This window comes from Lactuca serriola, chromosome 5, assembly GCF_051521515.1.
Source record: "Lactuca serriola cultivar US96UC23 chromosome 5, Lser_US96UC23_V15, whole genome shotgun sequence".
Lineage (NCBI taxonomy): Eukaryota > Viridiplantae > Streptophyta > Magnoliopsida > Asterales > Asteraceae > Lactuca > Lactuca serriola.
The window spans coordinates 325,639,843-325,711,931 of record NC_136412.1 but is presented as its reverse complement, the minus strand read 5'-3'; the positions used below and the strand labels follow the sequence as shown (position 1 = coordinate 325,711,931).

Sequence of the window (72,089 nt, the reverse complement as noted above, 5' to 3'; positions counted from 1 at the left end):
GGACATCTTTAGTATAACCATTTTTAGTAGGCCTGACAATGGAGCACCTTTGATCCAAACTCATTAAGCAATTTTCAAATGTTGATTAAAATCCGACTTGTAACCCGCAGAGTTTTAAATAATTAAACACATATTCTTATTCACCAGATCAACGGACTTTCAATCCTTTTACCAAACCCATTTATGATATTAAGATTAGACAAGATTCATTAAAAAGTAAAGTCAGACAAGATTCATTATGTATAAACTTCAATTAGCTTAATAAATAACATTTCCAAAATATAACAAATGTCTACTATTGCAAACTTGTATGATTTCACATAGTTATTTGTATTTGGGCGTCGACTGGAAATCGGCCATTAGGAACAGGGAAGTGGAAGTGGAACAATCGAAATCTTCGAGTCCTGTATTAAACATTGTATCAGTGATTGATAAATGTATAACTTATAAATAATAAATTTAAATTTAAAAATTTTAGATGGGGCGGACTATAAACGGATCGGATCAGATCGATAGTGATCCATACTCGACCCTTTTAATAAAAGGGTTTACGGATACGGGACGTTAACGGATAAACGAATTATAAAATATGATACAAACTCATTAACTTTGAACGAGTTTGGAACAGATCAAGGTCAAAACAAAACCCGTTCCATTGTCAGGCTCAATATAAAAATATAAAAGACTTCCTATCCAAACATTCGTAAATCACTCACATAAAAAAGATTGTAATTTCAACTTACTAGTTTAATATAGATCGTTACTAGTGTTCGGATTTGTAATAGATACACCAAATGTAAGGTTATTTGGGTTGCTGTTTATAAACACAACTGTAGGCAAGTGAATTTAACAAGACGAAGTCTGTGTTCTAAAAGAAAGAAACTGATGATTAACATTTTTTTTCTTGGGAGCGCCCTCTTACACTATTTTTATTTTATGATTGAAATAAATAACGCGTTAATCTGAAATTGATTACCTTATGACATTGCATCGATGCAACAATATTTGATTTTCTTTATCAATTTAGTAACAATATTAAATAGTATATGTATTTATACAATTACCACACGGTATCAACCGATTATTAAACATGTCACTAATAAAACGTGGCATCTTTTAGTCTTAAAATGAAATGTTCATAATTTCTATAGATGATTACTTTGTTGTATAAATTAAAAACTAAGAATAATTAGTTGATTATTAAAAGAAATCCAAAATCATATCAAAACCATATGCTTGTGAGCATGACCTTCAATTTAATACATATTTCACGTCCGTCATGATTAGTCAAAAAGAAACTGTTTGAATTTGATTTAAAGTGTTTAACAAAACTTATAAGACATTTTGGTTTTTGTTTTTTTTTTTTTTGGTGAATATAATAAAATAAAAGTAAGAATTTTGCGAGAGAAAAAGGTAAATTGAGTGTTGGTGGGATATTATTATGGAGACCACCGACCATATATTTTATTTCGATAAAATTGTAAATTTGGTCCCTATGGTTTGTTAAAAGTCAGAACTTTGGTCCAAAAATATTTTAGAGTTGTATTACTGGTCCAAAAAATTTATTTTCTTGCAAATTTGGTTTAAAAGACTTTTAATTTTTTTTCAAAATAAGGGATTTACCCCTTTTAATTTGTTTTTTTCATTTTCCTTTTATTACAACAATTAAAAAAATAAAAAATCAAATACTACCCCACCCCTATCTCTCTTAGACTACCATCGCCTGTCCGCCACCACCACCGATTAACACCATCGGTCACCATCGCCGCCACAACCACTAGTCACCATTATCTGATGAACTCAAACAAATCTCAAGAACTATCAAATCTCTAAACCCTCATCATCGCTCTCTCTTCCTAATTAATACACACATACAAAGATGGAATAGATGAAGATCTAGAAACCATTTCCAGGTGAAGATTTGAACTAGATTCAACACAAACACACACATAAAAGCATCACATTATTTTTCCACAGTTAACTTACGTTAATCTCATACATAAAATTCAGAAATCAAGGAAAGAAATGTCAAAAATACACAATGATTGAAGATCCGAAACCTGATGAAGATCTTGTTTTTTCTTAAAAGGATGAAGATCAAACCTAAAACATAAAACCCAGATTACAAGGTATCCACAATCGACACACATACACTCTGCCAGCGTTGGAGTTTGGGCTAGATATAGGCAGGTACGACAAGGGTTAGATATGGGCAAACCTATCTTAATCTTCGACTTAGATCGACGAACAATACCTTCTTCTATGGTTCAGACGATCTCCTTCTCCCTCAATTTTTCAACGACGTTTAGGGTTTGTCGTTTACAAGATCGATGACGACATTAAGGTTTCAGAAAATGAGGTCGAGTTGCAGCGGATTTGTTCATTGGACCGATGACGCTGATAGGGTTTCAGAAAATTAAGACGACGACACTAGAGGATCCGTTGAAAACCATAATCACTAGCGGCTCACGAGATAAGAAGAAAGACAAAGGTGGTGGATGCAACATGAAATGTGGTGGTGGCAACTGATTAACAATGAGAATGGTGAAGTTGGTGATGGTTTCTTTTGAGAATGGTGGTGATTTCTAATGGAGAAGACGAATCGAGAAGGTGGCGGCGATTTGGTGTTGGTTTCCAGCGAGAATGGTAGTGATTTCCGATGAAGAAGATGAATCGCAAAGGTGACATCGATTTGGCGTTGGTTTCCGGTGAGAATGGTGGTGATTTTCGATTGTCTGTTGGTGCCTGGTGTCTAGCCGGATATGGAAGAAAGAGAAGTGTGTGTGTTAGGGCATCCACAATCCATTGAACTTTATAGAGGTCAATGGATTGTCACATCATCCATTAAACATCTATACAACATCACTCACAACCCATTAAACACTTATTCAATCAAAATAATCACTTTATTAATTCTATTGAACCATTCAATGATCATTCAACTCTTCTATTAAACTCTACTTCATGTCATCACCCACACTTTATTCAACTCCTATTCAATCCTAGTCATCATCTTATTCAACTCTTATACTATTTGCATTGTAGATGCTCTTAGAATATGAAGGGTTTAGGTTGCGTGGGGTTATTAGGTGGAATGTTTAATTTCTTTTTTTTAATTCTAAAAATAATTAAGTAATAAAAGAAATACAAAAAGAAAATGATAGGCAAAATAGTACTTTCACAATTACCAAGGACCAAAATCGTAATAAAATTCTTATTTTAGACCACCGAAACAACTCCAAAACTTTTTGGTCTTAATTTTGACAAACCATATGGACAAAATTTACAATTTTGTCTTTTATTTTTGTGTTGTGGCTTCTTATATCCGAAGACAAATAATTGAGTATTGGTGGGATATTATTATTGTCTTGGTAGTTGGTACTATAATAAGAGCATGACTTTCTTAAGTGGATAACCCGGGTCTTAATAAACATATATAGTGCTTGAAAATGAATGCAGTGATTTTAACAAAATTATGGCTTATAGGGTATTTAGATATTTTAAAGTTATGTGGTTTTTGGGTCAAAAAGATGATCTTTTAGGATCGTGTCTCGGTTTTTGTAATTTTGTTTTTTGTTTTGTTTACTAGCTCCATGTTAATTTAATAAAACTTATCCGTTAAAAAGAAATAGATAAAACTCAAGAATCGGTTCTTGTAACTCTTAACTCTCTATTTCCATGTATTTTTGTGTGTTATTATTACTTTGCAATTAATCTTTCCATAATCGAAAAAACCATAAAATTTGTAAATAATTTTGAAATCTTATTCATCAACCAACAAAAAAACATTTTCCAAATAAGCATTCAAATCCCGCAACAAATTACAAGATTACATGATCATTTGGTTCATACATAAACCAATATCATTCCAACATTTCACAGTTCCATATTCATAATACTAAAACAAAAGATCACAAGATTCTCAGTCCAATCCCCATTAGGGTTTTTGTTTTCTCATAATAAACCAATCTAGCCACCACACCAAAAGTACTATACACACTTTTTCAGTTTCTTCTCACTGTTCTTTCCAAATCCTTCCACTAACTCTTAGTTTGAGTTCTTGCCTCTCTCCACCCGAGAAAAACAACGCCAAGTTCCTTGGAATCACCAATCCATCTTGACTATCGCGCACTTTCCTATGACTATCGCGTATGCTCCTTGGAACTCCTTGCCATGTGAATTTACGTCCATACCCTCCAACTTCTAACGAGTAACTAAACTTCTTTGCTTCACTATCCTCCCCCATGAACCTTAAAAATGATATGTACACCGGAGCCATTCCTAGCTGGAATGCCTCAAAGTGCAAACAAAATTGTCTTCCATAGCAATTGAACACCTACATCCAAAAAAAAAAAATCATATTCCCAAAATACCCTTATCATAACCAAGATATCGGTTTCGTTACTTACTGTTAACATCCATGTTGCGTTTTCAACTTCATGTGGATTGGATTTGACATATCGATGGTTGAAAGTGCATCCATCATGCATGTCCACATTATGATCATCCTTAAGATGTGTGACAAGATACGGGATATCACCCGTGATTGAGCATTCGGATCCAGCATAAGGGCAATTGTAGGGGCGAAATCGGCAATTTTGCTCGTGTTTTAGCTTGCTATAGTAAGGGAAGATGTCATGGCATCCAAGAGTTTGGTGTCTACATGGGAGTTCTAAAGATTCTGCTACTTTTTCCAATGCTAAACATCGTATGTTTCCCATTTCAACTCGACATGTTGGACAACAATTGTGCACTCGAACTTTACAGTTTGAGCATAAAGTATGCCCATTTGGACACTACAAAAAAAACAAATACAAAAACTTAAAAAATTTGATGATTCTTGTGAAATTTGTTTGTAGGAAACCGATTTTACTAACCTGATGAATTGGAGGATACATTAAGGTAGTGCAAACAGGGCATTCAAGAAGCTCATGAACACCATTTGTTGATTGGATTCCATGTTTTCCAGTTGCTACCCTTGTAATGTTTTTATCCATTTTTGTTGTTGCCACGTCATACTTTAAAGTTTTAGGGTGAGATTCAATAACATCTTTGCAAACACCTCCACCTGGAGCCATTGGAATCCTGATGATATTTGCTGGTTTCACTTGATTGTTGTTGCTCTCAAAAGGCACAGGTAGCATCTGTTAAACATAATTTATATAAATATATATAATAAAAAAAAAAGATAAATATTAAATCTTCTGAATTTTGACCAAATGTCTCTACTATGTAATAGAAAAAAGAAGCCGGCATATGTCAAGGAATCATAGTTTATAATCACAATCACTTTTACTCAAACACTTGAAAGTTGAAACTAACATTAAGTTGTTAACTAAATGTCTAAAATACCCTTCAATAATAGCATCTTTAACCTAGAATGGAAATGTTGCAATTGCAAAGGAATGGTAGGTGAAACTCTAAACCACTTTAAGTGCTATAAATATTCTCCCACCAACCATCTTTAATAATACTATGAAACAGCATTGACATGTTTTATCATGAAATAAATCACATACTCATTAAGAGTTGATAAAAAGCATAAGATAATCAATTTAAACTTTTATTTAATCATTGCATAAAGAAGATATGATTACAGATAGCTAAATAGATCCTGCTCAACAACCAAATGATCATCAATTTTTTTGTCACTTTCTAGATTAGTTACCTACTTTTAACACCAATGATTAAGAGAAAAAAAAACAAATGGAAAATATGATAGGCACAACAACAACAATGTCAATATGAAACTCTTAGCATCAATAAACTAATATTCTGCATTTGGCATAAAAGTAGGTGAAATTGAAAGAAAACCAGTTAATTAAAATCGATTTTTGGTCTAAACTATTCACAACATTAAAGCCATCTACACAGGACAGGTCATACCCCGAAAGGTAAAATCAGATCTGACATTAAAACTAAATTTATTCATCAAAATTCGCAATTTTAATCAAATAATTCCCAGAAAAATGAAGAAATGATAAGGGTTCCTTTTAAAAGAAGATGAAAAAAGGTCAAACCCAAGATAACGATTTTTGACAACAAAAGAATACACGGACTTACTCCAATTGGGTGTGTAAATTGCCATTTTTGCAGAGAAATTGAACCGAAGTGGCCAAATAAACAAAATCGCAACACAAGAAGAACCCTAAATTAGAATGTAATAATATTCTAACGGATTTGAAAATCTAGGGTTTTGCTGAAGAACTGTTTCATTTTATCAAAAACCCATCTGTGTAAGCAACAATCAAAGGCAAGTGAAAGACGAACGAGCAACAAAGATCACATTCATACATACCCATCTCAAGTATCAACCATAAACGATAAAGTTTTATGGTTATCGAGTTCTGTTAAATATATCGGCCATTAATGAAAGAATCCAAGAGAAAAATACAAAAATAAACAAACAAACCAAGTTCAAAATATAAATAAACTAATTGAAAAAAGCAACTAATTTCAGATTAGAAACAGAAGAAGGGACAAAATAGAGAGATACCCGGTTGCGATTATCGAACACATTGTTCAAATCTCCAATTAGATGGAAGAAAGATGCGATATTTTTTTATGGAAACTTGGGAAAGAAAATTAGCAGACACAAGAGTAGAAGAGATGGAAGAAAAAAACGAAGGGAAGCTCCGGAAAAAACGCACACAGTAGAAATTTCAAAGAGCAAAAGTCACCATTTTCTTTGTGCCCATATCTGAAATTCAAGAAACACGAGTTGCTGATATTTGAAATTTAATATTTTTCTTCGGTTTTGTTGATTTCTTTTATCTTTGGAAATCTTCTGTTCATGAATGTAAATATATATATAAAAAAACAGATTAGTTACCGATTTGGATTTTAAATTTAAGCTTATAAATAAAATAAAAATACTAAATAAATATTAAAAAAATCATCAAAACATCACAAAACTTATATGATGAACTAGAAAATAAATAAATAAAATAATAAAAAGATAAGTATTAGTAATATTAATTCGTTATATTATTTAAAGTTTGATTTATTCATAAGAAATAAAGCACATCAAATTTTAATATATAAAAATTCTAGTATTCTAGTATGCTACATAATACATACGTCTCTAAATAATGTATACGTCTCTAAATAATGTGTTACCAAAAAAATATATAAAACAAAAATCAAAGTACAAAAATTTATTGTTAACTGCTTTAAGCTTTCCAATGGGCCAAAAAGTTTCTTTCGGTTTCCCGCACGCAAATTTTGAATACAAGTTTTAATGAGTTTCGATTTTTACTCAATAAAATTTTAATATTTTGAGTTATTTTACAGTTTAGTCGAAAATTAAATTTTGTTTATAAAAAAAACATATTATCGGCTAAAACTTCAGAATAACTTTTTGTGGAAGGTTTCACAGATTTAACCGGTATCTCGTCTTTTTTCGTTAACAAATCCAAATTTTGGGGCTTTTTCATTAATTGATCAAAAATTTTGGTTTTTTTTTCATTATTTTTTTTAACCAATAACCAAAATATTTGGACTTAATTGAAAATTATCTTTAAACTAATGTATATTATATGATCTGTGTAAATATGTATCATTCTCCGTTTTCTTTCTTGCGCTGTTTTTAGGCTCACTGTGTGTTTTCACCACCGTCGTCGAACCCAACAACAAAAAGTTCACTCACAAGAATCGTTAACTTCATAGATATTCCAAAATCATCCATTTACAAACTTTGCGACCATCTTTCAATTTTCAAATGAAGAAAAGAGAAAATCCTTGTTGATCACGTAGGTGTCCTTATTATCTAACCATGGCTTGAACCATGGTTCCAACACTCAGATGTTCCTATTACCTAACCATAACGCGAACCATGGTTCGAACCCATACACTAATGGTGTTGGATATAGTGTTGTTAACAATAAAAGACAAATCACACATGGTTCAACCACCGATACCTTGGCTCAAGTCTTACTTGTCCTTCGTTTCCCTACAAAAGGGCTTGAAAACCATGAAGAATGGACCATCGAGCTTAAAAAACTCAACATGGGTAAAAAACTCAATTCAGTATTATGCATCGAAAACCATGAAGAAAGTTAGCTCTAATTGTAATAAAAAAAAACGAAATATGAAATTAAAAGGAAATTGCATTAATATACATTTATTATAATTAATACGTTTACATATTAGGTGGAATTTAAAAATAGAAATAACTATAAAATGACATGGGGAAAACAATTAATTTAAAGTAACCACAAAATGACATGTGGCAAAATAAATGTGTTAACGTATCCATCAGAATAAACGTTAAAGAAGAACAGTCAAACTAGCACCAAGTTTGGCCTAGTTGGAGTCTAGTCATACCTAGTCTGAGGCCAAGGTCGGGCCTCCACCTGCATGGACTCACTGCTATGGCGATTAAGGGGCAGAACCACGCCTTACCCTCTTCTCCCCAGGAATAAATACCCCGACAAACGTGGAGCCAATCAGAGTGCTCCACTTGCCTATCTGACGACAGCCACGATCATCATTATATCGAAGATTCCCTTCTAGCCAATGGGGGAACGAGACAAAAAGACGTGATGGAGGATCCTCAAATACGAATCCGCCACGTCTCGTCTTATGAGGGAAGGCTCAACAGAATCAGTTAGGAGACACGTGCCTCTCGATCAGGTATAAAAGAACCCTTCTCCCCCACAGGGAAGGGGACTGGACACTTTTTCTCTCATACATTCTCTATCTTATCTCAGAATCAATTCTAACTTGATCGTCGGAGCTTCGTCCTAGGAACCACTCCCGTACGTTGTCTAACGATCATCTCTTTTCTTTGTAAATGATATTAGGAGGAGGAATCAACTCAACACCCACCGTTGATCTCAATCCTACCATCTCCGACATATCACAACATTTGGCGCCATCCGGACATATCTCCATAATGATACATCTCACAACTAGGAATTTTGGTGCCTTGTAACTACAACACTTATAACAATTAAGAATCAATAACATGAAAGCATGCATGATGCTCATTCTATAACAACAAAACTCCATCAAATGCTACATTCTAGCCCTACAAGTGGTCAACAAAGAATTGGAAACCTTTGAAATTCCAATTTGAGTTCACTTTGAAGTAAGACTTCCTTATTGGGCCTAATGGACCCATATACGTGAAACTTAACATGTTTGGGCCTTATGAACCCAAAATAATTTAGATTAACTTTAATGGGCCTTAGTGGACCAAAACAACTTTATATTAGCCCTAATAGGTCATAAAAATTATTCTTTGATTTTTATTGGACCAAAAATCATCTAACATAACCATATAATGGGCTTAAACATACAAGGCCCAATTCTTTCCCTTTCCCTTCTCCATTCTCGGCCCAAGCCCACCAAGAGGAAGAGTTGACTTGTGTGGGTGCCACCTCATTTTTACATGGAGGTTTTCCATGCAAAGTCTCATGCTTCTATGCACCTATCTCATCACTCACTCTCTCTTCTCTCCTCTCTTTCTTCCTCTCGGCTGAACCCAAACACACACACACACACTTCACTCAAAATTCTCTCAAGGAAACTCTCTTCACTCCTCTCTAAATTTTCGAGATCTAAAAGGCTTTCAAAGAGATTATTCCACAAAACTCATCATCTAAGGTAAGTTTATGCTTGGATCTATGACCTAGACTCTTTGTTTTATCAAAAACCTCTTCCTAATCCATAAAAAATCACGATCACTCTCTTAGAAATCATCTAATTTCGAGATCTTCCGAGGAAGGTTGATAAAGTCGAGAAATAGCATCAAACTTCTTCTATTCTTCTTAAAAAACCGAAACTACAACTCAAGGTAAGCTTCATACCCCTCTATTTTCGGTTTTCATATTTTTTATGGGGGATAATACAAGAGAATGTGTAGATCTATGTGTATGTGTATGCTATGTGTGATTTTATGCATGTATGTGTGTGATGTTATGTGTTTTTGAGATAAATATGTAACAAAAAGAGGTGATAATTCGAGATCTATGACATGAGAAAGGAAACAAACAAAAACTAAGTTCTTTTACACTAAGATAGTTAAGAAAAATAGCTTATAAGGTTATGAGGAACATACTTTAACATAAAACCCATTTTAGGACTTAAAATGTTAAAAATACAAAACTTGGGGTAAAAACTGCCAAGTCACGGTTTCTTGAGGATCAAAAGAGTCAAAACAGTTTTTATAATCATTTTTCTGAATATTAGATTTTTCAAAGGACTTAAAATGCAAAAATTTGAGTTATTGGGCTAAATATGGGCTTTTCGGCCCAACAAGCCCAAAATTGTGAAAATTAAAGTTTTTAAGGGGCTGAATTGTAACATTCTGTAAAAAAAGGGACATGAAGTGAAATAAAACCATTTCTAAGGTCAAAAATGCTTTTAAACTCCAAAAAGGATAAAAAATGTGAACTTTTTGTATTTTGGGCCAAAACTGTAAAAATTGCAAAATTTGGGGTTCTAACCAAGAAACACCAATCTGGAAGGGATAAAACCGTTTACTAAATACAATTTGGGTTAAAAATGTCTTTTCAACAAGTTTATGATACAAAAGTGTCAAGAAAATGTTTTTAAGGACTAAAAATGAAATTCTTTTGTATAAAGGACTAAAAGTGTCATTTTTATATAATAAGGGTAGTGAAAAGGTCAAATTCTACTTTTAAACAAATTAATTCATTAAGGCAAAATACAAGATACCCAACTAACAACAAAACGGAAAATGAATACATCTTCAATACCAAAAATCGTTATAAACGAATTGATTCGGTCTCGAATCAATACAAAACAACAAACGTTAAATCAAAACACTTCAATAGATACGTGATGACTACAATGAGTAAATCTACAAACTTTGGGCTTATGAGTTTCAAATCATGTTTTTTGGGCCTTACAAGCCCACCAACACGATCTTTGGGCCCAAAGGGATAACGCTTATATGCTATTGGGCCTTTAATGACCCAATATTTTATAAAAGGACTTTCAATAGCTTTGTGTGCTAGTGGGCCAAAGTGTCCCGCTAGAAAAGCTAGTAAGGTCACAGTAATCAAATGCGAGTTGGACCATCGTGTCTTTCGCATCTACGACAACCTAAGGAACTTACGATAGTAGTGGGACATAATACTCTCCTTCTCTTCATTTGTTAAGGCTTACGAGAAATCAAAGTAGACAAAATTAGGACTATATACAATATGGATTCATTCAATATTCATTCTTTAAGACAATACAAAAATCAGTAATCACGAATACATTTCAGCATCGGGAAACATCGGGTTTTCCGGGGAATTCAATACTACTCGTTTCAAATATTATAACTATAACACAAAATACCCTTCATATATATATATATATATATATATATATATATATATATATATATATATATATATATATGTTTTTAAAAATCATTCATGCATCAACTTATGGATCTCACACTTTGATAAACAAAAGTCGTTTCAGAAAATATCGGATTTTCTGGGTTTTTACAAAACTACACAAATCATTTTATCCAAACATTGCTTATGAACTCACCAACATTTCATATGTTGACGTTTTTCCAAAATAACTTATATTCTCAGGTAACAGGTAAACGAAAGAGTATTAAGAAGTAATGTTAGATGTTATGTTAAAAACACTCGAACTATTTATGTTATGAATGTGTAATGTAAAACAATGTACTTGATGCGAACAATTTCAGTTGTAATATATTGATGCATGGTGACGTTTATGTTATGATTCATGTATATTCATTGTGACGATATTTAATTTAAGTCACGCGAGCCCTCGGACGTTTCCGTCGTCTGGTTCGGGGGTGTGACAATACATCCACGAGGCAAAACCAAAGAGCAAGGATGGCATACAAAATTTCGGCGACGTCGGGGGCAGCGGAGAAAAGCCCGGTGTGACCAATGCAACCGTTAGACGGAGGGAAAGTTTCCATCCAGGAAGAACACACTTCAAATCGCACGTCAGTCTCACAGACACCGTCCAACTCCGTAGCTGAAACGACGACAACCTACATAGCCAGTTTATGGCGTCCAACAGTTAACCCATCTCAACAAGCAGCGATCGTAACCACAACTCCACAGATTGTCGCAACACATCAAACAGAGATACATGTTTCTCAGCAACAACCGTTTCCACATAGTTCATGCACCGGAACCTAGATCCCTCACAATATTCAACCGCAATCACAATATTCATTGGTGATCTACCCACCATGGCAGGCATGCCCCACGTGCCGCTGTTCATACATCAGCCATCAGTGTTCAATTCGTTTGTACAACAGGCTCAAGGTCCAATCCCAGAAGTGTCTCAGCCGTAAGTCACAAGCGTGCATACCTCGGTCAACCAGGGATCCAGCTCCTACGGACCTGGCGTCCATTTCTCAGCAGCACCGGAATTCACCCCTTTCATGGCGACTGATTAACCGTTCAACTCGTCCTCACAACAGTACACGGGAGCAAACCCATACATAGTTCACCCAATAGGACAATACGCATTTCAACACTTTGGGTCACAACCAAACTTGCAACAATATCAACCATACATCTCGCCGACTGTAACGCCCGTGTTTCTAGGCTAGACATTAATATTGACATAATGGTCTAGGTTAACCTTTGTAACTCATTTAGAAGAAATGAAAAGGAATTATGTGAATTATGTGTTTTATGCTAAATTTGTAGGATTTAATTAATTAAGAATAAAAATGAGCGTCAAAAATTAAATTTTAGATAAACTCGATATCTATTAAGAAAATTGTAGTGGGAGTGACAAGGATTACGGATATATAAAGAATGCCGAAATCCGAGTTATAACGAAGAAGTTATGACCTGTCGAAGTTTCACGATAAACCGACACGGTGATGAATGTCATAAAAAGTGAGTTTTTGATAAACTACTTTTTAGCCTTAGTAATCTAAACGAAACTCATAGTGTTCGTTAAACCGAGAAGTTCGATAAAAAGAACACCCAAATCTGACTTCGTATGAGGAAGTTATGATTTTTCGAAGTTTCAACTTAGCAGTTGACAACCAAAAACTTGAATGTTAGATCGAGTGATTTTTAGCTGACACAACCTAAACAAGAATCGAAGGTCTCGTCATTAGTAGCACAACGGTAAAAAGTCCGACGAAAACGGACGTCGGATGAAGAAGTTATGAATTTTTAACGGATTTCCTGTCCCGGTCTGTTAAAAATAATAATATAAAAATTAAATTCAAAATTAGCCGACGAAGTCTAAACAAAAGTTGTAGAGCATAATTTTACCTATGCGTGCATATAAAGAACGTCAAAAACGGAGCTCGTATGCGAAAGTTATGGATTTTAGAAGTTTTGGCACGAAAAACGAGAAAAATCCCCAAAACCGAGGAATTTCGCACACGTGGACTTCGGCCACGTGTCCTCGCTTCGCATCTGACGCGTGTCTGAGCTGCTGAGTCATCCGATCTCGTGAGTTGATCCGAAGTGGTCTAGTAGAGATGCGACACATACCCTCTTAGCACGTGACCGAGCCCTCGCATGAAGCCACAGATGCCCCTACTTCGGACATAGGCTTCAGTCCAATCACAAGCTGCCAACAGCCACTTCGCACGTGCAGCCCACGTGCGAGCCATCTTTGCGAGCCTTCGGATCTTCGCCACCTGGAGGCTTCTCAGCCGTCCGATCAGAAGCTCCACCCTATAAATAGAAGGATGCGAGCCTTCTCGGATATTTTTAAGAAATTGCCATATTTAGCCCCTTCTTCCATATTTTCTTCATCTTAACATTCCCCGAAGCCCCGGTATCGATTATAACCCTCGGAATGTGCCGCGAAGTGCCCGTGAAGCCCGGAAAAGTTATATTTTCGGTTTCGAAGCCCGACCTTTGCAGAGCCCGGTTTCTCAATAAAACTCCCGGTTTTATTAGAAACGGTCGTTTTAGGAAACGAATTGCTGCCCGGTTTTCATTAAATCAAGTGAGTGTGTAGTTACTTTCACCTTATACATAGATATGAAGTGTTTTACATAAAATACGTGCTGTGTGAATATATATTGTTTGTTTATTTGAGATGGGTGTTAAAGGAATGATTTATACATGTTTTTAAATAATTTAAACTGTATATGTATTTTTATCTACGAAAAATGTTGGGTAAAACATGGGTAGATGAAATAGTGGGTGTGATAAAAGGTGAGTTGGATAGATGAGATGATCAGTGATAGAGATCATGAGTTGAGAGTAAGTGGTGAAATGAGATCTTGAGTTGATAGTGAGGGGTGATGCCCTTACCCAAACGTGTGGCGTGAGTGATGCAATATGAGAAAAGCCCTTACTCAAACGTGGGCCCCCGTCATTCAGTAGAGTATGGATGACAACCATGGACTACTCTAGACAATCTGTGGAACACTATTAGGCCCGCAACCTGTAGGTGTAATGAACTATATGTTCATTTGTTGTACTCTAAAAACCCATTGACATGTATTGCAGGGGGGAATACATGTAAATAATACTGTCAATAAACGAGAGCTATGGACTTAGCACATGTTGAATAAACCTTGGTAGCTATGGACTTAGTGCCCATTATATAAACCCCGGTGACGAGGTGACTTTGTGTCTATTCCTTAGGATGAATCCTTAGGAAGGAGTGATAGTTGATTCTTAGGGTAAACCCTTAAGAAATAAATGAGATAATGGGGTTGGGGGTAATTCAGTTGATTGATTGATGTTTAAGCATATTAAATTATGTATTGTGGGTTGAAAACCCTATATGCTCACCAGGCTTCCAAGCCTGACCCACTCAGCTTTTTATGATTACAGGTAGTGGACCCCGAGCATAGTCGGATGATGATGATGAGTGATTTTGGATTATAGGCCAGTAGTTATAAATAACTGTTGTAAGGCTTATAATGTCTTGTTTATGCTTTTGATCTGTATCGGAACATGACATCCCAAGGTTTTGATATAAAAGGCAATTATATATTTCTTAAAGAAAGGTTTTGACAAACTTTTATCATGTTTTGTTTTGGGGACCAATTCCGCAACATCTTTTAAAAAGATTTCTCTGATTTTATTTTAAAAAGCATAAATTAAATCGGTCTTTTCTAGCCGAGCAATTAGGGGATGTCACACCAACAGCCATGTACAACTAGATGTACGTGAACCCCTACCTGGCGCAACAACATATGGCCTATGGTGGTATGTCGTACTCGTACATGGACAACCCCATGCGAAGTGCAAGCTCTAATTTCAGCCATGAACTACTACAATACGAGACCCCACACACTGCGATGATACCGAACATGCCGAAATACGACGACACTTTTGACCCAAATGATAACATCGACAACTACGAGTGGATGATGACATCTCTTAAGATGGATTGTCGCTTCACTTACACCTATTTTCCATGAACCCTAACAAGAAACGTAGGAAAATGGTTCAAGTCTCTGAGACCTGGTAGTATTTCGAATTTTGAGCAACTGAAGTACCTTTTCCTCAACAACTTCATGCGGTTGAGAAAAGGAAAGGGGACACCAACTATGTGATGGCGTGTAAGCAAAGAGAAGGAGAGTCGATTCATACCTACTGCGATCGATTCACATTAGCTACCTTGAACGTCCCAAGACATGCATAGTTCATGGTGACGAGCGCCTTCACTTAAGGTCTACTTCTGGGGCCCCTATCTAAGAAGATGCAAGGGGCAGTCCCCAGATCTAGGGACGAGCTTAAGTTCCAAGTGGAAAAATACATGAGAAAAATTGAAGGAGAAGAGCGAAAGGAGGCCATTCTCAAAGTCGTAGCCAACGCGTACATCGAATTGGAGGATGCGGCGTCCTGACCAAGTTCAACTCAGCCGGAGAGGCAAGAGGGTAACCAACAGAAACACAATCTCCACTCTAGACACATGTCAAGGAGGTACAGGCCATTCAACAAATATGACAATAGAAATGGTCATGCAGATGTCCATGCATTCAACAAAACTCCATCAAAGGAGAGCAAGGACAAGGACAAGTTCTGTGAGTACCACAAGAGGAAAACTCATGATACCACCGAATGCACTGTGTTGAAAAGGGAGATAGATGAGAAACAATTGGTTAGAAACACACCTGACATAGCAAATGAGCTCAAAACAAAATTTGATCAAAAGACCAACACCAACCTAGAAATCAAAAAGACGGGGGAAAGGGCCATGATAAAAGGTTAGAGATACTAACCATCATTGGGCCTCGCCCATGTAGCGGTTGTCAAGACCAACAAGCCAGCGCTATGGTATACAATTAAAACATGCTTAACATAGCCTTTTCCACAAGTGATCCCAGACCATAACATTGGGACCCAAATGACCCACTGCACATCATAGGGTTCATTAGTCAAAAACGTGTCAAGCATGTATACATTGATAACGAAAGCAGGGTTAATGTAATCTATGAGCACTGCCCTCAGCGGTTTCCTATCGAGTGGAAAAAGTACCTCCAACCACCACAACAGGGCCCGCTAGTTAGGTTTACTGGTCATGGCATCTGGCCAGCAGGCACAATCATGCTCCCGTTTACACTAGTCAGTCATGATGGGGTAGAGCAGATAACGAGAGTACTTGATTAGTTCTAGGTCGTTGACTGTCCGACAGAACATAATATCCTACTAGGTCGTCCCACACTCTTTCAACTGCAAGCGATTTCGTCCACCCTCCATGGCATTCTCAAATTCAGCACAAGAGATGGGTCGGCGACGGTCATAGCAACAAGGACACATAATGAATGCAATACCCAACAGGAAACAAAGCAGGAAATCGGATTATGTCAAAGTGAAAGTTTTCAGAAAATGGAGAATCGACAAAGAAGATCAGCGGCGGCAGAAACGCTGGCCAGTGAGTCAAGGAAAAGGCACTGAGATGCATTCAGACAACTTGCATCATCCCAGTCATGGAAAGAAGTAAACACTGATCCGAAGATAGTTCAGCCAGAACTCAGGGCAAAAATCGCAAGACAGGGGAATGCCTACTCGCGGGCAGGAGCACCAGTCCAGCCCGCAATCAGTGGCCAAGCCACGCCCATGCAAAGAATGATTCGAGACTTGAATCAACTATTCACCAGTATTGAAGATGAACAAAACCCCTTTGAGATGAAGAAGTTGGGCATTGGTAACAACAAAAATAGTAACGGAGCATCAATCACTCTAGCACGCAAGCTCCACTATAGAGGGGAACCAAACAGGGTCTCTGATGATAACAATAAAACCCAGAATAACCGTGTGAAACACAAGATTAATTGGCATGCACAGAAAAGGGCAAGCGACATTCTTACCCAGTCAAGGGGAGACACTCCCTAAGGCCACAACACATATTGGGCCAAGGAAAAGGGGAGCAATAGCTGAAATATCACACCAGTTTCAAAAACACAACATTCAACAGGACAGGTTGCAACATAGACACCCCAAATAGTTCGACAAGCGGTGATGGGAGAAATTCACACCAAGACCCGGTAGTAGAAACATAAAAGAACCCAAAGTTAGAAAGAAACAATTGGAGGAAATGAGAAAAGGACACACAGCTATGACGAGACAACCACAACAGAGCGCCCGAATGAAATAAAACAAAAACTTAGAAAAAGGAGTATGGTTAAACTCCGCATAGGATAACCATACTCCAAGTGTCAGCGCGGAGACCAGGTCCGCTCCCTAGCACTTAGACATTTAGAGTCTAATGTTTTGTGTTTTTCATTTTTATAGTCAATATAATTTTTGCTTTGAAAGAGATTTCCATAATTCTGTTTAACCAATTACAAAAACACAAAGTAAAGAGGTTGTGTATGTTTTCCAAGTAGCAACAACGGCTGATCACCTATGCTGCTTGAGCAAAATCTATACAAGGATGCAACCATAGGTCTCAAAGAATCATAATCTTTACCTAAAACTTGCTAATAATATCTCATAGCTGAGAATGTACAAACTTCAATTAATGGCATGAAAAAAGGGGTCCTAAAAGATTCATAACCTTTCCCCTGAAAATCAGACAGTAAAAAGTCTTAAGGTGACGATCTCGGCCAGAATGTAGGTAGCGAAATCTCAAAGTATATAGCCAAGAACATAGGCTGACATTTTGTGAATTAACGTAAGAAACCCGACTAAACATACAAGTCAATGGTTGTCGAAAGCATATAAGCCAACAGTAGTGGTTACACGACGTCCAAAACGCACACTGGCTAATTAACGCAAAACCTAGAACAAGGGAATATGGAGAAAAGAATTACAGTGGAAATGTCAAATAATCCTAGTATGAGGATATCATTGGCTAATGCGAAATACAGAAAAAGCATTCATATACCAAGTGCAAAGCACAAAGTACATGGTTCTTTGTCGTTGGCAACCAATATCTTTCATTACACATACCATACAAGGGAGTGCGAATACATTATAAAATAAACAAAAGGGGAAAAACAAGAATTAGTCCCAAGAGTCCGATGAAGAACTTACCGGACCCGGCCTACGACAGAATTGGCGGACACTGTCATAGTCCAGCTCCCCCAAACGAAAGTGGCCTGCAAAATCCATCTCAACAAGGGACGAAACGGCAACATCTACCTATTCGGCCTTTTCCGAGACACGATTAAGGTCTGGGGCATTAGATTCATTATAAGTTTTTGGACGACGGGCCAACTGTTTCCCTTTTTCCAGTCCAAGGGCCTTGCACGCCTTCTGTAAACCTTGGATCCTACTGGTAAATTCCTCACTTTCTATAATCTTATTGATTATTCGGACGACGCCCTTTTATAACACCCATTGCAAGTTGCCACGGGAAATAGCATCGTCAACCCGGGCACGGGCCAGTTGATGTTGGCACCTGGCCAACCCCCTCACCAGAACACCATTCTTTCGAGCTAGAGAACTCACTTGATTTTCAAGTCGCTCCGCTTGGTCTTCCAGAGTGGCCACATGATCTTCCAAAGTAGCTTTCTCATAGGCTACAATGCAATATTGCTCGAATAGCCTCCGACGTTCTGCCTCTGAATCACGAAGTTCCCCCTTCAAGCTAGCAACAACATCTTGCAAAGTTTTCAGCTGAGTTTCTGTAACGCATGTGTTTCCGGGCTTGCCATTTTTTATCAATGTAATAGTCTAGGTTAACCTTTGTAACCCGTTTTGAAATAATAGAAGTGTATAATTTGAGTATTATGTGTTATGTGCTTAATTGTGTGTCTTAATTTAATTAAGAATAAAAACTAAGCGTCAAAATGAAATGTTAGATAAAGCCGATATCTATGGATAATGTTGTAGTAGTTGAAACGAGGTTTCCGTGCATATAAAAAACGCCAAAATCCGAGTTATAACGAAGAAGTTATGACCTGTCGAAGTTTCGCGACAGAACCGGCACGACCCAGCGCGACGTAAATAGTGAATTTAAGGTAGATAGATATCTATCCTTAGTGATCTAAATGAGAATTGAAGATCTCATTGATAGTAGTGCAACGACGGAAAGACAGACGGAATCGGAGTTCAGATGAAGGAGTTATGAATTTCGAACAGAGTTTTCCTGTCCCGGCCTACTAAAGATAATATATAAGTAATATACTTATAATATATTAAAAATAAAGTCAAAATTAGCCAATGGAGTCTAAACGAGAGTTGTAGAGCATAATCTCACCTTCGCGGCGATATAAAGAACGTCGAAAACGGAGTTCGTATGCGAAAGTTATGAATTTCTGAAGTTCGGGGCGCGAAACCCCAAAACTGTCAGAGCCCACGACGTGGAACAAGGTTGCCACGACGTGGCAAGTGTCCTGTCACCTCCGGAAGGCCCCCAGATGCAACTTGGGATGACGCATGCAGTGACGACCAAGCCCACGACGTGGAACAAGGTTGCCACGACGTGGCAAGGGCCAAATTTGCCCTATAAATAGATTTGAAGGGCTAGCCGTTTAGGGTTGCTATTTTCTCTCTTCTCTCTCCCGTTTTGCATCGATTTGCGTGCCAGAAGTACCCCGAAGCCCCGGTAATATTCCCAAGTCCCGAAGCAAGTCCCGAGATCCCGAAGATCCCGAGAAGTGCGGTTCCCGAGCCGAAGCTCTGCCCGCGAGAAGTTCGATTTTTGAAGAGATCTTCCAGATCTGCTGAGGATTACTACTTTTGCAAGTCGTAGTGCTGTCCGATCATCTTCTGATCAAGTGAGTGTGTAGTTATTTTCTTCCAAATACAATAATATGAAGTATTTTATATAAAATACGTGCTATGTGTATATATTTGGTTGTGTTATGTGTGAATGTGTATTCACTCTCTTCTATTTATAGATCTGATTATTTCTCTATGAGATATGTGTTATGTGTGTGTGTGCCTCATCTGTTATGTGATATATGTGTTGATTAAAGCATGCTATACAGGTTTTTAAACTATGTATACAAATGTATATTTTTATCTACTAATATGTTGGGTAGAACATGGGTAGATAGGTGGTGTGTAATAAACAGATGAGAGGCCTCGTTGTTGTTTGATTTAGTCATCTAGCGGAGTTTAGATGACGACCACATACTTTTCTAGATAGTCTTGTGGAAACATTAGCAGGTTCGCCACCTGTAGGTGTTAATGAACTTGGGTGTTCATTCGCTGTACTCCATCCCCCTCATGGTTGCCTTATTTGACTTATATTGCTGAGGTACCCCCGAAGCATGTGTTGTCGCCCCGATAAAATATTCTTAGACTAGGTCCCTTATGTTAGTTGTTTTAGGGACATTAAAGTGAGAATAACGGGAATGGGTAATTGGGTTATTGTTGGTTGGTGAAAATTAAATATGATATTTATTGTGGGTTGAAAACCCTATATGCTTACCAGGCTCCCAAGCCTGACCCACTCAGTTTTAAATTGTATTACAGGAAGTGGCGGAAGGGCATGAGATGGATGAACCATCAAGTTGTTTTGTTTACAAGTCTGCATATGTTTATATTTGTTATATGACTTGTAATGTATTCGTTTATGCTTATTGGTCTGTATCGGAACATGACACCCCGAGTTTTGATTATAATGAAAATACATTTCTTTTATGAAATGCTTCGGTAAACATTGTTTTATCATGTTTTGTTTTTGGGAACAAATTCCGCAACTCTTTCAAATCAAAAGGATTTACTCTGAAAATATTTAAAAGCATAAATGAAAATCGGTCTTTTCTGGCCGAGATTTTAGGGATGTCACAGTTTCATTTATGCCATGACGGCAAATCAGATCAGCGGCAACAACCATAAGGGCAGAAGTTTGAGCAGTTGCGTAGCGAAGGTTGACGGCCATGTGTGCACCCGATTGGGCCACAAGCAACTTCATTGTGGCTGGAGGATGAGCACAGTAACTCCACTCCTGAGCGGCAATGTCTTTCGAAAGTAATGAGTCTTTAGTAACCACCCAGCATGAAATGTAAGCTTCAAAAGCCAAGGGATGGGACGCAGTCCTCATTTTTTCAATCGTGTAAGGTGCATCCGATGAAAGAAAGCCTCCTGATATGCCCAATGCACCTCCAAGGACAGAACATGCACCGGGATCAACCGTGAGCGAGTCAATAAACGGAGAAGGCGATGTCTCTGAAGAACTGGGCACAACTACTATCTCTTTCTACCTAGGCGTAGCAAACCCATCACCAAGAACATCACCAATACCGACAAGAAGCTTGGGCACGAACACTGTGTTTCGCCTCTTACGAGGACGGAGGCCCACACCATCAGATTCGGTATCTTCGTCCGACGATAGCACCACGTGCGCACTTCGTTTTCTCTAGATAGGAGTCGTACTTTTTCCTGCTTGAGCCGCCACAGTAACATTATCAGAAGCAAAGGCCGGAGGATGGCCTAGGAAAGTAGCCCCAACACCCATTTGAGAAGACGAGGCAGTTCCGCTATAACCAACATTTACCCCTTCTGTCGGGAGCAATCCAACAAGCTCCCACATATGTTTTTCAGATACGGGAGGGGGAAGAGTCTCCACAAGGTCTGATGGGTTTTGAGCACTATAACAATCCTATGGTGCACATACAACCCTAGATGCTTTGGATCTAAGTTTTCTCAAGTTATACATGCAATTTCATTTCATCCAAAGCATATACCCTAGCTAGCATGCAATTGGAGATATACAACATAAAAACTAGTTAGATGAATACCTCTTCGTTGTAGCTTGTAATTCTTGGCCTTTCATGAGCTTAGTACCTCAAGTGTGATACCTCTAATATGTTACAAAAACCAAAATCAAATGGAGGATAATGAGAGTGATGCTAGGAGGCACCAAAAACGGCTAGGGTTCCACCTTGGAATACAAGTGATGATTTTGGGAGTGCAAGGGTTCAACTTATAGTGTGGAATCCTTATGGTTTCATCAATAAAACCTGAAGTTACCTAAGCCTTTAGGTATTCCAATGATCCATATGATAGGCCCTTTGGACTAAATCTTCATGGAGTCTCACATAGATTTAGCTCATCCCTAATCAACATGAATCATTAGCCTAAACTATAAATATTACTGATTTACCTAATCAGTTCCTTTAAATTTAATCGGTCTCTTTTGATCACTAAATTAATTCCAAATTAATTCTTGATCAATACTGATTAAATAATATGATTTCTCAATTAATATATTATTCTTATTATATCAATAAATCACAAATAACTTCTTTCTCAAATATCCATCCTATCAAATTGCTCCGGTGAAGGCAACCCAAAAGGACCATGCTACTATCGGGTCAAGTACACACCAATTATAGCTATGGACTTAGACACTTAACCCAACAATCTCCCACTTGGATAAGTCTAATAACTATAACTGAAAATGTAACTTCAAAATCCGATTAGCAATCGTAGCTCTCAAAAGTCGTTGTCGAACTTTGATCATATCAGAACCGCGACATTTCGATAAGGAATCAAATATTCCTCCATTCTACAAGATATCGTATGGACTGACACATGGATTATAATTATTCTATATGTCCATGTGTTGTTTCCCGATTTCCGACTTATGCCGACTGAGAATCAGACTACAATTGAACACATCAACTTAGTCCAGGCTTGGCCAAGCACTTAGGATGTCATCACCAAGTCATCGAGGGGACCATATATATTGTTTTTATCCCACTCTGGGTAAAAGGAACGGATAAACTTTGACTCATATGCTTGCTCAATTTACTCATCAAATCACACACAATAATACGTTTTATAACACCAAGTTGCTGTTGCGTTTACGTATCATCAGTGTGAAACCGACTTGTAAACTACAACTCATATGTCTTTGTTTCAAGAATATAAGATATTATCGTCTCACAATCACTCGTGAAAAAATCCATGAAGTGATTCAGATGAGTGTGGGTTTAATCCAATACTCAAATCTTATTACAGGAGTATTCATGAACACGTACTGCAACAAACTTGTGCTATGTCTAAACACTTAGATAATCTACAGTCGGATTCATGACAGTCTTACCTCATTAATTACTTCCAAAGTATGATTGACTATGGATGTTTGAATAATCTTATTATTCAGGAAGTAAAACATGCAAAGAGAAACACAAGAATAATCCAATCCAATATGGTCTCAACCATATTGATTACACATTATTCACTGTATAATGTTTCGACTAATCAACTTAATACTTGAATTAAAACACCGGTTATCCCATGCTCCAAGCTTGCACACTATGTTTGCATATGGTCCTTACCTTGTGAAATAGATCAGTCGAACACATTTTCAATGATGCTCATTTCACAATTCCCTAATCCTTACTATAAGTGTAAGAATACAAAATTCTTGTCACTATTAGAATCTTGTAAGATCTAAACTCACATCCAATTATCCTTTTGTAATGTCAAGGCACCAAAGTCATAGAGACTTTGTCAATGGTATTTACAAAGCGTTCCATTTGGAGATTGCTACAAGACAACTTCATAGATATCAAGTCTCACATTCAAAGTACATTCCTTTGAACATCCTTCTTGCATAAAAGTTTATAACCTACACATAGATTCTTAACATCCAACTCCCATTATGGAAACATTTTCATATTTACCATATGACAACTCATTCTTAATAGAATCCTATCTATTCATAATAAGGTCAATATGATCCATTCATTTACTATACTTCCAACTGCTCACAAGTGACCAATCCTTAGCAAACCTTAGATTGTCCTTGACGGTTGTTTAACTACTTTTAGTCATATCTGGTTCCAATCCTTTTTCCCTCTTGATGCCTAGGCATTTGGAAAAATTAGAATATGCGACTATTATAGCATATGCAATCGATCCTATACCCGAAGCATATAGGATACGATTCATAATGTCTTACATAAAGACGTGACACTTGATTAGTCCTTTGCTATAATATTTTCATATTTAGAATTTCCAATGTTGAAACATTTCAACCTGTTATTCATATACGCTCATGACTAAGTCTGATTAACACTTCACAACTTTTAGATTTGAAATAAATTATAAGTATCCTCTCCCTTATTATAGCAAAATAACTTTTCAAACTCTGCAACTTTGCAAATCAAACTTTGTTTCCTATAAATAGTATTGCTAACTCGCAACACTTAACGTAATAATTCTGCTCCCACTAGCATAATAATTATTTCTTTATTGGCATAACACTTATGCTCCCACTAGATTTGACATGTACCCAGAAATCAGTTGGACTTCTAGAAATCAATACTTATTGACTTTCTTACCAAAGTTCAGATTTCTGATACAAGATGCTTCGATAAGAATTTATCTAGGCTTCTCAAACTCATACACCTTTCCTTAGATAGCTCATATGTGTGTCTAAACTATTTCATAACTTACATCAGTAAGTCCCGAATGTTCAGACTATCTGCCATTTCTCACAATTCGAACTATGAAGAGGGATGTTGTAACCATAATCAAATTAAGAATGAAATTAACATAACTGCTATTTCTTTAAATCTACTTAGTGAAAGCGTTTCCTCACAATCCTTTTATGAAACGGAGATAAACCTTTGCCGCTTAGATTTTATGGTGCATGTGCTCCGATCCATATGAATTTTTCATAATCATAATCACAAGACAAGGTTTGTGACAAATCCGAACTCATATGGACTGAACTTGTTCAATCTTAATTTCTTGCCATTTGGTAGCACAAGGGCCTACCATTGCTTCCAAGTTATTGAACAGCTCACCCACACTGATTAATGTACTTTCATTGATCAAGGTGTTTTGCCTTATACGATCAAATGAGGACTCATAGAACTCACATGCATAGTCAACTTAACTGGAATGACACAGAAACAAGAATGTGTCAACACGATATGCTACGAACCTCAAGTCGTGTACTAGCGATTAACAATAGGTTTACTTTTGATTAGCTCTTGAAACTTTTCAAGTTCTTTAAGACTCCCACTGACCTCTTGACATATAAGATTATCTTGTGAAGAAACATTCCTTTACAAACAAATATTTAAGAGTTAGTGCAGGCTCTTTTCAAGAAAAACACTTCATTTAATTGGTCTTAGTTGGTCTTTATTTTAGCCAAAACATCACAACTACCGATTCCAAATGTACAAGAGTAAGAAACATTTCTACTCAACATTTGATGAATGTTATAAACCTTCTTAAGATTATATCACTCAAGGCACAATCTTGGAGTGTGACTATAAGACTTGATTTTGGAACGAAGTATGACTCATATTCTTGATTTAACCATTTCAACAATTGTCGATTCCTCTTCTTAGCCATACAAGTGCACTAAGGTGTCCTTAGAGGATAAATTGTGATATGGTTCCATAATCATAAGGATGATCATAAAACATGATACTAAAGTATTCTCCTTTCCTTTTAGATTGGAGAAATTTTTTATTTTTCTGCCTAATTGATTCTTCTTATTCGTTATGCTTATACTTTGAAACTTTTCAAGGTATTAGAATTATACTTAAACTTGTAAGCATAACCATATTTACTAAACTTTTGGTAAATTCTGACGAATAGTCTTTATCATTCTTTGTGGTGGACCTGACCAGTTTACATCAATGTGTACTAGATCTTTTAGTCCTTCATTTGTCTCACATACAAATGCGAACAAGGAATTTGTCTCAATTTTCCCAAGTACCAAGATTTTCATACATCATATAATTCAAATCACGTGATTCCAAGTTTCTATCCAATTGAAACTTGGGTGATGAGAATCTTTCCTTACTTAGAAAATCACAACATTACCATAATTGATATAACTAAGAATTAAGCATTTTCAACATTGCTATTAATAGAAACATATAAACAACAATTTTCACAAATGTCATTGCAAGGAAACATAAAATAAGACAAAATCAAAATTTTTCTTTATTTATAAAAAGCGGAAAAAACTTGTCCTTTCAATTCAAATTCATATGAAAACTATGTTCCTAGACATTCCTAAGCAATCTATCATAACTCCTAAGCAACAACTCAAAAATCTGATCATCGAACCATGCGATCAAAATCCATCTTTTCATGATCAGACTCAGCTCACTCTTCCTTTAAGCTTCCTTTCATTTCTTCGATCCTACAAAACGTCAGAATGCAATCTTATCACAACATGTATTAAGAATCTATAAACAGGAACTTATTAGAGTTTGATAATGGACTACCTGGAGTAGAGTCATACATTTTGAATTTACCATCCTTGCGATCTTCCAAGTAGATATGGCAGCTTCGCATATAATGCCCTTTTCTTGACAACATAAACAAACATACTCTTTTGGAATGGCACACGAGACAATCTCAGACTTAGCTTTTCTCTTTACCATTTGGTCAAACGGTTTGACCTTGGCTGATCCCTTTCCATTGGGAAAAGAAAACTTTTATGGAATTCCAATGTTGCCATTGTCAATATCCATGGAAGTTTGGGAGATTGATCTTCCAATCAAATTTTCTTGACCAGTGCGCCAAACCATTGCTGATTCAACATCAATTAGCAAATAGGTAAGATCGATAAGGGTCACGTCGTGATCTGTCATATAGTAGTCTTTAACAAACTGACCATACGACTCGGGAAGTGATTGAAGAACCAAGTCAACAACCAACTTCCTCGGGAAAACAAAACCCAACATTCCCAGCTTGTCAATATGCAACTTCATCTCCAAGACGTGAGCACATACAAACTTTCCATCTTCGTGTTTGCTTGCCAATAGGGCTTGAGTGACCTTGAACTTTTCAAGTCGACGAACACGTGGGTCAGGGAGAATAATTAGAGGAGGTGAAGGAAGTGAAGTATGATTTCCAGTTCCTTAATCAAAACGTGGAACATCGTCTTCATGAGGAAAGCTTTTTCCAAAAGATTTGGGAAGACCATAGTTGTCAAAACTAGACATCTACAAGGGGAGAAATTCAAGTAAGTTGATTTAATCCTTAATATAACACCCAAATGAAATATTAAGGCTAGGACCCAACACAATAATTCATAATTCAAAAGAAGGATGTCGTAATCCAATTACAAATTATTTGAAGGTAAGTAAATGACGATTTACCAATTCCACCACGAAAACGGAATTTTAAACGAATTAGGTTTTAAATGAAATTCCTAGATCTTTTGAGATTCATTGAACTTTTCAATGGAATGTTTAATATCGATTATGCCCTTCAAGTTTGTGACTGGGATACCGAGGATCACAAACAATGTGTGAATAACCATGCAAATTAGCTTGGTACTCTCGAAGTCATTTATCACATAATAAATGTGTCGGTTAACCACACACGCTCCATTGATTTATGATAACCTACGAGCTACCCATTGCCTCCTTCATTAGTCCCATATTAGTGTGCCGGTTAACCACACACGCTCCACTAACGACCAATAAGGTGAAATGTGCAATTTCATGGGTTAGCATCAAATTCACATTTTTCCTAAATAACCAAGATTGGGAATTTATAAAACATTTAGTTACTTGTATTTCATTATACTTATTAATGAAAGTTTGTGTCCTATCCTACCCGTTCGGATAACGACCCTCCACTGGTTAAGGGTGCGGTGGGTAAGAGTGTATACCCGATGTCGGTCATTTTACAGGCCGCTTCCTTAAACACCCCTTATAGACTAGGTTCGTGAATGAGACCTACTAATGGTAAGACTGACTTTTAACTCATACATATATAATATATTAGACATTTAATTTTATATAGTATATGAGTGTATTTTACACATTTAAAATACTAACTAGTTTAATCTATTAATAAATTAGACTTTTAATTTAATTAAACTTAAACAATGTGATTATGGATTTATTAATTCTCTCTTTTTAATTAAACACTTAATTAATTTAATAAAACCATAAGGGTGTAATTTGAACTATTCAAAATATCAAGATTCTAAATTTAAGATTTCAAAAATAAGGCTATTTAATTACATTTTAAGTTACAAAACCAAGAGGTGCATTTTTGAACCTTTTCAAATTACTAGAGTTTTAGAATTTAATATTTCAAAATTGAAAGCTTTTAAATTCCAAAATTTGATGGCAAATTTTGAAACTTTTCAAAACTCTTGGATCAATTTCACAACAATTAAATTAATCATATAATTAACTATATCACAAAATGGACCTAATCTAATTTCATATAGCAAGATGATTCAAATTCTACAAATAATTAGTTTTTCACAAAATCAAGTAAATATCTTAAAATTTTACAATCATCATTTAATTGGATAAGGATAATCATTACCTTATCAGAAAAATCAAATTTTATGATACAAAACAATTTGTGGTAATGATCCTAATCCTATTTTGGCAAAGAAACTCGAAAAATTGCAAACAGATGATCCAACTCATTGAGTTGGACCAACTCATCCAGTTCCCTCATGGGACTCATGGAGTCCAGCAGTCAGAGGCAAAAAATGAAGTTTTTTCAGCTTTGAAAATAACACAATCGCATCAATATAACAGAAAACAACCAGTCTCTGATACCACTGATGGGTTTTGAGCACTATAACAATCCTATGATGCACATACAACCCTAGATGCTCTGGATCTAAGTTTCCTCAAGTTATACATGTAATTTCATTTTATCCAAAGCATATACCCTAGCTAGCATGCAATTGGAGATATACAACATAAAACTAGTTAGATGAATATCTCTTTGTTGTAGCTTGTAATTCTTGGACTTTAAAGAGCTTAGTACCTCAAGTGCGATACCTCTAATAAGTTACAAACACCAAAAACAAATGGAGGATAATGAGAGTGAGGCTAGGAGGCACCAAAAACGGCTAGGGTTCCAGCTTGGAATACAAGTGCCGATTTTGGGAGTGCAAGGTTTCAATTTATAGTGTGGAATCCTTAGGGTTTCATCCATAAAACCCTAATTTACCTAAGCCTTTAGGTATTCCAATAATCCATATGATATGCCCTTTGGACTAACTCTTCATGGACTCTCACATAGATTTAGCCCACCCCTAATCAACATGAATCATTAGCCCAAACTATAAATATTAGTGATTTACCTAATCAATACCCGTAAATTTAATCGGTCTCTTTTGATCACTAAATTAATTCCAAATTAATTCTTGATCAATACTAATTAAATAATATGATTTCTCAATTAATATATTATTCTTATAATATATCAATAAATCACAAATAACCTCTTTCTCAAATATCCATCCTATCAAATTGCTCCGGTGAAGGCAACCCAAAAGGACCATTCTACTATCGGGTCAAATACATACCAATTATAGTTATGGGATTAGACATTTAATCCAACAAGGTCAACCTCCCGGTGACAAAGCTTACCCCGATAATGGCTACGCAAGGCCATCTCCAAGGAAATCTTGGCTTCGGCACCTGCAAACACAAACACCAAGCATGAGAATTGACAGACAAATTAAATACTCTGTTCTTATTCTTGTAAAAAAGGGCGCGGGGGGGGGGGGAGATGAGCAAATACCATCTCTTACGACAAATAATTCCACCATCTTCCCACGCGCCCTCCAGGCAACACTCATGTCGGCCGTGACAAGGATGCATGAAATCTTTCCAGTTCTCCCCGACGACAGTAATGTTTCCCAGCCGTTTTCCAAGAACTAGATTATCCCCGAATAGCTTGGGAAGACGGTTGGGAAAGTCGTGGGTCTTACGAAACCCGTGCCCCACAAGGTTTCGGTTGACCCAGAGCCATTGTCTTTGCCAATTCTTCTTCGGATTATCTTGCTCAGAGATCAACTGACGAATGCCCCGCCTTTTTACCAGCGTGCAGACGCCAGAGTTCGTAGATGCACAAAAGAAGTAACTGAAGACCCAACAAGTGGGTATACAAACCGGGGACTGACGTATTAGTTCGAAGCCCACAATCTTATTGACGACACTTGGGGTTAGTTCGTCAACAGAAAATAAGTAGTCGTACACAATCATATCCAAGAAATCTGACATTGGCAGGCGTAACCCTGCTTCGAACAGAGGAACATGAACCCCCACTTTCCCTCGAGGGCAGTCATAGATCGATGTTCCCTTCGCCGAAATCTTCACACCATGCTCTGGCAAGAACCAAATTGTTCTTGTAGTAGTAGAAATTCCTTTACGGCAGAGACTCTGCCGTTACGATCCATCGTTAAGAACGGATGAGTGGTGAAAAAAAATCACAAAATGTCTGAGTCGCTACAATGAAAGCAAGAAAAGAAGGCAAGCGTGAAAGGTCTTAAGTAAAGGGGGGATTTTAAAGGTAAAACATGTGTCGCGAACTGTCTCATGATGGGTCTGACACATATCGACGACGCTGTCTAAGTCTGTCGAATGCCAAAAATAATCTCAGACATACATGTGTTGTAATGTAGGCTCGAACGACGACGCTACCAAGCTAACGCATATGCCTACAAAGCCTAAGGGACTTGTTAACGTATCTCTAAGGAAAAGCCAAACTAGCGCCAAGTCTGGCCTAGTTGGAGTCTGGTCATACCCAGTCTGAGGCCAAGGCCGGGCTTCCGCCTGCATGGACTCACTGGTATGGTGGTTAAGGGATAGAACTACACCTTATCCTCTTCTCCCTAGGAAGAAATTCCCCGACAAATGTGGAGCCAATAAGAGAAATCCACTTTCCTATCTGATGACATCCATGATCATCATTATATCGAAGATTCCCCTCTAGCCAATGGGGGAACGAGAAAGAAAGACGTGATGGAGGATCCTCCAACATGGATCTGCCACGTCTCGTCTCACGAGGGAAGGCTCAATAGAATCAGTTAGGAGGCACGTGCCTCTCGATCAGGTATAAAAGAACCCTGCTCCCCCACGGGTAAAGGGACTCGACTCTTTTTCTCTCAGACATTCTCTATCTTCTTTCGGAATCAATTCTAACTTGATCGTCGGAGTTACGTCCTAGGAACCACTCCCGGACATTGTATAATGATCATCTCTTTTCTTTGTACTGTGATATCAGGAGGAGGAACCGGCTCGACACCCACCCTTGATCTCAATCCTACTATCTCCGACATATCACAACACTATGAGAGTGTGACATGTGGAAAAAAGATCTTTATTTATTAAATTAATTTATTATAATTAATACATTTAAATATTATGTGGAATTTAAAAAATAGAAATAACCATAAAATGACATGTGGAAAAATTTAATTTAAAATAACCACAAAATGACAAGTGGCAAAATGAATTAGAGTGTGACATATGAGAAAAAAATCTTTATTTATTAGAGTAGATTAATTTGGTATATCTACGAGCTATCCGTCAATAAGATTGTGTTCCGATCTTTATCAAAAAGTTCATCATTTATCGGTTTTTTTTCTTGCCAAAAACTAAAGCATTCTGAAGCCCCAATTAGACTAAAACTGTAACATTCCGCTTAAAATTAAACAAACAAATAAATAAAATTAAAATAAATAAATAAATAAATAATAAGCCCTAAAACCTCAAGATGTATTTTATATATTATTTTTTTTACCCCTAAATCCGCAATAACTCCAGTGTTAGCCATATGAGTTAAAAGTTATATTTCCTAGGAGGGTTAAACATATCATATGGACTTGTATTGAATAGCTTTTTGGGAAGCAGGGGCTAAAGAGTAAAATATGGACTTAGTTTGAAAAAGAAGGGGGAAGGAGGGGCTGAAGTTGTTAAATGGTCAAAAGTTTTAGTTTGAGGAGACAGTGGATTTAACCCGTCACCTCCCATCCTTTGCTCCTCGTTTTTCGCAATATGTGATTTTAGGATTAAACTCTGATAAATGTTTTAATTAGCAATATTTTTTTTAAATGTTTGGATTAAGTAACATCGTTGTTTTGACTATAATAAAAATGAAATTTTTGTCCTTGATTTCTACGTGTTACAAATTGGTATCAGAACCTTGGTTTGAGGGATTCAGGCATACTCTCGGGTGTGCCTGAACTCAAACTGAGGGTTTGGTGAAATTTTTTATATAATAAACATTTAACTAAAAAGGAACTTCTAATCAAAGAAAGGGGTGTGATGCGTGCAATTGGCCAAGCTCAAGTAAGTGGTTCCCAGAATACCAATACATGTTTATTATAATATATGGTATGATTATGGGAATTGCATGCTAGATTAGGGCTAAAGATCTGCTCAGTATTATGTGATAGGAGAGATGAATTTTTATGAGCCTGATTGTATGAGCTTTAGAATTGCATGCTAGTATTGATTCCAGATAAGTGGATAGAATGGCTTGCTTAGTGTATGTTGGTTAGATTTTCCGTTGCCTGAATGCTGCTTGCTTTGTGCTTTGTGGGACTCTTAGTGATGTGAATTGACTGCTAAATGAATATGCTAAGTCACATGTGGCACAAGTTAAATAATCTTAGAGTGATGGATTTGACCTTATTGCGTAGCTCTTGTTTGAGTCCAACCGTTCTAGGGTTGAGTCTTTTACTCGAAGGATTATCCAATCTATGTTGCATGCTGAGCCCTGCTGATAAACCTCTGGCTGCTACTCGACAATCCCCTGAACCGCTGCTCCTCTAGCTCTCCGAGCTATCAATATACATATAACACTTAATCTGACAGTCAACTAAGTCAACTCTGGTTAAAGTCAACCTTCCAGGTCAACCTTACTCGCCGAGTCTTCCTAAAGACTCGCCGAGTTCATAAGCTCAGGGTCTTTCTTATTCGCGACCCGACTCGCCGAGTCAGTCCATGACTCGCCGAGTCCAACTAGTTCCAAGTCCTGACCTGTCCAACTCGCTGAGTCACCACCCGACTCACTGATTCGAGTCTCAACTCAAAGGGTTTAGGGTTTCGCGATCTGACTCGCCGAGTCCAAGAACAGACTCGCCGAGTCCTAGACAATCTTCAACCAACTCGTCGAGTTGTTCATCCAACTCACCGAGTCCATGCCTAACTTCATCCGACTCGACGAGCTGTTCATCCTACTCGTCGAGTTCCTCCTCATCTTCAAGCTACTCGCCGAGTCCACTCGAAGGACTCGCCGAGTCTATCCAGTCCTCAATCCATGCAGTGGCTTTTCGAGCCAAACAGAGCTTCCAACTCATAGATCTATACTTCTAGGGCCTATTCCCCACGTAAAGTGGCAAACTTTACGTGTAGATTGAGAGATCTATGCTCAAAACACACTAAACTAGGGTTTATGGCAAACATGCCTCTTCAACATACCAAGGGCTGATACTTTAGGGGATTCAAGACCAAAACAAACATGGATCTGAGGTAGCAACCTCAGATCTGAACCTCCAACTCGAATTGGTTACATATCATACCAATAATGACCAAAACTCACACATAAGAATAGATCTAGATGCAAAGGGAGTCCAAGCAACAGCTTATTACCTCCAATTGGTCTGAAATGACTCCTCAATCCCAGATCTACAGTCCCTTCTTGCACCTCCAAGGTCTTTCTTCCTCCTCCAAGCTTTAGTGCACTCTTCAAGGCAAGATCTAGCTCAAAAACGGATATGGCGGCTAGGGTTTGGTGTTCTGAGGTAAAGAGGCAGTAAAGGAACCCTAGGAAGGAGAATGAGACGCTTAAATAGGCTCCAAGTCCCGGATTTAGGGTTTTCCTCATTCAGACCCAACTCGTCGAGTCTCCTTGGCCGACTCGCCGAGTCGGTCGCTAACACATCAACCGGGATCCCGCTCGGACTCGCCGAGTCCCTCCATGGACTCGCCGAGTCTCCCCTAAACTTGAGGTTTTCTTTCTTTTCTTGGCTTTCCAAATTTTGGGGTGTTACAACTCTCCCCCACTTAAACTAAACTTCGTCCTCGAAGTTTGCTATGATCAACTGCCTGCGAACTGCCTCCAACTCTCTGTCTGGAAAATCTAACACCCTTTTGTCCGACACTCCAGCCACTCACCATGCCGATCATTACCGATGGAACATACTGGATCCTTCTCTTTTCCATAATTTCCTCAACGTTACATCCTCCGACTAAAAATCCTGCTGCCTCCCATCCGCCTACCGGATGCACTGAGACTATTCTGGTCTAACCAATCTCCCGATATCTGAGTTACCGGACTCCCACCGGTCACTACACTCCATCGCAAACTCCTAGTCTCTTCCAGCGACTCCTGAAGATACTTCGACTATCTATAACTGTTCTATCCATTCTGCCGCTCATACAGAAACGATGCTGCTGGAACCAGCTTGCTTTTATCCCACCTGATACTCATCTCCTACTTACTCGAGCCTTCCCTCCTGAAGGAAAAGCTACCTGCCTAGCCATCCCTACAGATCACTTATACTCGGCAGAAGGCTCGACTGATCCTGCTGAGAGGGACTTGCCATTTCCAAATCAACCAACTATACTGTCAGCACTTGCATTCCAACACAAATACACTACTGACCCAAAACCCTGAACCTTCCAAGCACTGAACTGCCTGCAATAATGAACATGCCTGAAACACTAAACTGCTTGAAACGCTGAGCTGCCTGAAACACTGAACTGGCTGAAACACTGAGCTGCCTGAAATATTGAACTCCAACCCAACTGTGGAGTCAAGGGACTCCTCACTTAGTCGCTTCTATGACTTCTGAACAAAATCTTTCTCTGGAGCTAGTTTTCACTAGTTATCCTGTCACTGCGGCTCTAACAATCTTCTGATCCAACCGATCGGGTCCATACGTCACATCCTGACATCATCAATTCCACGACTAACATCATGATGGCTCCCAGACTGACGGTAGCCCTTAACATACCCGAACCCCAACGGTCCACTACTACTCTGATCTCATAGCTGATGCAACGTTCTATAGCCAAAATTGCTGACTTAGCCATCACTGAACCATTTGGGAAATCCGAAATCTAACCCGTGGATTCCCATATCCTCACTGCTGCACTAGAACTGGTGGGTACTACTACTTTTCCGCGTCCAACACGCGCTCATGCCACCTACCAATCTGATAAAGGCTGCGACTACGCTCGCGGACTTACAACTCTCTAGTACTATATGGCTACTAGTGAATGCTACGGCTACCCCCGCAGACTTACAACACCACTACTACTACTCTATCCCGAGGACATCCTGACTATCCCTAGTTCCGCTAGTGATTCCTCATCCCGATTTCTCAAACCAGCCCTCAGTCTTTGAATTCTGCATCATCCTCGACATCTTATATCCTTGATATACTTAGCGCTTCGTCGAGGAATTCTTCGGCTTGGTTCCCAAACCAACCGTCTATTAGTCCGGATACAAGAAGTTATTGTTGGGAAGTTTCCAACCTCCCAACTCCCGAATCTACGCAACCTGCATGCCGCCTCAGACACTGGCTACTAATACGAAAACATCTCTTGATACCCGTTCTCAGGATCCTCATTCCGACTCTCATGCGTCCGACAGGTGGTCCTCCATTCCTGGATTCCCAACCAGCTTCTAACCATCTCGATCACATGAACTAGCTGCTGGGAAAAGTTCTCGAACTCCCAATTCTGAACTTCTCAATCCATCCATCACTGTGCTACTACCATTTCTTCTCGGAGGCTGCGCACTCATTCTGGGTCTACGTGTCTCTTATCCATGAATACTCGGAGGGTTCTCCCCCACTTCGATCCTGCTTACCCCTTGCTGCTTCACACTCAAAAGAGATCCTGATCTTCACTACCATTCCGGAACATCTACTAGGGAACCCAAGCCTGCCAGGTAGGAATTTAACCAATCCATCCCAATCACTAACCACTCCGAACTAGTGAAACGAACCAAATCTCTCTCAACCATGCTACAGTTACTGCATCCTCCGAAACCTTCTCCATAAGAGCACATCCCCTAACTACCAACCAATTATCCGAGGTATGCAAATGGCATATAACATAATCACAAGCAAGCCACACTATAACACAACACTTATACCACAATTTGATGCAGAACCATAACAATATAATCATGACATAAGCTGACAGAAAAACAAAAGTTACGTACCTTCATTACCCAGTGCTGCTCGAATCCCTGCTGAAATCTACCGGAAAACTCGGCTCTGAGCCGTAGGCACCCTTGCCCGGCCTCGACAACTGCTGGCGGTACTCGAAGTCCCAAGGGCAGGAGCTGGCACCTGCCCTGCTGGATACAAACTCAGACAGTGGGCCTTCTTGTGGCCCCTCTGACTGCAATGGAAACATAACGGATCAAGCCCCTGGGCGATGGTAACAACACAGTCTCTGCTAAAATGACCAATCTGGCCGCACTTGAAACACCCAGCATCGCCACCACTTCTACGCCTACACACACCCATGTGCGTCCTTCCGCACTTCCCGCATCGACTGCGGCTCTGATAGTTCCTCGTCCTCAAATCTGGACCCTTGGGCCTCTTACCCGAACCTGTGGCTACCTGAGTCTCATCAATTTTCCTTTTCCCTTCTGACTCCCTGCCCGACTCTCGCTCCTGCGTTACCCCAACGACAACGCCTGCTAACTGAACAACAGATGTCTGATCCTGAAGCCTCGCTATCAATCTATCAGTGATCCTCACGACCATGTCGGGCAGATCCTCGCGAATGGCTCGCGAAACTTCCTCAACTATCCAATCATGCAATGGTCTCTCTTGGAGACAGAATTCCCCACTCACCCCTGCCCCCTGATGGCAGGAACTAGAAATAGGATCTCCCTCCCTGATGGATCCCTGAACTCCATAAGATTCGGGACCTAGACGAGCCCCAATCTGTCCTGAAACTAACCCGGCCTTAAAGGCCTCAAGATGACTATCCATGAGCTCCACAATGGCCTCTCTAACCGAACCGAAAATCACTGGAGTCTGATCAATGATGTTGCGCGTAATCTCTGCGGAAATGAAATCCCTCATCTGATCATCAAGCTACCCGGCTCTGAAGCCCGAGCCAGACCCCTCCTCGACACCTGAACTGCTAACTGGTATCTCGTGCAATGTCACCATGCTGAAAATATAACAAAATCCTGATCAATTTACATACTACTGCTGAGGAATTTCTCGCATACTCTACTAGTTCCTTGATTTTGCCTCGGCCCCTCTTGAATCGAATACGGATCCTCTGCTTTCAGTAGTATGGCCCCCTACTACCTTCCACATCTATCCGTACTTTCCTCAAGAGTTACCTCAACTCCACCAAGTCCCCTTTACTCTTCAACTGATCTCTGCTACTCTCATCCTAGGCTTGCCCTAGGGAACCTCTGACTCTACCCAAACAGTCCTCAGCTGCTGAAGGCCTCCCAGTAATGCCAATTAGTCACCACCTGAATACCATCACATGTGACGAGGCTCAGATAATCCTTCAAGTAAAAGACTCGTCCCTACGACGGTTGGACTCAGACAAGAGCTGCGCAGTAGGGCCAAATCCAGCACTCTGAGATTATTCAACCCTGATCACATGTGATGTGATGTATTCACCTAATGGCTAACTCCCATCACTCAGAGTCCCACACAGCACAAAGCAAGCAACATTCGGATAAAGGAAACATACTCAAGCAAATCTATCCTCATAACGAAAAACTGCACTAGCATACAATGCTAAGCTCATGCTATCAGGCATAACCTACACAGGCTATCCTACTACTTTCTACTTAATACTAGCATCAATTCTTATCAAGCTGAAACACATAAAGTAGGCACATAAGGCATCACCCTAGATCCTTAGTCCTATTCTAGCATGCTGTTCTACTGAAGCTGAAACTGAAACTGAAATTGAAACCGATACTGATAATCATAATATAACTTGTATGGGTAAATTGGGAGTACTTACTTGAGCTCGGCTGATTGCATGCACCACACCCTTTTCTCTTTTCAAAACTCTTTTTGCTTTTTCTAAAAATTGTTTTCTTTTCTCAAAATTCTTTTGTAACTACGACTTTTCTTTTGAAAACTATATACCACTTCCTTAGTTTGAGTTCAAACACACTCAGGAGTGCGCCCGAATCCCTCAAACCAAGGCTCTGATACCAACTTGTAACGACCCAAAAATCATGACTAAAAATTTCTTTTAAACATTACAAAAAAATAGATTTATAACAACGTATCATAAGTCAAACATAACTTTTGAGTATTAAATTCAAAACATAATATCATTATCAGAGTCAAACATTCCCAGGCTAACTGACTATGGTGTGTGCTCTGCAATCTTCCCGAGCTCCTCTTTTGAAAACCGAGTACCTGAAACCAAAACTGAAAACCGTAAGCACGAAGCTTAGTGAGCTCCCCCAATCTACCACATACCACACAAAAACATATAAAGCACATATTGGGCCTTGCCCACTGCATCAGACCGAAGTCCGGACTAACTGGGGCCTTGCCCCCTGCATCGGACCGAAGTCCGGAAACTGACTGGGACCTTGTCCCCTGCATCGGACCGAAGTCCGGACTAACTGGGACCTTGTCCCCTGCATCGGACCGAAGTCCGGGCTAACTGACTGGGACCTTGTCCCCTGCATCGGACCGAAGTCCGGACTAACTGGGACCTTGTCCCCTGCATCGGACCGAAGTCCGGGCTAACTGACTGGGACCTTGTCCCCTGCATCGGACCGAAGTCCGGACTAACTGGGACCTTGTCACCTGCATCGGACCGAAGTCCGGACTAACTGGGACCTTGTCCCCTGCATCGGACCGAAGTCCGGGCTAACTGGGGCCTTGCCCCCTGCATCGGACCGAAGTCCGGACTAACTGGGACCTTGTCCCCTGCATCGGACCGAAGTCCGGACTAACTGGGACCTTGTCCCCTGCATCGGACCGAAGTCCGGGCTAACTGGGGCCTTGCCCCCTGCATCGGACCGAAGTCCGGACTAACTGGGACCTTGTCCCCTGCATCGGACCGAAGTCCGGAGTAACTGAACAGAACATAACATAAACATATCAACTAGCATGAACACACGTATACTGCATACTACTTCGGGCCGTAGCCCGGAACACATAACACATAAATCCTGTCTGAGCCACGAAGGCATCAAACATACTAACTACTATATCAGATCAACATCCGAAAACTACTGCTAGCTAAACGGGCCGGCATTGTGGCCTTAGACCCATTCCTACTGGAAGGAGACTCACCTGAACTGCTGAGCCCTGCTGATAAACCTCTGGCTGCTACTCGACAATCCCCTGAACCGCTGCTCCTCTAGCTCTCCGAGCTATCAATATACATATAACACTTAATCTGACAGTCAACTAAGTCAACTCTGGTTAAAGTCAACCTTCCAGGTCAACCTTACTCGCCGAGTCTTCCTAAAGACTCGCCGAGTTCATAAGCTCAGGGTCTTTCTTATTCGCGACCCGACTCGCCGAGTCAGTCCATGACTCGCCGAGTCCAACTAGTTCCAAGTCCTGACCTGTCCAACTCGCTGAGTCACCACCCGACTCACTGATTCGAGTCTCAACTCAAAGGGTTTAGGGTTTCGCGATCTGACTCGCCGAGTCCAAGAACAGACTCGCCGAGTCCTAGACAATCTTCAACCAACTCGTCGAGTTGTTCATCCAACTCACCGAGTCCATGCCTAACTTCATCCGACTCGACGAGCTGTTCATCCTACTCGTCGAGTTCCTCCTCATCTTCAAGCTACTCGCCGAGTCCACTCGAAGGACTCGCCGAGTCTATCCAGTCCTCAATCCATGCAGTGGCTTTTCGAGCCAAACAGAGCTTCCAACTCATAGATCTATACTTCTAGGGCCTATTCCCCACGTAAAGTGGCAAACTTTACGTGTAGATTGAGAGATCTATGCTCAAAACACACTAAACTAGGGTTTATGGCAAACATGCCTCTTCAACATACCAAGGGCTGATACTTTAGGGGATTCAAGACCAAAACAAACATGGATCTGAGGTAGCAACCTCAGATCTGAACCTCCAACTCGAATTGGTTACATATCATACCAATAATGACCAAAACTCACACATAAGAATAGATCTAGATGCAAAGGGAGTCCAAGCAACAACTTATTACCTCCAATTGGTCTGAAATGACTCCTCAATCCCAGATCTACAGTCCCTTCTTGCACCTCCAAGGTCTTTCTTCCTCCTCCAAGCTTTAGTGCACTCTTCAAGGCAAGATCTAGCTTAAAAACGGATATGGCGGCTAGGGTTTGGTGTTCTGAGGTAAAGAGGCAGTAAAGGAACCCTAGGAAGGAGAATGAGACGCTTAAATAGGCTCCAAGTCCCGGATTTAGGGTTTTCCTCATTCAGACCCAACTCGTCGAGTCTCCTTGGCCGACTCGCCGAGTCGGTCGCTAACACATCAACCGGGATCCCGCTCGGACTCGCCGAGTCCCTCCATGGACTCGCCGAGTCTCCCCTAAACTTGAGGTTTTCTTTCTTTTCTTGGCTTTCCAAATTTTGGGGTGTTACACCTGAGGGCTGGGTGAGGTCGGGAACCTAGGAGAGCCTAGGATAGGCTTTAATGAGTTTAGTGGTACGATTTAGTGAGTTTTGGTGAATTGGTTGAGGAAGTGACTTGGAGGATTCATGATGATTGCTGAGGAAGGTATGGATAGGTGTGGAAGGTAGTATTGGGCCCATACCACTGAAAGCACAAAATCCATACTCGAATCAGTGAGAGTCTTGGAGAATCTAAGAAGATTATGAGAGGAGAATGTTTGGGAATGTTTTGATCTTTTTCATGGTGTATTTCAGTTTGGGGATGAGCACTCAGGGAGGTGGTTCTAGTTTTGGTTTTGGTTCTGGTTCAGGTGCAGGTGCTGATCCGATCAGCAAGCATATACAGGAGTTCATCTCATCGGAGATTTCTCGCAGAGTTTCGAAGATTTTAGATGAGCGCTTGGGTGCGTTCCGTGTTGAGGTTATGGATATCATCGGAGCTCGTACTCTTTCTTTCCGCGAGTTCTGTGCGTACGGAGCTCCTACGTCCCATGTGGAGAGGGATCTCGTATTTAGTAGGAGGTGGCTAGCGGATATGGCTAGCGCGTTCAGGACGAATGTTTGCCCTGAGGAGGCGAAGGTCAGATATGCTTCCTGCCTATTGAAGGACCGGACATGATATTGGTCGGAAGAGGTTGGCAGTGAGTTGGGTGATGATGATGTTGATGCCATGTCATGGGATGACTTCTCGACCAAGTTCTGAGCTGATTTTGCTCCTGCGATTGAGGTGAAGCAGTTGGCACGAGAGTATCTGGATCTCCGCCAGACTACTGAGACTATGGTAGAGATCACTGCCAAGTTCCGAGAAAGGGCTTTATTGGTACCGCAGTACGCACTAGATGATGAAATGAATAAGGTGAGATATTGTGATATAGTGCGGGATGACATCAGGGAGTTTGTGAGAATTTTAGGGTGCGAGACCCTGAATGATATGATTTCTAGAGCCTGGGAGCGGGAGATTGATTTGGAGCACCTCGGGAAGAGGGGATCATATCAGGTGCATATAGTGGAGGGTCCCGGGAAGAGACCCAAGATTTCTGATTAGCGTTTGAGAGGCCATCAGGGCTGGGGTTAGTGCAACACATGCGGGAAACTGCACGATGAAGTTTGTCGTTTTTGGGGTTTGGGCTGCTACAAGTGTGGTAGGGTTGTTCATGTCAGCAGGGATTGTCCTCAGGGGACAACCCCGTTATGTTTTCACTGCAATCAAGCGCGCCACAAGAAGGCCGACTGTCCGATGTTGTCAAGAGGAGCAGTGAGTGTGCCTGCTCCAGCTACTTTGAGGATCACCGATGGACGAGAGGGTTGGGCAGGAGCCCCAACAGAGAGGATTCGGGCTTTGCAGTGTCAGATGGGGGAGGTTAGGACTCCAGCAGGTTGCGAGTATGTATCTTTTGCTTTCTTTTCGGTTATATATGTATTTTTTTGTTTGGAATCTTACATCGGTTTGGGTAAGTGTATCTCTAGTTTATTTCTCTACTTGTGTTTGGGTTATATCTTCAAGAAATGTTATATGCCATTTGCATGCCATGAATCTTTAGTGGTTCAGGGAAGGGTTGTTTCTTTATAGTTGGTTTGGATTGTTCGGTGTTATCTTGGTTTGTAGTCGAGATCGGTTCAGGGGCATTGTGTGAAAGGTTTGTGGTCAGGATTCAGCGGATTAGTTATCTAGTGTCACTAGGATTCAATTATTTAGCATTTGAGCTTGGATAAATTTTTGGATTGGCTTCTGGGGTGTCGAGGGAAGTGGTATGTTACTAAGGTTCTAGTTGGAATATCCATCATATGGACTTCAAGATCTGAGTGTGATATCATTTTAAGCATCTGGGGGTTAGCAGTGTTGCTGGGATTCGGGAAGTGTTCATTTGATCTTTAGAGGTTGCGCGGTCTTTTGAGTTTGGCTAGCGATGGATCACTAGCATTGATAAGCATCGATTTTTAGTAGATTGATCATTGGAGGGTAAGAAGGATTGGGAATCCTTCAATTCTTGTGTGCTGTGAGAACCTGGTTGAATCAAAGTGAGGGAGAATCGTTCAGGTATTTAGGAGCAGACCCAGTTGTGAAACTAGGATGTGTTTCGCATCCCTATTGGGGAGGAAGGTGGCTCAGGTGACTGTATGGATCGAAGATTGTGTGAGTTGGGAGTTCAAGAAACTTCCCAACATTGGGTTCGCATCTTCTTGGTGTTTGATAGCAGGTTGTGGGGGACCCAGGTTGGGGTTCCAATCATGACTAAGGTTGTGGTTAGTATGGGAAGTTTTGTAAGACTGCGAGGTGGACCGTAGCATTCACTTGGGTCAGTTAGTGTGGGAGAGTTGTAAGACTGCGGGGTGGCCTGTAGCATTCATCGATCCTTGCTCAGCGGTGAGACTGTGGCAAATCTGTGACTTGCTCACGGATTTTTCAGATGGTTTAGGTCAAGGCGAGTCCGTTTGCAAAGCTGTGGGAGGGCCGTAGCATGTTTGGAATCAGGAAATAGTGGGTTGTAGGAGACCAGGTATGAGGTAAGACTATAGTTGGTCCTATAGCATTCAGCTTAGCATCGGGTTTAGTGTCGAGACGGTTCGGGTAATTATTTTTGGTTGGATTTTTCTTTCGGAAGTCGTGTGGGGCAATTGTGAGGTTGTTCTTTGGCTCAACAATCGGGCAGGAACCCGGTATTCCAGAGAGTTAACAAATAAGCTGGGATTAGGGAGGTCTCGACTACCTTCGGAAAGCAGATAGGGGGCAGCGTGATGCTTCGGGCAGTAGTAGTGATCTGGGGATTCATGTGTGTGGAGTATCTTGTGGATCAAAAGTGCTAAGTTACTTGCAGTTTGGACTAAATAATCTCAGAGTAATTAATTTGACCTCGTTGCGCAGTTCTCATTTGAGTATAACCGCTGCAGGGATGAACCTTCTACTCGAAGGATTATCTGATCCTTCTATCAAGTATAAGGTGTTAGGAGCTCAAGTTGAGGGTTTGCTTGTCTGTTATCATCTGATCGGGTGTGAGCCCCAGTGTTGATAGTGGATAACTTAGTTAGGCTGTTGTAGCAGAGTAAGAGTGTGGTTTAGTTCAATAGGAGATCAATTAAGTTTCATTGCGGTGATACCCTTTTGGTGTGGGATTAGAGTGTCGGCGTTTGGCCGAGAAGCTCGAAGAACGGTTGATTCTGTGGATTTTCGTTCATTTTGGTCGTTGTGGGGGAGTGCATCATGAAGTAGAAGCGGTAGCTGATTTCGAGGACGAAATCTAATTTAAGTGGGGGAGAATTGTAACATTTTGTTTAAAGTTAAATAAATAAATAAATAAATTTAAAATAAGTAAATAAATAAATAATAAGCCCTAAAACCTCAAGATGTATTTTATATATTATTTTATTTTAGCCCTAAATCCGTAATAACTTCAGTGTTAGCCATAGGAGTTAAAAGTTATATTTCCTGGGAGGTTTAAACATATCATATGGACTTGTATTGAATAGCCTTTTGGGAAGAAAAGGTTAAAGATTAAAATATGGGATTAGTTTGAAAAAGAATGGGGAAGGAGGGACTGAAGTCATTAAATGGTAAAAAGTTTGAGTTGGAGGAGATGGTGGATTAAACTCATCACCTCCCATCATTTGTTCCTCGTTTTCAAGTTAGCACCCAAAAACCCTAACCCTAAAAACTCAGCCGCCACCCTTATCCCTCCCATTCCAGCCACCACCTCCTTGACACCATAGTGAACCACCGAACGACCGCATTTGCAACTCCGATGATGGGATTGAAGGCTGATATCATGGCTATTGTTGTTGTTTTCTCAATCGTCGTCCCTTCTTTCCTCCAAGTCTTTTTCCGTTACGTTGTCGTTATCGCCGCTGGGTTGCATCGCCGCCACTAACGCCGTCTATTGGCACCGCCACTATTGCTGCCGCTGTTGCCTTGTTCCATTGTTCTGTTTGTCGCCCCTCCGTCGACGTCCTCCTCCTCCAAGATCGACGTTCATGCGTGGTGGGTGTTCAGCTTGTGCATGTGTGCATGTTTCAATATGTTTGCGTGTGTTGTTGGCCGGAGAACAAGAAGACCACAATGGAAGCCAACCATGGTGGTTGCCGCCATTTTTGCTCTTTCTGCCGCCACCAGCCACCATGAGTGGTGGTTGTGTGTGCGTGTCATGGTGTGTGTGCGTGCGTTTTTATGGTGTAAGGTTGTATGTTCGGTTTTTTTAGCCGAAGTTGAAGAAAACCCGTCGCCACCGCCGTGAGGTGGTGGCTGCCACCACTTGCCACCGTTTAACTACCGCCGACCGCCACCTTGGGTGGCTGTGTGCGTATGTGTGTGTTGGATGAATGTTTTGTGTGTACCGGATTGCCCTAAAGTAGATTGTGCTCCACCAAAGTATGTTTTCCACAAAATGATATGCAAAGTATGAGATTAATGCATAAAATGCAATAGAAATGAGTGTAGAAAATATGAAAAAATATGCATAAAAAGACACTTGATAGGATATCAACCCCTACCAATGACCAACCTAATGCTAAATGGAAGAAATCAAGTCACACTCATAATCAATAAATATGTTCAATAGACTCTGGCTACATTATAAATCAAACACAAAAATGTGTCGGCATCGATTGCAATTTTGCCATAACTGCTAGGGAATGGATTTTGAGAAGTTGTGATGTCCTAACTGGGCAGTTTTCTAGAGTTGTGAATTTCATTGACTATACTGCAAAGTGGGGAGATGATCACAAAGTTTTAAATGGATGTGTAACATCCCAAAAACAAGATAATTTTTTTCATTTTTAAATTAAAAGAAACCATTATTTTCAAACCCCAAACCATAAAGACAATTTTCCCCAAGATTAGAACATCATAAAGTCTCCCAAAATATATCTTCGAAGCATGTGTACGATCACGTCTTTGCTTTGCAACAATCAACAGAAGTACCTAAAACAATAAACTGAAACTGTAAGCCAAAACTTAGTGAGTTCCCCCAAAGTACCACCACACAACATAACATATACAACATTACATATTGGGTCCAATCAGTCATCGGATTGGAATACCCCCGACCCAATCAATCATCAGATGGGAATGCCTATATACATGTGTCAACTCAGTCAACAGACCGGAATACCCCCGGTCTATTGGTTCACACACAACGCAGTAAAACCTCAACCCCAAACCATAACATGTCGACATATACATAACAGATAGCATATAACCAGTTACAGCCAAACAAACAGATCTACAGATCACTACCGCATAGCAATATCCTATATATATCAGGACTCAATTCTATCATTTCAATACGACATAGCAACATCCTCTAACCATAATATATGATTTAGTGGGCCGACATTGGTGCCTTTGACCCACGAGTACAGTGAGAAAACTCACATCTTAGTCTGAAAAAATAGACGATCAACACACTGCTCTGAATGCGAACTCTACTAATCACCTTTACAACAAAATAGTGACCAAATCTGAGTCCACAACTCAAATACCCAAAATACCCTTAGGTCAAACTTGGTCAAATTCAACATAGCTAGTCGCCACTTCGTGGCCACAAACCGACAAAATAGACGGGTCTTGACCAAGTCACCACGTTGTGGTAACCTTAACCACATCGTGGTGATGAGTCTGAACAACTTAAACCATTAAGTCGTTTCCTTCAACTATCTGAGCTCCCAAAGCTCATATCTAGTCCTTCCCATGGTCTTTATGGATAAAATTTCCAACTTTATCCCTCAAAACCCTCTATAAGCCAAAGTCCCAACCCTAACCTCTAATAGCAACTTAAGGAATCACGACTCTTATTAAGCACCCAGTCCTTAGAGTTACACCTTCAAAGTTTCCAGAAGGATTCCATGCTCCCAAAGGACCTTAAAAATCGTGGCTTTATGGACTTGCATGTCCAATGCACACCTTTTCCATTTTTGGTCAGAAATAGGGTTTTGGTCAAACCCCATGCATGACATCAAAACTCGATTATAATTCAGATCCAAGACACTAAATACTCTACTTGATCTGGAGATTTATAAAATTGCAAACTTTATGAGATCTCATTACTTAAATCCATCAAATCATGGAAAAAGGGTATAAAATCCAAAGATCTAGCAACATGGTAAGAAAAAGGTTGAATCTCGGACACTCACTAAGATCCAAAGGATATGCTAGCTGGGGGAAATGATGCTTTCTAAGTAGCCATCACACCAAGAGCTTCATTCTCCTTCAAAAATCACCAAAAAGGTAGCAAGAATGAGCTCACAAGTTCAACTGAGGCTAGGGCTAGGGTTTTCGAGGTTGGGAGGAAGACGGAGGCTGAAACTCTAGCCTTAATGTCCTTTATATAGGGTCCAAAGCCTGAAATTAGGGTTTTCACTAAAACACCTACCACGTCCTGGTGCCTAAGACCACGTCGTGGCAGGTCATTTAAATCTCGCGATCCAAAACGCTATGCCACATCGTGGTGATGCTCCACCACGTCATGGCCACCTCAATTAAAATTTATACATAAAAGTTGATTTATACCTGGACCAAATGTTACAGGATGATTTTGAAAAATCAATGGAGTTAACGATGCTTGTGAGCGAGTTTTTGTTGTTGGGTTCAACGACGACGAGGAAAACACACGGTGATCCTAGAAAGAGCGCAAGAAAAAAGACGAGGAATGGTACATATTAACTTAGATCATATAATATACATTATTTTAAAGGCAATCTTCGGAAAAGTCCAAATATTTTGGTTATTGGTAAAAAATAATGAAAAGCCCTAAAAATTTGATCAATTAATGAAAAAGCCCAAAAATTTGGATCAGTTAACAAAAAAAAAAGACGAGATATCGGCTAAATCTGTGAAACTGTCCACAAAGGGTTATTTCGAAGTTTTAGCTAGTAATAATCTGTCTTTTTTTGTAAACAAAATTTAATTTGGGACTAAACCGTAAATTAACCAAAAATATTAGGAATTTATTGGAGATTTCCCTTTTAGATAATATATGGAAAACTAATGTATATTGGTTGAAACTATTTCAAAATGGTCCTTATGATTTTTTTACAAAGGTTTTTATGGTTTTTTTATATCAATGGTCTCTTTTGATAAAAGTTATACCCCACAAATCCTTATGAGTAATACCATTAATTACCTATAGGAATATATGAAATTTCTAAGATACCTTTCTCTCCCTATACCTCTCCCCTCTCCATATCTTAACATTCAAGAACACCACCACCAGACCATCCCCCTCCACCAATACCAACTTCAACCATCGTCTGTCACCACCAACGACCACATGTTCCGCTACCACCAACTACAGCTACAACTACGACTAATCTGTTTGCCAAAATCAAGGGGTCTTTCTGTGGAAACCTCCACGAACAATCGTTGTCTTTTTGATGGTTTTTCCGCTTCTCACAACTACTCTTTCTACACCTCCGGATATCTGGTGCCAAATCATCGCCCCTTTCCTCATTTTTTCGATAATAGAGTTGGCTATCTCTGTGGCATTGATTGTACAAGTTCCGCCGCTGTCCAGCCCACGTTATAGGGGAGGAAAATGGAGAGAGAAAGAGCAGATGGATTCTATCCCCACTACAGGCTTAGTAAATTAGATTGAATTTTGGCGTCTGATAATTGTCTGGCTGGTTTGGTCGCTACGTAAGTTTTAGCTCTATGGGGCTACATTCTGACCACACTCTAGTAATTCTTGTTACAACATGTCCCAGTTTTGGGCCAACTCCATTTAAAACTTTTAATTATTGGGTGTTGTGTTATGTTTTAGCTATACAACTCACATTTTCTAGGCTTTCTTACTTGGGTCACGCTGATCAAATTCTAGCAAAGAAATTGAGGGCGGTTAAATGTGCCCTATGATTTTGGAGGAACAATTCTCAGAACGTGGAGCGACCTGAATTTACTGATCGCTCCAACAAAATAAATGATTTCAGAGTTAAATGTTGAGTCTAAACTGTTATCGTCATAAAAACGTCTTCAAAGAAGAAATTGGAAAAACAATTTTTTTTTGAGATAGATTGGAAAAAGAGACTATACGTAAAACAAAATGCAAGAAAAAAAATTGGATGTCGAAGGTGATGAAAACATGAAGTTCTTTCATTAAATTATATATGGTAATAAAAAAGAGAGAACGACAAATCAAGTGCATATGTAGAAATGGGCCGAAACCCTGAATTTGTTTTGATTTGTTGTATTCATTATTTGGCTTTCGCTAATAGATAAAATTAGAACATGGGTGGTTTAGACTCTTTTATGGTAACGGAAGTTAGAAGACATATTGATGAGACAACTCTTTGGAAGGGTAATATATCCACAAGATGGATTAAGTATCTCCATCATAAAGTTAATGTTTTTTATTGGTATGTTCGGTTAAATGAGATTTCTACTCGAGTTAATTTGGACGTGAAAGGCTTTGATATTCCTTCCATGATTTGTGGTATTTGCAACTCTGACATGTAAGACTTGGAGTATATTTTCATCTCTTGTCAAACGGACTCGACCATATGGAGTTTCATGGGAAGATAATGTGATTCGATCATTCTGGCTTTTGTCACTATCGCGGATGTCGTGCATCGGATAGAGGAATCTTGACTTTCTAATGTCCAACGAATGGTGTTAAAGGCTAATAATTGTCAATATGTAGTGTCTCATTTGGAATTTCCGCAATGATATTCTTTTCGATGGTCACAATTTTAGAAGAAATTTATTGATTGGTAGAATGATTGATTATTCCTACAGTTGGATTGTGCATACAAATATGAAAATTAGTATTTGCGATAACTTCTTTATAAAATCTTCTAGTTGTTCAAAAAAAAAGATAGTGTCTACAAAATCAGTGATTATTTTGATGATTAGACTGTTTTTTATTATTTTATTAAAAACAATAAACATGATTAGCATGATTTAATCTATTATTTGTATATTAAGTAAAAACATAATTATTATATATAATAAAAACCAAGTGTTTTGAATAATATGCTTTGGGGTTTTAAAATTTAGCCACAATAATCTAGCATGTTGGCATGTTTGGTATAAAAAAATAAATTACAAAATTTGTCCTCATAATTTATAAAAAAAAAAAGGTCCATTTGCAATATCTTTTATAAAAATGGTCCATATGTGTAACAACGTGAATTTCAAAACAAAAAATTTCATTTTTTTCACAATCATTTTCACATAAAATGTTTCATAAAATATCCAGTAATAGTTATCAGAACATATCGTATCCCAAGATCACAAAAATCAAATCCTCTCTCTAGTGTGTACGAGTCACGCCGACGCTTTTCCACGGTCCTCGCTAGTACCTGAAACACATAACACAACAACTGTAAGCACAAATGCTTAGTGAGTTTCCCAAAATACCCTTACACACATACGCCTTTCCAGGCCACACTCAACACGACCTTCCGATCCATGTGTCTCAGGGGACTTCCGTCCCAATCCCAGTAGACCTTCCGGTCCTACTCGTATCAACCTTCCGGTCCATGACTCCCTGACCTTCCGGTCCACGTCATAATGCCTTCCGGCCCATATCATACATAACATACATATCACATACATAACGCATACAGAACATGCAACGCAAAACATGTATCTCATAACATACAAGACTTTCCGGTCACACATAGGTACCTTTCCAGGTACAGTATAGTGAGAAGACTCACCTTTGATATCTCGGTAAGTCTCTGTCTCGGTAGAAACGTGATCTAGCCTCCGCCTAATCACATAAAGCAAATACTCCCATAAATATAACTATACTCCAACCTTTCTTAACATCCTCAGAAGGGTAAAAGACCATTTTACCCCTCTCCTGGCTCAAAGGCCTTACTGTTGACCAAACCCTAAAGTCAACAAAAGTCAACTGTCAAACTTTGACCCGACTCGTCGAGTGCACTTGGGCGACTCGACGAGTCTACACGTGTCCACTGACCCTCTTAGTCCCTTTCTTGGCACGTCAAGTTCTTTTCTTTACTCGACGAGTCACACCTGGCATGAATCACGGGGCCACCCCAACTCAACTCGCCGAGTCTCAAGAACAACTCGGCGAGTACCGCCTTGAACCCCAATCCTCTAATCCCTTTCTGAATCACTGAGTTATCCCCCAACTCGGCAAGTCTACTCACAGAGCTATTCACGTGAAGCCCTAACCCTACTCGCCGAGTCTCAAGAACAACTCGGCGAGTTCATGCCATGCACCATCTCTATTGACCTCCTGGGGTCAGATCTGTGCCCCTAATCCACAGATCTGGCCTTCCCAAGCACGAAAGTCACATAAAGCTCGAAACTTGATGCTTACATATCAACATAATGGCATCCAATGGTGATTTAGTCCCAAAAATGGCAACCTAAGTCCAATAATCCCAAAATGACTCATAAAGCTCCATGGGATAAAGTCTCTGGACCTCTTTGAGTCCAGATCCAAAGCACAAACTCGAGAGGGCACTAAATACTCTACATATTCTTCTTCTAAAGGGTTTAAAAACCCTAACTCTATGAATCAACACCCAAAACTGGAGAAGGTCCGAAGGAATACCTTAATATGAAGTCTTTGATCTCTGAAGACACTAGATTTGCACTTCCTTTAGCCTTCTTTTGCCTTGGTCACCTTCTCCTTCAAATTTCACCAACAAATGATCAACAATGGCCTCTCTTCACCTCACAAGCGATCTAGGACTCTCTCTCTGGGGTGTGGTAGCCGCAATGGACGGCCATAAGGGCCTTTAAATAGGTCTCAAAACCTGGAAATTAGGATTTCATTAAACAGCGTGGACTCGCCGAGTCCAGTTGTGAACTCGCATACGAATCTGCGACCATACTCGGCGAGTCTAGACGCCAACTTGCCGAGTTCCCCCACAAAACCCAAAAATAAAGGAACAAAATCTCATACCTGGACATCCGGGTGTTACAATATGTTTAAATAGTGTACTCTTTTCCTTTGACATTCTGGACACAAGACTTTCATATGTAATATGTTGGAAGCTTTGGTCTATTTATAGAAAATAAATCTCAAAAATATCCTTATAATTTGCAGAAAATGTTCATGTGCCGAATATTTTCCACAACGGTCCATACGTTTAACAAAGTTGAGAAAATGATCATTGCCTAATAGATAATTTACAAATTGTATAAAGTGGCTATTGGAGTTTATGACTTTGACAATGACAATTGAAAATTATCGATATGCCCCATTGTAAAATGGGGAAAAGACAATTTCTAATTTAGATAAAAACAAATACTTGTAGGCCCTGGTTTTTTACCTTAATTTCTTATGAATATTTGTAAGGTAAAAATATGTAATTATATCCCGTTTATTTTCAAAATCGGTTATATCGGTGGTCCCTTCCTCTGAATCGGATGTCCCCCTGGACAACAATGGGACCATGAGTACCTGATTCTATTCATATTTAATTCAAAGAGTATTGTAATTGTCAACTTCAAAATAATGTATCATTATGAGGGCATGATGAATAACTATTATCCTGTGATCGTCATAAATATGATCATCTCACCCTTGTAGAGAATTTACCTAGATTTTGACTTTGTCGTTATTTAGTATGATAAGGTTATAATAAATAGACATAATTTATTTGGTAGGGTAATAAATTATTATTATTTTTTATATATTTGGTAGTTTTTTATATTCTTTTACATAATTTACTAATAAATATATTTATTGTTTATGAAATATCATTTCAATTGGGTATTATATTTTAGGTTATATTTTTACACGGTTTACTAATAAACTATGTTTCGTTCATCTTCTTTGACCAACATTGTCCACATCGGCGAACACCGTCCACCTCTAGCAACAATCACTACCTTCTATTATTGTCATTCACCATAACAACCACTCCTCTCCACCATCCACCACCACCACCAAGAAACTATTCTAAAATCAGCTTCAAACTACAACAAAATCAATACAAATCTCATGAAGAAAATTGAGGGAGATGGATGTGGGGGTAGGGTGGTTTTAAAAAAATAGCAGGAGAGGTAGATGAGTAGAGAAATATGCGAGCGGCGACATGAGGAATGTTCGCAGTAGTAAAAGGAGGGGTGGGCCATTTTCACCGAAGATGAGAATAAGGAGATTGTATGTTTTGCAATGTTTTTAAAAATCGAACATCTAAAATGGTATTTTCCTTTTTCTTTGGAATTGTGTTGGCCGGAGAAGAGGGTCGGAAAATTGATGATGAACATAAAACATGAAAATGATTAAATGTGTGCAAAAATGAATTTAATGGTAAATAATGTATAAAATATGAATTTAATGGTATTTATTAAACAACAAATGTGAGTGTAATGAAGTTCTAGGAGACGTAGACCTTGTAATAGCCCAATCAATGTGATATTTTGTTGAACAACAAATATAAATTTAATGGTAAATCATATAAAACATATATATAAAAGTGACTTGATATGTACAAACATGAGTTCATTCCATATAAAGTTATTATCCATATCATGAATGGTATCACTCGTTTATTCATTTTCAGAATATATCAATTTCAAGATAACATTGTGAAACATTAAACAATTGGTTTTTATTGTTTCAAAATTTTGTATGGTTGGTTCTTTTAGATAATTCCGTTAAAAATAAGAGTTAACTACTATGAAATGACTAATTTACCCCTTCTATTTAATTCATCGATTTTTCATGTTTCCTTTATCATTTATATTGATGATTTTAGTATCACCAGACATTACGTGTAATTAAAACTAATATGTGAGATAATGAACTTATAAATTTACTCACTATTATATGTTTGATGTGTGTGGATAGCACATATATAAAACCAAATTACAAGTCGGTATGATAAAATGAAGGGATCAAGGGGGTCGTGCCCCATTGTTGGGTCCTAGGGGCAGCACCCCTAGCGGGGTCCAAGGGGGAGAACCGTCAATTTTGAGTTAGGATCATAGTGGAAAATATGAATTCAAGTGGGTGATTATCGTAAAAGTGACAAATGTCGTCAGTTTTGGAAACCATCGATCATGCTAGTAATTTCGAGATTACTTGACTAATTCCGAAGATGACAACCCTAGTTGCAACTCTAATTGTCATGTATAAATACGACTCTTCTCTTTGAGTTAGGGACAACCTTTTCTCAACTCTTATTCTTCTTTGATGAACTCAAAATTCTTCTAGTAATTTGACTTATGTTACTTATTTGAGCCCTCAATATATTTATATTTGTAATTTTCATCCAAGTTTTTTCTTTATATTTTTTCATTCATTTTAAGTTATAATTTTTACATTAATGTGAATCAAACTATAATATATTTTAAACCGAGTTAAGTTTTGACTAAAAAAAAATATTGATTTAAAAATAATAATAATAAAAATCAAAATTGTAATATACTCTAATATATTCATGCCCTTTACAGTTTTTTTTTAAAAGGTCAAACAAAAGTTATCAAAACTGACTCTATGGTCCAATTTAATATGATCAAATATTCACTGGTAAAATCGGATCAATTTTGATGTTCGTTGGTCAAATAAGTCAAAACTCCTTAAATCTATGATTCTAACAAACTTGTATAACCATTTTTGTAATTTACATTTATATAGTTTTTCTTTTAGGTTTCTTAATTACGTTTTAACACATAATATTATTATGTTTGAAAAATATAATATTTATTTAAATCATTTGATTGGAAAAAAGGTTTGAATAAATGTAGCAATATCGTTACAATTTTGTTTTTATTAAAAATATATATAATAGTTAAATAAAATCCACAACAATACTAAAACCTCTTGTATATTTATTAAATTACATGTTATATTTGAAAACATGTATCGGTCCGTTTTCGAGCCATAAACTCAAAGTATGCAAATCTTAAAATTTGTAAATGAATTTTATTTTTACAATTTCAAGCTAAAGAAATCCTCTCTATACCCTCTGATGGCTAAAAAATAATATTCTCCAGTGATTTCAAAATAAAAATAATATGAAAATAGTGTTTTTTATACCTACAAATTATCCGGCAGGATATGAGCTGAAAATGGGCAGATTTAATAATACATAGAAGTAAATTGTCACTGACGAGTCTAAAACGTAATGGTTCACTATTTGAATGAAACCAAGAAAAAGAATCAAAGATAGGCTTTGAAACTCATGATTTATACATATTTGTTTTTACCAAAAATATTAAGGTGATTCACTTAAAATATTTAAGACAGTTCACAATTTATATTTTTATATAATGAATTATAAAAATAAAAAAAATAAAAATAGGCAGGTCAAGTGACTAGCCTCGCCACTGAAGATCGTATGTGATATTGCAAAATTCATAGGTGGTCAGAGGTCTAAATCACCTGCTAATTGAGTTGCTATTTTTGATTTTTTTTAGCTAAAGTTAGCTAAGTAATTAAAGTTTTGGGTAATAATCTAGTAAATATATTTCAAAAGTGCAACACATTGGTACAAAACTCGCCTAACAACTATTGTTGCATTCTACTCTAGTGCAGTTTCGGCCGTTAAATACTTGAATAACACATGACAACATTTATCTCCAACGATAACAACAATTTTATGCAACCCTCTTGTACAAAAACAATGCCCTAAAATCGGTTTTAAAGCATCGTTAAAATCTCAGATCTAAAAATAATATCATCGACTTTCAGCTATTATGTTGTGTTTCCTAAGTCTTTTTCAACAAGAGAAGTGAAAGGAAGTGGAAAAAAATGAAAAAAAAATAGTATGTCCGAGTTTTTTAATGGAAGAAATGAAAAATAATATCATCGAATTTCAGCTATTATGTTTTGTTTCCTAAGTCTTCAAAAAGAGAAGTGAAAGGAAGTGGGGAAAAATGGAAAAAGAACAGTTATTACGAGTTTTTTTTTAATGGAAGTGGAAGAAAAACAAAAAATAAAGATTATTTGACAATCTTAACTCTTGACTATTCTCTCAAAATGGACGGATTTGGAGAGAAAGTAATCAAATACAAATATAAGATTAATCACTTTACCGATTTCACAAAAAGTTACTTGGTCTATAATCACAATTTTTTTTAATGTTTCTCACGTAAGTTGTGTTCTCCATCATCAAACAACTCCATTCTCCCCCCTTTCTTTTATCTCCTAACTAGGTGATAACGGTTGGTTTACATTAATAAAGCAACATATAGACTATAAGAATAACAATCATCAACCATGCAAACAAATATTCTAACTTGATTAGGTTTTCGAAAGTTGTATATTTATAGCATTTTAAAAACGGAATATTGATTTTAAGAGATTATATCCTGATTTCTTTAACCACATTAAAATCAGGATGTATATTGGAGTGACACATAACAAATATAATATATATATATATTCTTTTATTAGTATAGGGAGATTTTCTTTTCCTTTATTAAAATCAAGAAGATTGTATTACAGTCGAATTAACAATGAGATTCAAATCCTAATACTCAATACAAACAATGCAGACACGATATGACTGATAATCGAGCAAAGGAATTGAGTCGTTATCTCAACAAAGGTAGAACTCACAGATTTTACAGTTGAAGACGTTTTGATCCAAGCAAAAGTACTTGCTTCGTTTCTTACTATATAGCCCTGATATATTGATGTCTTGGTTTCACGTTGAAATGAATATTTATTGTGTTTTGAGGGGTATTAGTGGGAATGGCTTATGTGGGCACTTGATAAGGATGGCATGAGAACATGAGAACTAGAAGGTAGATCAACATGTTTTGGCTTGTGGGGGTTTTGTAACGTAACTTCGAGAGAGAGAGAGAGAGAGAGATTACTCTCACACAAACATTTCAGTCTTCAATGATATTTTTTAACATTCAAACTCCATTAAACCCTACACAGTTTAATGGATTTCCACATCATCATCATTATATTTTTAAACATAATTATAAATTTAAAAATAAAAAATATAATATTTAAGGAAATACACTACTTAAAAATACATTAACTAAACCAATTTTACTATATAAAATGGAAACAAACATTTGTTTTGTTTTTTATACAAGATAAATCACATCATTTCATAATTGTACACTTTTTACCTTAATTTCAAATTTTACTATGATTTTTGTCAAAAGTTTTTAATCTTTTTTAGAAAAAAATCATCCAATGGGTTTTCTTTACAAATTAACCTTTTTAATTCTTTTGAACTTTATTTAAGAAAAATCAAAACTTTTAAACAACTTTTTAAAAAAATTTACTAAAATTTTACACTTTTTACAACTTTTTGTTGCAACATGTTAAACTTTTCTTACAATTTTTTGACAAACGTTTTTTACTACTCAACGCAAAATTGGTTTTCACTTTCTATTTTCGATCTAAAATGAATCGAATAACAAAGTTGGTTTTTATGTATTTAAACCTATTTATCATGGCTGGTTGTATGAGTTTCGTTACAAATTAACTTTCATGTCTTGAACTTTTTCTAAGAAAAATCAACTCTTGAACAACTTTTTTTTTAAATTACAAATTTTTTACACTTTTTAAATCAATTTTTTTTAACATTTTAAACTTTTTTACAATTTTTGACAAATGTTTTTTTAGAAATTTCTAATATCGAATCATCCCAAAATTGGTTCTCTTTCTATACTCGATTTGTAATGAATCGAATAACAAAATTGATTTTTATGTATTTAGATCTTTTTTTTTTATTGGTTGTATGAGTTTTGATCTATTTCTTGTGTTAGTTGTAAAAGTTTTTTAAATTATTCTAAAAAAAAGCTTAAAATATTATAAAAAAATCATTTTAAAAAGCCTATAAGGTTCTAAATAATGTTTTAAAAAAAAGTTAAATATATTGCAAAAAAAAGTTATAAAAAGTGTTAAAAATCCCAAAGGTTTTGTGAAAAGTTGTAATTTTTCTTTTGTAAAATGTTTTAAAAAAAAGTTGTCAAAAAGTCTTAAAATTTCGATTTGTAAAAAAAAATAATGAAAAAATCAATAACTATTTTTTGAGAAATTTCTAAAGAAAAAACAATTATAAAATCTTTTACCAAGTCTAAAAGGTAAAAACCATCAAAAATAAAGTTTAACAAAATTATTTCTTGGCAACTTAAAGAAACTAAAATAGTTTGTTCCAAAAACTGTTGGGTAGCATAGCGTAGCGTTTTTGATGTATTGCGTCCATTGAGCTCGGTTAATAGTCCAAGTTTTGTTACTCCGGTTTGGGCCTGTCCAACCGAGAGCTGATAGGGTTTAATATAAATATATATGCTTGCATGCATATTAGGTTAACGATTGATAGCGATTACGATAGATCATAGATTATTTCTTCATCGCTCTTGTAAACCCTAACTATCTATAACATTTTTTTTTATTCTAAGACAATGTATATTTTTTTTTTTCTATCTAAGATATTGTATAACTTGTTTTTCGTTATAACTTTTTAACTTCCAAATCTAACATATTAAAACATTGTACCTCTTTTTTTCTCTTAGAATATGTTTTGTATTTGTTACTTTGTTACAAATATAGTGTTATACTTTTACTTATTTGTTTCTATTAAGAGATTGTACATTATGTACAACATTATGATTTTCACATCAAACCTATTTTTTTTAATGTTGTACTTTAGCCTCCTACTTTTAACTAATTTTCCTATAGCAATGTAATTTTAAGTTCTAACATATTAACACATTGCATTTTGTAAATCTAATATTTTAAGACATTGTATCTTCAGTATTTTTTTTTTCCAATAAACACATTCTAGTTTGAAAATCTACCAATTCTAGCATTATATCTTCATTTTTTTTTCCTTTTAAGACATAATATTTTGAAGATCTAACCAATTCCAGCTTTTTACTCTTTATTACGACATTATATACATTATCTACCTAACATATTGACATTGTACTTCTAATACCTTTTTAGGGCATTTCACTTTGAAAATGTAATCTTGTTATATTTTAGTTACTGCTTATAGGTTTTACTTTCATTTTATTCGTATAAGAGATTTTTGATATTTCATATTTGGACATTGTAGTTTTATTATCTAACCGGTTATGGGAATTATAATTTCATGTATTTCATTAAACATTCCCTATCAAATCTACTTTTAGTTTTTGCATTTTGAAAATACACACTTGTTTTAAAAATAAAATACTTTGAGTCCAATTTTAACATCATACTTTCAAAGTCCAATCTTTCAAGACATTTTATCTAATTATCTATTGAGTCATACATATAGCACTTCAAAATTTATCTCATTTATGTCAATACATTTAATTAATTTATTTTTCTATTATAACATTGTATAATTTATAATTAAATTTTTACCAATTACAACATTATAACTATTTTCAAAATCCAACATATTTAATATATTTTCTTTCTCTTCACCAAGTGTAGTTTATTATTACAAGAGTTGGAATCTAGAGATTCTGTGTTTAGTGTGTGAAACTGTCAATGGGAGAGATTCTAGAAGGTCAAAGTAGTCAATCAGTACTAATGTATAAATAAATTAAAGGGATAAGATATTATTTGGGATTGTGTGTTTACTCTTGTGAAATTGTCAATGGGACAGATTCTAGAAGGTCAAAATTGTCAGTCAATTAAGATGTTAACTTTCTTTCATCAGGAAGTATTGTGTTTTACAAAAATTGGTTTCTAGATAAATAAAGTGGTCAAGTTTTAGGGATTTTGTGTTTGGTATGTGGAAAATATCAATGGAGGAGATTCTAGAAGGTCAAAATAGTCAATAAGTTAAGATGTTAACTTCTGTGTCTTCAAGAAGTAAACATGTTTGAATTTGGTTCCTTTTTTTTTTAATCTTTTTAATACTTTCTAATATGAAGAACTAAACATGTTTTAATTTGGTTACTATTTATAGCAAGTTTTATCCATTTAAGACAGATGTATCTTTTTTCTGTCAAGACATTCTATAACTTATTTTTTGTTATAACTTTTTAACTTCTAAATATAATATGTTAAAACATTATACCTCTTTTTTTCTTGATATTGTCATTCCACTTTTAAGCATCATTGAATTTTTTGGAATCTAACCAATTACAACACAATGTACCTTTTTTTTTTCATAATTTGGCTACGCAGTAATAGCTTTATTAAGATATTATACGTTCAAAATCTAACAGATTAAGACATTGTATATCTAAAAGTTTTTTATCACGACATTTTAGTTTTTTCCTTAATAAGACTTTGTACTTTAAAAACAAACTCGATAATTACATTTGATTTTTAGTTAGAGCATTATGCATTCAACATGAAACCTATTATCATTTTTTTTTTAAATTCTAAACTTGTTCATTGTGGATACAATTATAGATAGCAATACATTGTACTTTTGAAATCTTCCAAATTTTAGCATGATACTTTCAAATGTAATGTTATTCTTTCAATATCTAACATGTTATGACATCGCTCTTTAAAATCTAATCTCTTTAGACATTGTATTTTGAAATGCTAAACTTTTCTCTCCATACTTTTTTTTGTTTACCAAATTAATCATCGAACTTTTCTTTATATTTTCTATTAAGAAATCCAAATTGATTATTTTTTTTCTTATAAAGTCAATTGAGTTTGAAAATATAATCAACTATAGAATTATACTTTCAAAATCAGACCATTAAGACATCGTGCTTACATTTTTTCCTATTAAAGACATTTTACATTGAAAAACTAAAGTTATTTATTTTCGGATACCAATAATAGTAATGCATTAAGATATAATAGTTTTTTTTTTGTTAAGACCTTATACATTCAAAATCTAACCAATTATAATAGTATTGTACTTTTTTTTTGCCATTAAGACGTCATGCTTGCAGTATCCAACCATCCATAACATTATACTTTCTGTTATAGCTTTATCAAAATGTAACCTTTTAAGGCATTGTAGTTTTAGTTGTTTTTATTGCACTTTGAAAATCTAGACTATGAAGAGATTGTAATTTAAAATTTTACACTTATTAAGACAATGTACTTTTAGTATTTTTCTTAGTACATCACTATATTGTTTGAAAATCAAACAAATGTAACATATTCTTTCCAAGCTATTCAGACATACTTTTGACATTATAAATATTGTTTTTATTCTATAAAAGCCATTACACTTGGAAAAAAAAGAACTTGTTTAATTTAGTTAACGGTTTATATTCTTATAAATTTTATTTTTTCATATTAGAAGATTGTTCTTTGAAAATCATACCAGTAGTTACATTATAATTTCATTTTTAGCGTTATGCTTTCTGTTGCGATATTGAAATCCGGGTCATCTGCAATCAACAACCCAAATCCTGCAAGTTTGACCCAGGCCAAGCTGGTCAAAAGTCAACGGTCAACCAAGTCACCAGTCACCACGACGTGGAGACCTTTGGCCACGTCGTAGACATGATAAAACATTTTAGACGACATGCACGGCATCGCCACGTCATGGACCCCCCTTGGATTGATGAGATTCTCTTTATAGGCTTCGATAACTTTGTTTATGTTTGCTGAACAACAACATTTTTTGGGCTCGGTATACCATTCCACCATCTCTCAGTGATTTAAGTTTTGTTGCATTTAGTCATGAACTTGTGACCCTTGGTACAATATAATGATAAAAGTTTTGATTTTGCTTCTGTTGCGTTTGATTTGTAGAAACCATCATCTTCCAACATGTAACAACCTGTAAGTTAGGGCTATACGTTTTAAGTGATTTTAGTTATAATTATTCATTTTATTGAAAAATTAAAACTGATGAATATGATAGTTATTAGCTATAATAGAAATACTTATTATAAAATTTATTGTTGAAATGTTGAAATAAAGTGTAAAAATAAAAGATTATTTAGGATAAATAATTGTAACAAAAGTTGTAGTAGTCGTGCTGACGAGCCTGCAAATATAAATAAAAGATTATTTTTCAAAGTTTCACGTTCAACCCTACATGGAAACGTTTGTCATAAAAAGTGAAATGAAGATTGGTTGTTCGTTAGCCAAAAAACAATCTAAACAAAAGTTGATTTTCTCGAAAATATGAATTTGTCGATATAGAATGTCAAGATCGGAGTTTGTATGATTTAAAATACTATATTTACGTAGTTATTAGGTATCGATGATGCAGTCAATATAAGACTAAGATTGAATACTTTCGACATTAGTTTTGTATAAATATCGTTAAATCTCTTTAAATCTATTATTGTGCTCACCATGCTCCCAAGCTAACTTACAAAGTTACAAGCATAATGATATCTGCTAAGAGATTTAAAGAGTTTAAGGTCATTAATATAATAAATAGATGTAAGACCTGTAATAACTAGTTTATGCTTATGTTTTTGTATCAATGTTAATAGATGAAGAAGGTCATTAATATAATAAATAGATGAAGAAGCTTTGTTGCAGAAAAAGCTGGATGAGATCAGGAAGAAGAAATCTACTGCTAACCCTTCTATGAATGCTTTAATTGTGCAGGGTTCGGTAGCGGATGATGAGTTCGGCGGCGTGGAGGTCTGGTCAACCGACTCTGAAGATGATGAAGTAAGGAAGCCTTCTCATGGAAAGGCTTATGTGGCGAAAGAAGAGAGCAGTGGTGGAAAATGTTTGATGGTGTCCGACGTATCTCAGATGAGGGGATACAACACGGATGGTGGGAGTGAAGACACGAAGGAGCAACAGAATTTGTGCTTTACAGCTAAACCGCTCAGCGTGCAGTTCAATGAGCTTGATGAACTGATCAAGAAGGTACAATCCGTTTTTGTTTCATTCAAAGTCCCACAATGCTCATACGAAAAGGAATTAAAAAATGTTAATTCAAGAATCTCTCATCTAGACAGTAGTTTAACTCAAACTCGAGTCACCAATTCTAACCTAACTGACCAATTAAACAGGTTGTCTTCGAAGAGTGAGGAACGGAGGATGTGGATCGAACTGAAGGAGTCGGAGTTAATCAAAACAAAAGATGAAAACATTTATTTGCAAAGAGACAATTTAAAGCTTTTAAAACAGCGAAATGTTTTTTGTTTGATTGCTAAACGTCTTTACACTAATATCACTCAGCTTCATTTGGATTGTGAAATAGGACAAAAGATTCATCGCATGATTTTACCCTTCCTTGAGTTTAAGGAGGATGAAATTGATGTTGAAGCGTATAATTATAAATGTGTTATTTCGTCTGAGGAAGTTAATCCGACTTATATGTATGGACTGGACAAAATCGAATCTTTCATTAAGTCCAAGGACCATAAGGACATGCTTAAAAACATTTTGGATGAAAATGATAAACTGAAACTGAGGACCGAAACCATACAAAAATTTGACTCATTAAACGCCAACTTGAGCTCAGAAAATAAAATTGATGTTGAAAATGCATCTGAGCTTAATGAGGACGACAATATGAGTGAAATTTCTGTAGAGGACACAGTTGATTGCTCAGAATTTGTCAAGAGTGAACCCGAAAACCACAAGAATCTCATCTCAGAAAATTCAGTGGAGTTTGCTCGTTTGTCCCAACAAAAGTCCCCGATCCTTGCAGAGAAGGCAGTCGTATATCAAAAAGTTAGAACCACTCCAAATCAGGTGTATAAGGTCACTGGCGTAACCGAACATCAGACTGCTGAACTCACAGCCATTGTAAACGAAGACAATGTTGATGGTTGCGACGAGTTCTTCTGGTCTGCCCCCATCGACAATGTTGACGAAACGGTAGGTTTGTCTGAAAGGACTTCATGGAAAAACAAAGGCAGATATGTGCCAGAACCTTTGAATAAACCTGATAGCTTCGATGTGCCAAGCACTAGTGGTACAAAAGATGTTCCTCAAGAAAAAGGAATTCCTGCAAAAGAAGTCACTCCTTCAAGTGAAACTTCATCAGTTCAAAGTGAACCAGCTAAAGGAAAACCGAAACCAAAAGCCAATATCCATCATCAACCGAAGCAGATGAGAAATCAAAAACAGCAAAGGAATCAGAGACACAAGAAGAATCTCTCTAAAAAAAAACAGTTTTGGCAATCTCAAAATGCCTATTTCTCACATAATGACAGGGACTTAAAGTCAGAGAAAAGTTCTGTTGAATCACAAGAGAGCAATAACAACCGAAAGCAGAGGTTCGGTTCAGAGAAAAACATCAACCGAAAGCAAAGGTTCGGTTCAGAGAATGACTCCAACCGAAAGCAGAGGTTCGGTTCGGAGAACAACATCAACCGAAAGCAAAGGTTCGGTTCAGAGAACAAAAAAGACCAAAATTCTAGATTCGGTCCCACTAATGATCAAAAGCAAAAGGGTCACCTTGAATATCAAGTCAAGAAGACATCTCAGTCTAAGTTCTCTCATTCTAACTCTAATTCTTCGAATTCTTCTAATTCCTCTCAACCCCGTTCTAAATTTCATTCTGTTCACTCTCAAAAACCTCAATCATCAACTGAACCGAAAGGAAAATCGAAGGTTTCATCAGTTAAACCAGAGTCCAAGCCAAAAGAAACGAATCCCAATAAAATTAAAGTTTTCACCATCAAAAAGAAAGATGAAACAACTCTAATAAAAAGAACATATCTTGTTGACATCTCTCTTACTATTCCTATTCCTGTGAAAGGCTCACGAGGACCCAAGAAACTTTGGGTTCTTAAATCTGCTTAATTTTTGCAGGTTATCAGTGACGAGCAGTTTGACGAAGAATGGTACATTGACAGTGGCTGCTCGCGTCACATGACTGGAAGGAAGGAAGATCTAAGGGAATACAGGTCTCTTTCAAACGGTGGAAACGTCAAATTCGGAGAATTCTTGGCCGAAAAGGGAACTAGTCATAACTTCTCAGCTCCCTACACTCCCCAACAAAACAGAATTGTCGAAAGACGAAACCGTTCTTTGTGTGAATCTTTCTCGCCTATGCTGCACACAAAAACTTTGAAGTCTACCAAATGGACGTCAAGTGTGCATTTCTCAATGGTGAACTCGAAGAAACAGTGTACATGGAGCAACCTCCTGGATTCGTAAATGAAAGGTATCCTAATCACTGTTACATTTTGGACAAAGCAGTGTATGGACTGAAACAAGCTCCGAGAGCCTGGTATGAAACGCTGACAAAGTTTTTAAAGATGTCTAAATTCAAACAAGGTTCGGTTGACCCAACCTTCTTTCGTAAGAAGGAAGGTAACCACCTTATGATTGTTCAAATTTACGTTGATGATATCATCTTTGGCTCTATGAATCCCAGCTTAACGGCTGAATTCAGAAAACTGATGGAGACTAAATTTGAAATGAGCTCAATGGGTCCAATTAACTTTTTTCTTGGTTTAAATATTAGACAGGGACCCGAAGGCATCTTTATTAATCAGGAAGCTTACACGAAGACTCTCCTTACAAAATTTGGCATGATGGGAGATTCAAAGGTCAAAGTTCCAATGGCGTTCGGCACCAAGCTCACTCCATCCTTGGATAAACCGACAGTTGGTATTACGCTGTATCGCCAGATGATTGGTTCACTGATGTATCTTACTGCTAGCAGGCCTGACATAATGTTCTCTGTTTGTTATTGTGCTAGATTTCAGGCAAACCCACGCGAACCTCACATGCTTGCAGTGAAGAACATTCTACGATATCTCAAGCGAACTACCTCTTTAGGTCTATGGTATCCATCCAACTCAGGCTTCTTCGTTCAGGCCTACTCAGATGCAGACCTTGGAGGTTGTGGTCTAGACAGAAAAAGCACCACTAGAGGCTGCCAATTCCTTGACGGGAAGTTGGTTAGCTGGCAATCAAAGAAACAAACGTGTGTGTCTTTATCTACAGCTGAAGCAGAATACATTGCAGCTGCATCCTGTACTTCTCAAGTGATTTGGATCCAGAGTCAACTCAGAGACTATGGACTCAATATGAAAAAGATCCCACTATATTGTGACTCTGAAAGTGCAATTAGGATCTGTCATAACCCAGTGCAACACTCCAAGACAAAGCACATAGCACTGAGGTATCACTTCATTAAAGATCATGTGGAAGATGGAAATGTTGAAATTCACTTTGTTAGAACCACTGATCAACTGGCTGATGTCTTCACCAAAGCCCTTCCTGAAGCGTCGTTCAACAAAATTCTACAAGGGCTAGGTATGATGGAATCAGAGTCAATACCACAAACTACCTCTCAAACTCAAACGTAAGAAGCGAAATAGACCGAACGTTCGGGTTCGGTTGGATCATCTGCATTCGCTCATCAATTAAGGGTAGTTTTCTTGGTTGTAAATTTCATGTACAATTATTTTACAAAACTGTTTATCTTATTGTCAAAAGTATTTCCTTTTTGAAAGTCTAAATTCTTTGGTTTTTTCAAAATTTTTCAAAACCGAAACCAACCGAACGCTCGGGTTCGGTTTTTCAAAATTTTTCAAAACCGAAACCAACCGAACGCCCGGGTTCGGTTTTTCAAATTTTTTCAAAACCGAAACCAACCGAACGCTCGGGTTCGGTTTTTCAAAATTTTTCAAAACCGAAACCTACCGAACGCTCGGGTTCGGTTTTTCAAAATTTTTCAAAACCGAAATCAACCGAACGCTCGGGTTCGGTTCCAAAGTTTTTTTTTAATCTTTTTATTTTCTTTCTCAGTCTTAATTTTTTTTTTTATTATTTTTTATCTATCATTTTAATTATATATATATATATATATATATATATATATATATATATATATATATATATATATATCAAACATTCCAAAAATATTTCTTTTCTTCTAATATCAAAAACTCCAAAAATATTTTGTTCTTTATTTACTTTTTGGCTTTAATTTTATTTGTGTGTTTGTTTATAGGGAAATTGTTGAATTAGTTAAGTGTCCCTAGAAGCATGCTGCTGTATGTGCCCAAAGCCTCATCAGATTCTGAATAATAGCTTAAATGACTTGGTATACACAAACCTTGTCTTCCCAATTAGGCTATCACATTTATTCTAATCGTGAGCTACCTAACTCTCTTCTCACATGAGATAAGAGTTTTCTGCTTGGTCCTATTTTTCACAGCAGAGGTACTTTAATTTCTTACACCATCTCACATGAGATAAGAGTTTTCTGCTTGGTCCTATTTAAAATCGTTTCACAAACGTAACCCTTGATACTCTCAGAAATTACCACTGAGGTTTATGGTTACTCAAAAACTGTGTTTATGATCTTAGTTTCGTGTCACTACGAGCTGAGTGAAACCCAAAATTCAATACCCAATCTGAATTGACGGTGAACAATTAATTTGCTCTAGTTTTCGCTAATGAATTGACGGACGTATCTTTATGAAGTCTCAAATTTTTCTTTTGTGTGATTCCTATGAAATTGTTAAAAACCATAACATTTCTTCCCTTGGGATCCAGTTTTTATTTTTTGTTGAGATTTTATATTTACCAGCCACTTTAAAATTATTTCAAACCTACTTGTTCAACAGACTACACCGGTTTCACAAGTACTTTGTTCACTTTCTATCTTATTTCAAGATTAGGACTGTTGAATCAAAGTTAAGCCACCCTAAAAAGCGTAATTAAAAAAAGCCTTTCAACACTTCTTAATAAGTGTTTGATTGTTATTCAACGGGAAACCACATTAACACTTTAAGGTCTCTCTTAACTTTGAAGGAAGAGATTCGTGCCCAGGATCATTTGTTTCATGTCTTTATTGACATCACAATTTTTCCTAAAAAGGATTGCTTTATTTCTTTTCTTTTACACCCTTAGCACGAAAATCTTTGATTTTTCAAAATTCTGGTTCTAATAATTACAGGTTTTTTCATTGGATTGATGGGTGATTATAAGTTGTGGTCAATTTTAATCCACGTGGGCGTATTATCAAAAAGATGTCGTTGCACTTTAAAGGGATAAGATGAAGGGTTGCTGACTCAGGCGGGAGTCTAATTGATTTGATTTCAAACGGCGTAACAGGGAAAGCGTGCGAATTTGAAACGTCTAATCTCCAAATGACGTCGCAGACGCGTGTGCGAATTTGAAACGGTTCTTCTCTACAAAGCACAGAAAAGGCGCGTGTGAATCTGAAACGGTTTCTATCCAAACGGCGCTTGATGCGAGGCGTGTTCTAAGGCATCTGACACTCTCTCTCATACGTGATCATCGGTTACCTTAACTGTCACGCATCAGTCAAATTCCGGAAAACCCTTCGTATTTCGATAGAAGATTTGTGAAGATCTTTCTCTCTCCTTAAACCCCACTATAAAAGGTGACATCATCTACCATTTACCTCTTTACTGCAATCAACATTCCCAGAGCGCAAGAACTCCCTGAACCCTAACTGTTCATCATCTTCTTCACTCTCTTCAACAATGGCAGATTCATCCTCTGTGCACGCCACTTCCCACATTCTTCCCATTCGCCCTCAACAGTGTCTCATTATCGATTTAACCCCTCACGCTTATGACTCCTACATGTTCCCCATCATCGAGTGCTTGAAGTATTCGCCGATTGCTCCTGCACTTTCAAGGGCTGAATCAGTACCCATGGAGTTCCTGTCGCAGATCGATGCGACTGCTCATTACGACAAAGTGGTCGATCGAATTTTCTTTGACATTTCTCATCACAAAGCGTCTATCTCCAAGCAACGCTTTTGCTCTCTGCTAGGGTTTGAAGCTGATCCTACAAGAGTTAATCCAGAGACAATTCCAATGGGGCACCTGTTCAATATGTTCTACAATATGGGGTATACGGAGGCGCTTACTTCCGTCGCTAAGTTCAAGAAGTCTTGCTTACCGCCACAGTGGAATGGAATGTTCACTGTGCTATTCAAGGGTCTCTCTGAAACGAGCTCTGGCTCAGATGGTTCCAGTCTACAACGGCATCAATGTCGATTATGGGTTTGTTCTTTGGCAACAACTCATCCAGAGTCTCTCCTCTTCCCGGCATTCAGAGGTGTCCTATGCAAGGTTTTGGACCCTGATTACAAAGTGGGTCATGGACAAGTACAGCATCCCCACTGTCGCTGGCGCACCGATGTCTTCGATTGGTACATTCCACACCACGAAGATCATCGTCTCAGATGCTTCCAAATTCCCTTTCAATGGTTCCATTCTGGAAACCATGTATGCTGACGTTCCAGCTGACAGCCGGATCATCAGAACCTACAAGGAGTTCAAACGCTCAGGTCCGAGGGATCTAACCCCGGAGATGCTGAAATCGATTCACGACGCCGACAAGCCTGCACCTAGAGGCAAGAAGGCGGACAAAGGAAAACAGGTGGCGAAAGGGGCTAAAGGCCCTTCTCCTAAGAAGAGGAAACCCACTAAAGCTGCTCAGTCTCCGCAGCCCAAGAGGCAACACACCACCCAGATCACCTACTTCCATTCCAACCATAAACCCCTTTACCCATATTCCAAACACCTCCATCCCTATGCCACAACCAACGTATCTGATACGGGGGTTCATACTGATGCAACCGAACCTCCACCAGCAACCGAAACCATAAACACAATCGAAACCCAAAAAGCACTCGAACCTACCCCTACCCAAAAACAACCTGAACCTACACCTACACCTACACCCGAAACAACCCAACCCGAACCTACCCGCACCACTGTACCACCAGCTTCACCACCACCACCATCTCCCAGTCATGCCTCTAACGGAGATAACCCTTTCCTTGGCGGGGAAAACATGATGTTTGATTCGGTCTACTACAGTCCGTTTCAAGTGCAAAGCGACGATGATTAGGATGCTTCGGTCACAAAGAAACATCTTAAGGAGCTCCATGACAAGGTCGACTTGCTCATTGCCTCTTCCTCTACGTCTCAATCATCCATCTCTGAAGCTGCTATTCAGAAGATTGTTGACGCTTTTTCAAGGGCTCAGCAAGACTCTGTCGCTTCTGCAACCGCCGCCATTGATGCCTCAACGAAAGCTTGTGAGGCTGCGACCGAAAAAGTCGATAAACTATTTTCTGATGCCTCTGCCCTGTTAAAGTCCTTACAGGAGAGTGCAGATGCCACCAAGACTACGTTGGATTGTTCAACAGTTGGCCACGTTTGTCAATACTGAGTTGAAGTCCTTTGCCTCACTTCGTCAATCGATCACCGACGACAACTCAGCCTTCCGTGCTTCTATTGACGAGTTGAGAGGTAGTTTGTGGTACTGACTCTGATTCCATCATACCTAGCCCTTGTAGAATTTTGTTGAACGACGCTTCAGGAAGGGCTTTGGTGAAGACATCAGCCAGTTGATCAGTGGTTCTAACAAAGTGAATTTCAACATTTGCATCTTCCACATGATCTTTAATGAAGTGATACCTCAGTGCTATGTGCTTTGTCTTGGAGTGTTGCACTGGGTTATGACAGATCCTAATTGCACTTTCAGAGTCACAATATAGTGGGATCTTTTTCATATTGAGTCCATAGTCTCTGAGTTGACTCTGGATCCAAATCACTTGAGAAGTACAGGATGCAGCTGCAATGTATTCTGCTTCAGCTGTAGATAAAGACACACACGTTTGTTTCTTTGATTGCCAGCTAACCAACTTCCCGTCAAGGAATTGGCAGCCTCTAGTGGTGCTTTTTCTGTCTAGACCACAACCTCCAAGGTCTGCATCTGAGTAGGCCTGAACGAAGAAGCCTGAGTTGGATGGATACCATAGACCTAAAGAGGTAGTTCGCTTGAGATATCGTAGAATGTTCTTCACTGCAAGCATGTGAGGTTCGCGTGGGTTTGCCTGAAATCTAGCACAATAACAAACAGAGAACATTATGTCAGGCCTGCTAGCAGTAAGATACATCAGTGAACCAATCATCTGGCGATACAGCGTAATACCAACTGTCGGTTTATCCAAGGATGGAGTGAGCTTGGTGCCGAACGCCATTGGAACTTTGACCTTTGAATCTCCCATCATGCCAAATTTTGTAAGGAGAGTCTTCGTGTAAGCTTCCTGATTAATAAAGATGCCTTCGGGTCCCTGTCTAATATTTAAACCAAGAAAAAAGTTAATTGGACCCATTGAGCTCATTTCAAATTTAGTCTCCATCAGTTTTCTGAATTCAGCCGTTAAGCTGGGATTCATAGAGCCAAAGATGATATCATCAACGTAAATTTGAACAATCATAAGGTGGTTACCTTCCTTCTTACGAAAGAAGGTTGGGTCAACCGAACCTTGTTTGAATTTAGACATCTTTAAAAACTTTGTCAGCGTTTCATACCAGGCTCTCGGAGCTTGTTTCAGTCCATACACTGCTTTGTCCAAAATGTAACAGTGATTAGGATACCTTTCATTTACGAATCCAGGAGGTTGCTCCACGTACACTGTTTCTTCGAGTTCACCATTGAGAAATGCACACTTGACGTCCATTTGGTAGACTTCAAAGTTTTTGTGTGCAGCATAGGCGAGAAAGATTCACACAAAGAACGGTTTCGTCTTTCGACAATTCTGTTTTGTTGGGGAGTGTAGGGAGCTGAGAAGTTATGACTAGTTCCCTTTTCGGCCAAGAATTCTCCGAATTTGACGTTTCCACCGTTTGAAAGAGACCTGTATTCCCTTAGATCTTCCTTCCTTCCAGTCATGTGACGCGAGCAGCCACTGTCAATGTACCATTCTTCGTCAAACTGCTCGTCACTGATAACCTGCAAAAATTAAGCAGATTTAAGAACCCAAAGTTTCTTGGGTCCTCGTGAGCCTTTCACAGGAATAGGAATAGTAAGAGAGATGTCAACAAGATATGTTCTTTTTATTAGAGTTGTTTCATCTTTCTTTTTGATGGTGAAAACTTTAATTTTATTGGGATTCGTTTCTTTTGGCTTGGACTCTGGTTTAACTGATGAAACCTTCGATTTTCCTTTCGGTTCAGTTGATGATTGAGGTTTTTGAGAGTGAACAGAATGAAATTTAGAACGGGGTTGAGAGGAATTAGAAGAATTCGAAGAATTAGAGTTAGAATGAGAGAACTTAGACTGAGATGTCTTCTTGACTTGATATTCAAGGTGACCCTTTTGCTTTTGATCATTAGTGGGACCGAATCTAGAATTTTGGTCTTTTTTGTTCTCTGAACCGAACCTTTGCTTTCGGTTGATGTTGTTCTCCGAACCGAACCTCTGCTTTCGGTTGGAGTCATTCTCTGAACCGAACCTTTGCTTTCGGTTGATGTTTTTCTCTGAACCGAACCTCTGCTTTCGGTTGTTATTGCTCTCTTGTGATTCAACAGAACTTTTCTCTGACTTTAAGTCCCTGTCATTATGTGAGAAATAGGCATTTTGAGATTGCCAAAACTGTTTTTTTTTAGAGAGATTCTTCTTGTGTCTCTGATTCCTTTGCTGTTTTTGATTTCTCATCTGCTTCGGTTGATGATGGATATTGGCTTTTGGTTTCGGTTTTCCTTTAGCTGGTTCACTTTGAACTGATGAAGTTTCACTTGAAGGAGTGACTTCTTTTGCAGGAATTCCTTTTTCTTGAGGAACATCTTTTGTACCACTAGTGCTTGGCACATCGAAGCTATCAGGTTTATTCAAAGGTTCTGGCACATATCTGCCTTTGTTTTTCCATGAAGTCCTTT

The 72,089-nt window shown here is 37.9% G+C and overlaps 2 protein-coding genes and 1 long non-coding RNA gene across 5 annotated transcripts; 1 reads left to right on the top strand and 2 right to left on the bottom strand.

Moving 5' to 3' along the window:
• Positions 1–3,742: 3,742 nt before the first annotated feature.
• On the bottom strand, positions 3,743–6,743 carry LOC145055146 (E3 ubiquitin-protein ligase SINAT2-like). 3 transcript variants are annotated; one of them, XM_079003439.1, is made up of 4 exons: positions 6,497–6,743; positions 4,878–5,144; positions 4,410–4,796; positions 3,743–4,336 (listed from the first exon to the last, which is right to left on the bottom strand). In XM_079003439.1, the coding sequence occupies exons 2-4, from the start codon at positions 5,142–5,144 to the stop codon at positions 4,016–4,018; spliced, it is 975 nt and encodes a 324-aa protein (XP_078859565.1). In that variant the 5' UTR covers positions 6,497–6,743; the 3' UTR covers positions 3,743–4,015. The 3 variants fall into 3 exon arrangements, with proteins under 3 accessions (XP_078859565.1, XP_078859567.1, XP_078859566.1); XM_079003441.1 differs by lacking the exon at positions 6,497–6,743 and adding an exon at positions 6,299–6,392; XM_079003440.1 differs by lacking the exon at positions 6,497–6,743 and adding an exon at positions 6,064–6,278.
• A 43,068-nt stretch (positions 6,744–49,811) lies between these two features.
• Positions 49,812–51,723, bottom strand: LOC145051945 (uncharacterized). The gene is made up of 4 exons (XR_013683878.1): positions 51,559–51,723; positions 51,205–51,409; positions 50,336–50,388; positions 49,812–49,975 (listed from the first exon to the last, which is right to left on the bottom strand). It is a non-coding gene; the product is annotated as an uncharacterized LOC145051945 (long non-coding RNA).
• Positions 51,724–59,779: 8,056 nt separating this feature from the next.
• Positions 59,780–62,765, top strand: LOC145051944 (uncharacterized). The gene is made up of 3 exons (XM_078999767.1): positions 59,780–61,126; positions 62,062–62,331; positions 62,478–62,765. The coding sequence occupies exons 1-3, from the start codon at positions 61,094–61,096 to the stop codon at positions 62,493–62,495; spliced, it is 321 nt and encodes a 106-aa protein (XP_078855893.1). The 5' UTR covers positions 59,780–61,093; the 3' UTR covers positions 62,496–62,765.
• The last annotated feature ends 9,324 nt before the right edge of the window (positions 62,766–72,089 follow it).

Bases quoted from the DNA above. Each gene is read 5' to 3' on its own strand.
- LOC145051944 (XM_078999767.1), top strand. From the start codon at position 61,094: ATGTTTGCTGAACAACAACATTTTTTGGGCTCG. The intron at 61,127-62,061 runs GTATACCATTCC...TTAATTGTGCAG, and splicing joins AACAACATTTTTTGGGCTCG to GGTTCGGTAGCGGATGATGA.
- LOC145055146 (XM_079003439.1), bottom strand. From the start codon at position 5,144: ATGCTACCTGTGCCTTTTGAGAGCAACAACAATCAAGTGAAACCAGCA. The intron at 4,797-4,877 runs GTTAGTAAAATC...TTTTTTTTGTAG, and splicing joins TGTATCCTCCAATTCATCAG to TGTCCAAATGGGCATACTTT. The intron at 4,337-4,409 runs GTAAGTAACGAA...TTTTGGATGTAG, and splicing joins ACGCAACATGGATGTTAACA to GTGTTCAATTGCTATGGAAG.